This window comes from Arachis stenosperma, chromosome 5, assembly GCF_014773155.1.
Source record: "Arachis stenosperma cultivar V10309 chromosome 5, arast.V10309.gnm1.PFL2, whole genome shotgun sequence".
Classification (NCBI taxonomy): Eukaryota; Viridiplantae; Streptophyta; class Magnoliopsida; order Fabales; family Fabaceae; genus Arachis; species Arachis stenosperma.
In genome coordinates, this window is record NC_080381.1 from 45,011,676 (window position 1) to 45,083,764 (window position 72,089).

General features: G+C 37.9%; 2 protein-coding genes, 1 non-coding gene and 1 pseudogene across 3 annotated transcripts; all 4 read right to left on the bottom strand.

Moving 5' to 3' along the window:
* Window positions 1–3,741: 3,741 nt before the first annotated feature.
* On the bottom strand, window positions 3,742–4,206 carry LOC130980757 (uncharacterized). The gene has a single exon (XM_057904406.1). It carries the CDS (start codon window positions 4,204–4,206, stop codon window positions 3,742–3,744), a length of 465 nt encoding a protein of 154 aa, XP_057760389.1.
* A 20,389-nt stretch (window positions 4,207–24,595) lies between these two features.
* Window positions 24,596–37,524, bottom strand: LOC130982824 (alpha-amylase 3, chloroplastic-like). The gene is made up of 13 exons (XM_057906931.1): window positions 37,202–37,524; window positions 36,767–36,897; window positions 36,422–36,476; window positions 36,203–36,328; window positions 35,951–36,053; window positions 35,448–35,809; window positions 34,233–34,939; window positions 33,435–33,624; window positions 33,125–33,231; window positions 31,912–32,161; window positions 31,156–31,278; window positions 30,255–30,422; window positions 24,596–24,952 (listed from the first exon to the last, which is right to left on the bottom strand). The coding sequence occupies exons 1-13, from the start codon at window positions 37,505–37,507 to the stop codon at window positions 24,794–24,796; spliced, it is 2,787 nt and encodes a 928-aa protein (XP_057762914.1). The 5' UTR covers window positions 37,508–37,524; the 3' UTR covers window positions 24,596–24,793.
* Window positions 37,525–39,399: 1,875 nt separating this feature from the next.
* On the bottom strand, window positions 39,400–43,451 carry LOC130980758 (uncharacterized; annotated as a pseudogene).
* Window positions 43,452–51,951: 8,500 nt separating this feature from the next.
* On the bottom strand, window positions 51,952–52,059 carry LOC130984316 (small nucleolar RNA R71). The gene has a single exon (XR_009088259.1). It is a non-coding gene; the product is annotated as a small nucleolar RNA R71 (small nucleolar RNA).
* Window positions 52,060–72,089: the final 20,030 nt, after the last annotated feature.

Genomic DNA, 72,089 nt, shown 5'->3' on the forward strand with positions numbered 1-72,089 from the left:
ACTGTGGACCTGCTAGTTTTAGTTCGGGTCACACAGACTCCAAAAAAGGATAAAAAAATAAAGGGACGATATATAAAAAAAACCGAAAAAAAATTCTGTTTCCTCCCTACCCACATAGAAAATTTTTTTTCTATTGTCTCATCCTTTATTGGACATGCAACTAAACCCAAACATTCATTTTTTTGAAATTTAAAACTCCTCTCCTGTCTCATCTTCTGCCGTTTTGTAGGCCAGTGTTCTGGACAAGATCTTGAGAACCATGTTCCCATATCTCAACGTCTTAGGAAGGAACCCGCCGCTGTCTGAGTGGAATCTGGACTTCGTCCTGGGGATCACCAACAAGAACAACTGGTACAAATTATATTAAATGCTCAACCATGTATATTTATTCTCCACTTTTGACAGGTATTCACCAATTTCTGTTTCCGGCGGTAACCGTAGAAAAAAAAAAGTGAAAAGAACAAGCTATGGATGATGATGTGGCTTCAAATGGAGCATATGTTCAAAACCAACCCTGTCCCGCAGAAAAAGGTATTCAACACAACTTTTTCCACACTGTATGCATTTAAAAAGATTTCCCGTTGTGTAAAGATCTCTTAATCGACACATCCATGTATGCCTTTACTTTGTCATGTTGCAGAGCATCGATCAACTGTCCGACAGGATACGGATTGACACTGCGTTGGCTATTGTAAATGAGCACTTCAATGAGTTCCGTGATGAGATAAGGCAGCAGACAGAGGTGGACTGGAATAGCCGGAGGGCAATGGCAGCAGTACTGCCATGACCCTGTTCACAACGTGAGCTTTGTTTTGACCATGCTGGGCTTTTCATGCCCCCTTTTGTTGGCGACCAGGGTGGGCCATCACTTTGAAGTGGTACCAACAAGTCATTGTACACGAATCTACTTCGACGTGATAGCTACCTGACCCGCCATATTGTAAAACCTTTATCATTAGGTTTAACTAGTTGACTGTATTTTGTTGCATGCGTATCCACCGTTGCATGCCAGGAACAACTGCTTTTTGGGTAAACTACTTTGTTGCCATGTGCTGGATGTTAAATTAGCAATTTTGTATTCTATTTTGTATGTTTTACAACAGAGTCTGCAATATAATACACTGCCTTTATTATCCATCCCTAAACAAATCCTCTTACTATATGTTTTTTCCCCTTCCCGATGGATAGTGCCATATTCTCAGTACCAGGAAAGCATAAACACTCGATGCAGTTTATAGGCAATTTCGTCCCGAAACCCGGACATCCAAAATCCCTACGCAATGACCACTTTAACTTGGCAACAATGTCTCGTTACATGACTCGGTTTACACTAACTAGCCATTTCTAATTTAATTAATCAACACAAACTTGTGACTTGGTTTACACTAACTAGCCCTTTCTAGTTTAATTAATCAAACACAAACGCAACTATTGTCACAACACATACCAACACATTGAGACACACCAACACATTGAGACACACCAACACATTAAGTAGGCACGTCCTCACAAGCTCCACTGTATACTACATTTGTCCATGAACGCAACCGATATGGCTTAAAGAATTAAATTTTTTAAGGCAACAATGACTCATTACATGACTCGGTTTACACTGACTAGCCCTTTCTAATTTAATTAATCAAACACACAAACGCAACTATTGTCACAACACCGACCAACACCTTGATGAGGCACGTCCTCACAAGTTGCACTGCATACATCCTCACAAGCTGCACTGCATACTACATCCGTCCCTGAATGCAATGAATATTACCAGAAGTATAAAATTTTTAACTCACATAACCTACGCTATGCATACGCCCTTTCGGATGTCACGCCAACAAGTACAACGCTTAGCAGCCACCCATACTGAATCTAGCTCAATGCGTAACCGCCAACAAGAACGGTTCAGCCAGCTCACTCAAATTCGTAGTACTCCTCACCCCCCCTCTCCTGCCTCCATGCTTTCGTAAGCCGCGCCAGCCTCAAAACTGTCGATGTTCTCCCCCATACTCGATTGTTGACACTTGCGAGAATTGTATCCGCCCTTTCCACACAGCCGACACCTCTGAACATGGCGAAACTTTCCCCGGGAGGTGACAACTCTTCGACCGCATCCTTTGTACCTTGCCCGCATTGGGTCCCGAACAGACACCCTGCTAGCCTCCTCAGCAACACCCAACCTTTGGCGATGTTTGTCCCACAGGAATTGACGCTCCTTTGCCAACCATGTTTTCACGTCCACGTAGTCCTTGAAAAATCGGCAAGACAGGCTCACCAGCTCCCTGTAATCATCCAGCATCGCCGCGTGCATGCTCATGTATGCCGCGTCTATGATCTCCCCAACACGAGTTCCATCGCAGCGTGCACGCGACTGCTTAGCCCTCTTTGTCCACCGGTCAAGTATTAGGCCTTTGGGGATAGCTGTCATGTTTAGATAAACCAGAACCCCAACCATGTGAACACAAGGAAGCCCAAAAGACTTCATTCACTGACAAAAACAATTGAATTCGTCATCTTCCTCGGCCCACGACACAGCCCATGATATCTGCTTGCCGTACATTGCAACTTCGAACAAAACACAAGCGCTCGTCCTCTTGGTGGACACAACTCTAACGTTGCTGGCTAGCATCAGCACCTCCCGAAATAGTTCAAAAACCTCTCTTGTATAAATCGTTGCAGCGAACTACTCAATAGCCTCGAGTTTCGTCTTCACAACAGGCTCGCCATACACAGACTTGTAGTCTGCCACTAGTTCTCTCCTCCTCATAAACTCTAAATAGTGTTGGAAGTGCTCCACAATCTGTTGTGTATAAATTTTCCAAGCTGCATATTCAAAGCCTCGCACCTGGATGTCGTCTTCAGTCCTGCGAAGAATTTCCCCCGGATATGGGCATTGGACCAGGAATGCTTCTTGGAATACATATCTACTATCCACGGATGATCCTCCAACCCATGGTCCACCACGCTATCTGTCCATATTGTCTCAAATTCGTCAACCTCTAGATCTCCCATGAGGCATAGACAGAATTTCCTAAGAAAACCCAGCCGTCCAACTCTAGCAGTGGCGTTCCTTAACAGATGCCAGCTACTCAACCTATGATGTGCACCAGAAAAAACTGTGCTAACCGCACTCTTCATGGCAAGGTCACCATCCGTGATGACAGACTTCGGCTATTTTTCCTTCATTGCCTCAAGGAATGACCGCAGCAACCACACATAGCTTGCTTCGCTCTCGTTGCTCAAGATGGCGCAGCCGAACACCACCGTCCGCATATGATGGTCCACCCCTGAGAATATTACCAAAGGGCACTTGTATTTGTTACGACCGTAAGTTGCATCAAAACCCAGGACATCACCAAAGACGTTGTAGTTATAACAACTTGTACCATCGCACCAGAAGAGATTTTCCAACCTCTTGTCAACATCCAGCGAGTACCTCCAGAACATCCCGGAATCAGTGGTCCTTAAAGTTCCCAAGAACTTTAGCACGGACTTCGCATTTGTCGCGCCAGCTCGCCTTTGCTTCTCTATCGCATTATATATGTCTTTTACCTCGAAACCACCAGTCTCGAATCCTCCTGACTGATTGGCAAACGCACGGAAAATTTTCGGCACCTGCAACCCAAATTTTCTCATGGAATTAATTTGGTGCAAATCCCCTTCCTTGACTACTCTGTGTGACCGCGACAGACCCCTAAACCTCGCATCCAGCATGGGATGATTGTGGTTATCGCAGAATTATTCAACAAACCATCGCCCGCTGGCATCATCAACATGGACCTTAATCCGGGCTTCACACCTACACCGCGTGATCGGTCGAGGATCCTTCTTCCTGTCTTCCTGATGCATATGTTTCCCGTCGCGCTCTCCTTTCCTCGAGCACACAAATATCTGCCAAATTATTTCGCCCTCCGCCCCCTGCTTTGTTCTGCGACCCACCTTGGACCTCTTGACCGAGAATCCCTTCATGCGACCGAATTCGTTGTAGTAGTCATAAGCTGCCTGTAGGCTTGTGAACTCCATCGTCAGCACGTCTTTGGCTGTCAGGGAAGAAAATTCAATTGCGCCAAACGACCCTATCCCGTCAATAATCCTCACTGCTGCTTCTGCATCTATGTCCGCATCTGCGGCAGACGAATCCATCGCTTCTGCTTCCTCTACTGGCACGGTTTCGCCGCTCATTCCATTATCAACATCCTGCATTTAACAACACGCGACATGTGTGACAATAGGCGGTGGGCCACATGAACATAAATCGGTCAACAAAAACTCATAACATGAGAAACAAACACATCTGTGACGCATGGACTCGGTCAAAATTAGATGAAAACTCGTAGCTAGGCTCCACAAACCCATTTGGCTGTCACAGTTCAAAAAATCGCAGTGAGCGAACAGAACATGGGCATTAGCAACCATGACTGCGAACACGCAGCTATAATTCCAGACACCCTAAAATAATCCAACTAAAACTCACTCAACTGTATTTCCAGTCATACTATAATAATCCAACTAAAACTCATTTAACTGTAACGACCAACCCCAATTTTCGGTACAGAATTTAAGAGGTAACAAATCTAATTCGGCTGTGTGCCATTCTAAACGGCAACCCCGAAAAATCAAACGGTCAAAACTGTCGGCAGACACGGGAAGGCACACCGCCCCCCCCCCCCAATTGAAATCAATTTCTACGCATGCCTCCCCTGCAATTATCGGACGGTAAAAACCTAATCGACACCGACAAAGCGTACCTGTGAATTTCGTTGCCCTGGGTGGTCCATTTCCTTCCCTTATTTGAACCTCGAGACAGCCAGATCTCGATCTCTGCTTCCGCGCCATTCAACCCCGCCTTCTCCTCCGCCCTACACCGCCGTCTCCGTGCAGTTCGACTAAACGAAGCTTCACACTGACCCCAACACAGCTTTCACCTACCTATTAATGGAGTCTGGGGCTTTAGATTAATACCGGATTCTCGTCTCCTCCCCCTCCTTTTGGTTGTTTTCTTAATTCCATCCCCAACTGCTACTTTTGATTATTTGTGAACCTGCCCCAATCTTTTCCAAAAATTGACTTCATTACCTGGTCTACCAAGGTCTTGAATATACTTTTCCCACTGTAGAAACGTCCAGAAAACTAAAGTATTCAATAACACTTGTTGGACATGCAAATATTCTATATCAAGTTGTGTCCTATCATATATTTTGTCTGTATTTTTGAAATGAGATTGAAATTGTACGCATGATTGAATATTAAATAAAAAAATATAAAATATTTTTATAATTAAAAGAGAAAGAAAAACGTTACAAATGATTGTTTATATATTTACGAATCAACAAAATGTCGAATATTATTATAATGTATTTAAAAGAGTTTTTGTATTTTATATACTGTTATTTGTCCACGTCTAATAAAAAAATTAAAATTAGTAAATTTAAAAAAATAAGTTAACTCTCAAAACTAAGTTCATGTAACACAAAAAAATACTATATATAGATTTTATTAGAACAAAAATAAATATATAAATTAGTTATTAATTATTAAGATAATTTTTTATTATTTACGTTAGTTATACATTATATATTTGTTTTGTTAAAATTATATGATTTTATCATATCATAATTAGAATCATTATTTTTTATCATGAATGGAATAACCCGGCCCAACTCCATATATTATTATTATTATTATTATTATTATTATTATTATTATAAATGGGTCACTATTAAGGTAATAACTTGCCACTAATAAAATTATTGAATAAAATAAGAATTAGAATTGTATCAATATAATTAAAATTAATATAATTAAAATGAATAAAAATATTTCCAGTGATAATTGGTTTAATAATTGATACACGAAAACTTGTCTCTCAACAAATTTCCACCGACAAGTGCACCGGATTGTCGTCAAGTAAAAACTCACTATAGAGTGAGGTCGAATCCCACAGGGATTGGTTGATCAACGTTAATTGGAGAATTGTTCTAGTTGAACTGAATCAGAAATTGAATGTATGTAGCATAATGTAAATTGGCGGAAAACTTAAAGTGCAAGAAATGTAAATAACTGAAGGTAAATGACAGAAATTAAAGGGCAGAAAGAAAATAGCAGGTAATTAAAGTGCAGAAGCTTAAATTGTAAGAAATTAAAAGGGAATGGGGTTGTTGAGCATCAAAGTAAACAGTAGAATGTAAAAGAGAATGGGTAAGATCAGAAATGGGGATTCACTGGGTTTTAGGAGATATTGAATTCTCTAGATCAAATCATTTTCATCTTTTCCTCAATCAATGCATTCATTGACTTTGCTTGGCAATCTTAGGTGATTGGATTCCAATGTCTTGGCTCACCAATCTCTCTAAGCTTGAACAATTGCCCAATATCTTGATTTAATTACTCATGGGAAGAGATGACGTTCGGTCATCACTGATTATACCACACAGATTCATAGATCAAGGTATTGGTAGGATTAAATGTCACAATATCCATCCAAACCCCAACCTAATCCAATGTAAGAAAGCCTTTCTAACATGATTCCCTCATCCCTTTCTCAAGGATCAGAGAAAACCCAATTATGAATAGCTTCTCTGTTAAGACAACTATCCAATTGAACTAAGATCGAAAACTTTCTAACAAAATCAAGAGAAAAGAGAGAAGAAGAAGATGAAAACTATTATTGATCCATTGAATTACAATAGAGCTTCCTAACCCAATGAAAGGGGTTTAGTTATTCATAGCTCTAGAAATGGAAAGTAAAAAAGAAAAGTACATTGCAGAAGTAAACTAAAATTGCAGAAAAGAGAATTATGCAGAGAGTTCTCCGAATTGGGTTTCTGACTGGCTAACTCCCAATTACAGAAAAAAAAGAAAAGAAAAGAAAATACATAAAACAAAAAGGAAATGCAGAGAAAATAAAAATCAGAGTTCTGAACTCCCAGAGCCCCCTAAGGGCCTCCCGAGAGCTCCCTTCAATCTTTAACAAGTCTTCTATTTATAACCTTTTTTCCATCTGCAATTGGATCTTCAAATACTTCAAATACTTGGATGTGAGCCTTGGCCTTGATTGAAGTAGTTAGGAGTGATTCTTTGATGATGGACGTTGGCAATTATCATTCATATTCTGTATTGGTGCATTTTGGAATGAAATTAGCCTTAACGTTGGTGTCCACGTTTGTATAAAAATGTTGGATCAAATGTTACTTGAGAAAAATGAAGTCTGGGTGTTGCCAGCAACGTTTGACTCAACGTTGGTGCACCAACGTTCGCGTAGTCACACGTATGCGTGGCGGTAGCGTACGCATACACATGGTTGGGCTGAAAAAGTATGTCCACGCGTACGCGTCGATGCAAGGTTCCCAACTCAAATTTTTGAAAGCTCATCGCGAACGTTGGCCTTGACGTTGGCTTGGCAACGCTCCCTCCAATGTTGGCCTATCCACACGTGCGCGTCACGTACGTGTACGCGTGGATTATTTTTTTCAATTTCCAGAAAGCAAAACGTTGGGGGTAAAGTTGGTGTACCAACGTTTCCTCCAACGTTGGCACCAGAACTTTTCTTTTTTGCATAATATTGCACCTCAAGCCTTGGAACGCTACTTTTCCCTCTTGTCAACGTTGCCAATTTCATGCCACTATAAACTGTTATATATGGTTGGAAAGCTCTGAATGCCCGCTTTCTAACCCAACTGAAATCACCTCAATTGGCCATCTACAACTCAAGTTATGCTCCCTTGAAGGGGACGGGGTCGCTGGCGTTGGTGTGCAACATTGGAGGCAACGTTGGCACACCAACGTTTACACCAACATTGGTAACAATGCCAGATTATAAAGCTCAAACGTATTGTCCACCCCATACTATTACATAATTTTGGAAAGTCTTGAATGTCTACTTTCCAATGCCGTTGGAAGTGCATCATTTGGAGCTCTAAAACTCGATTTATTCTCCATGGAAGGTGAAGAGGTCAGCTGGCCTTACTACAGGTTGATACTATGTTCATTTTTGCACTTTCGGAGCCAGTTTTCTCCCTCAAATTTAGTGTCCATGACAAACCCCATTTGTAGGGTTTATCTTGTATTGATTTTAGGGGATTTTATCACCTTTTACCCACATTTACTCAATGAAATAGCATGGTTTTGTATATTCTCCTTTAATTGTGCTTAAGAGTGAAAACATGCTTTTTAGGTCTTAAAATAGCTAAATGTAATTTACCTTGATTCCATTAGATGCCTTGATATGTTTGTTAAGTGATTTAAGGTTTAGGAGGCAAAGATTGGATCAAGGGAATGAAGAAAGAAGCATGAAAAGTTGGAGAACTCATGAAGAAATGAAAGAACCGGAAAGCTGTCAAGCCGACCTCTTCGCACTTAAACGACCATAACTTGAGCTATAGAGGTCCAAATGATACGGTTCCAGTTGGGTTAGAAAGCTAACATCCGGGGCTTCGAAACGATATAAGATTTGCCATAGTTGCATCACGCATAGGGGCGCGCACGCGCACGGTACGCGGATGCGCCGATGGTGGCACATGACCCACTTAATGCAACACGTGGCCAGCGATTTTAGAAGCCTTGTGGGCCCAATCCAACTCATTTCTGATGCTATTTAACCCAAGGAGTGAAGAGGGAAACACATGTTAGTTACCATTAGTTTAGTTTAGTTCTAGAAGTTAGTTTCTAGAGAGAGAAGCTCTCACTTCTCTCTAGAATTAGGATTAGGATTAGGATTAGTTCTTAGATCTAGGTTTTAAATCTTTGCTTTCTTCTACTTCTACCTTTCAATTCTTTGTTGTTAGATTCATCTTCTTCTACTCTTTTGTTGTAATTTCCTTTATGTTGTTCTTACATTTTGTTGTAGATCCACTTTTGTTCCTTCCTTTCTCTTTCAATTCAATTCAAGGTAAATCATAATAATTGTGTTCCTTTTGATTTGTGTTGTTAATTCCTTTCAATAATTGTTGTTAGATTTTGTTCTTGTTGTTGATTTACTATGTTTTCCTTTTATGCCTTCCAAGTGTTTGATGAAATGTTTGGTTGGATTTTAGAGTAGGATTTTATACTCTTGGCTTGGAAAGGTAACTTAGGACCTCTTGAGTTACTAATGTCCAAGTGATTGATGATTGGGAGCCATTGACTCTAGTTCTCACTAATTGAATTAGTGGAGAGTTAGGACTTATGGACTAGGATTGATATAGCTCATTTGACTTTTCTTTACTACTAGTTAGAGGATGATTTAATGAGATTAATCCTTGCCAATTCTCATATTGTGGTTAGTGATTAGGATAGAGATCCTTGACCACCAACCCTTGCCAAGATCTTTTTAGGCCTTAGTTTACTTTCTTGTCATTTATCTTTCAAGCTTCTTATCAAAACCCCAAAATAACTCACAACCAATGACAAAACACTTTATTGTAAATCCTAGGGAGAACGACCCGAGGTCTAAATACTTCGGTTTATAAATTTTAGGGGTTTGTACTTGTGACAAACAACTTTTTGTACGAAAGGATTATTGTTTGGTTTAGAAACTATACTTTACAATGAGATTTCATTAGTGAAATTCTAAACCGTCAAAAATCCAATCGTCAAAATGGCGCCGTTGCCGGGGATTTGCAATGGTGTTATGTTATTGGTTATTGTACATATGTGAATATTGTGAATATGTTTGTCTTTTGCTTGTTTGTTAGTTTTTGTTAGGTTTAGGACTTCGTTGTTTATCTTTGTTAATTTTTGTTTTCTTTGCTATTATGAATTCTCATCCTCACTCTGGCTATGAGTTTGGCTCAAATTATGTTGTAAGAAATGGGAACTACAATGGTAATATGCATCAAGGATTTGGGCACAACCAAAGATGGGAAGAGCCTCAAGGGATTGATCAACCTTCTTGGCAACAACCTCCAACTCCTTATGGGTATAACTCTTATCCTAATGCATATCAATCTAATGGATGTGGTAACCCTTATTGTGATTGTCAACAACCACTACCACATGCCTATGAACTACCCACTCAACATGATTTTGAACCACCTTGCTCACAAGCCCCATATCACCAAAACCCTCCATATGACCCCAATCCTTATCCACCATACCCACCACCTTATGAGCCATATGAACCATACATGGAACCACCACCATTCCAATACAATTACTCTCAAGAACCACCTCAACGCACACCATCTCCATACCCTTACCAAGAAGAACCACCTTCCTACTATAAACCCTCTCTCCAAAATAATGAACCCTCTTATCCACCCCAAGTCCCAATAGATGACTCTCTCACATTGCTACTTCAAGGACAAGCGGATATGCAAAGGAACACCCTAGAGTTTGTGACTAACTTGACCAAGGTAATGTCTACCTTAGCCTACAAATTTTTGAACACTCAAGGTGCTTCCGTGGCCACATGTGAAGAATCCATTGAAGATCATAGCATGAAGGAGAGATTGGAAAACCCAGTGGAAAATGAGGGAGGCTATTTTGTATTAGAGCAATTGGAGGAGCCTATGGTTATTGAAGAAAAGGAAGAAGTGGTTGAATATTTAGGAGACGTTGAGAGTCCATGGGAATGTACCATCATGGAAAACTCTTCCAAGAAGCTTGACATTGATGTTGAGGAGGGTGCGCAACCTCCAAAGCACATCATGGTTGAAGACTTTGAAGAGGTTGATCAAGAGATGGATTCAATTATTGATGAGTTCCTATCCACAATTGAATCCTCTCCCATTGAGCTTGACATAAAGGGTAAGGAAGAAGATACCTCACCTCCCATACCCTTGGTAAGCCACGAAGAAAATATTAAATTGGAAGGAAGCTACCAAGAGGAAGAGGTTGAAGTTGATATAAGTTGTCAAGAGGTGGAAGTTACAAGGGAGGAGCACAAGAGCGTAGACATCGCAATAGCTAAGTGTGGGGAGGTCCCCCTTCCCAAGCCACCATCACCTAACATAACATTCAAGTGGGTAAAATTTCTATCCCTAAGCTTCACTTTCTCACTTGAATATGGGTTGATTGAAAATGATGGTCAACTTAGAGCTCTTTGTGGAGTTAAGAGTAAGAGGGAGTGGTGTAATGGTCGGAAAAAGAATGTTAGGCTCATTAAGGTTAAACCCTCAAGGCATAAATACTATGGTTGGAGGAATGCTAAATTGTATGGGTCTAGAAGGAGAATTTGGTGCATAAAGAAGAATTCTATATGCCTACCACCCAAGTTAAATCAGGATGATCAACTAGAAGATGGGTGTGAAAATAAGATATGGGATCCCGGATCACAACATGAAGACCAATTTTGGGAGCTCATATCTTGGGGAGAACCTCACCCAAGTTTGGTGAAGATGGTTGGAAATTCTGTCAACCAATTGAGAAGCAAAGATCCTTGGAGATTCAAGGATAAGTACAAACATAAGCCACCATGACAATAAGCTCCTCAAATGTCCAACTTAAGGACTTAAACTAAAAGTGCTAGGTGGGAGACACCCCACCATGGTAACATCTTTTCATTTTCTTTCTTTGTACATATTGGTAGAATTAGTTTAATTTCATGTTTTTATTGGTTTGTTAAGTTTAGTTAGAAGTATAATATGATAAATAAGGTTTTGGGGTGTTTTGGTAGCTGTTTGGAGGATTGAAAGGCTTGGATTGGTGCAAGAACTTAGAAAAATTTTGAAAAACAGAACACCATCCACGCGTGCGCGCACCTAACGCGTACGCGCACCTAAGCATTTTTCGACCACCCACGCGGACGCGCACTGTACGCGTACGCGTGGATGCAAAAAAATTCGACTCCAGCCAAAAACCCGAGAGTTAGGCCTGCACTGTGCGAACATTGGGCCTAAGGCACAAGTCTATGCACGCGTGCGCGCACTTGGCGCGTACGCGCACAAGATCTTAAATTGGCAATGCACGCGCACGCACACTGTGTGCGCGCGCGTCGATTGCACGATCCACACTCTTGGTACTTTTACCCGAGAGTTGTGCCAGACTTGGGCCGACATTATGCCTCTGGCCTAACTCGATGCACGCGTGCGCGCACCTGGCGCGTACGCGTCCTTCAACCAATATGCACATCGACGCGTAAGCACGCATGACGCGCACGCGTCGGTAAAAAAAAAAAAGAGTTTTTTTTCTCATCTTCCATTTTCTTTTGCTTATCACATTCGCATACTTCTACTCTTCCCATTTTCATTTAGTTTTTGTAGCATGTTTTCGTTTTTTTAGTCATTTTCATAATGGTGTTGCATCATTCTACTTGATTGTTGAGGATTCATTGCATTACTTTGGTGCTTCTTGACTTGTTTCATATTGTTGGGTGATGTTTCTCTTCAAATCAATGCTCAATCTTTTATGCACTTGTGATCTTTGTGCATTGATATGACCTTATATTGTCTTTCATGGCCCACTCTCTCTTGTTCGAACTTGATGCTCATCATGCTCTTCATGCTTTGACCTTACTCTTGCATCAAGTATCATTGATATGCCATTTTCTCTTATTGTTTCCTCCTCTACATGTTGTAGCTAACATGTAGTAGAGAACCATACCTTTATTTGGCATTAGCCCTCACCTATGTTCTATTTGCTTTGATATCTTTGTCATAAGCTTAATATTCCTTTCCTTTTCTATCCTTTTAGGTTGGCCACCAATACGGAAGGGAAGGAAAGTTTCTAAAAGGGGCAACAAACAAGTCATCCGCACAACCTTTTGAAGAAGCTCATCAATTGTAGCAACCCGTCCACCTTGCTCTTCTTTGCATGCACCGAGGACGGTGCAATCTTCAAGTGTGGGAAGGTCGTCCGACCGATCTCCATGGGTAACAATTTCCTTTTCAACACCAAATTTTTATTTTCTTTGTTAGATTAGATATTGCATTGCATGATAGGTTGCATGTTAGTTAGAATTTTTACATATTTTACCACTTCTCTTTCTTATTAGGACCACTTGGTTATGGTGATAATTTCTTTTCCAAGAAACTGTTTTAGGGCAACCTACCAATTTGAAAAAGGAATATTTTTTGTTAAACTTGCTTGAAAGAATGTATTTTGGAACATGGTTTTGAGCTAAGAACACAAGCAAGTGAGATTTGAGCCTAATGGTGTGGTTACATCTTATAACCACTTATTTTTCCTTCTTGTGTGCATTATTCTCTTCCCATGAATGTAATCTTTGATTTGTTTGATTCTTTATGTCCATTATTTTGTGTATTCATGATTTATATGATTGAGGCCATCATTTCATTAGCTCACTTACCCAAATGGCCTTACCTTTTATCTTCCTTTGTTAGCCAACTTTGAGCCTACGCTTAACCCACTTATTCTTATTTTAGCACATTACAAGCCTTAAAGCGGAAAACAATGAATGTCCTTTATTTGGATCTTTGATTGGCTTAGGCTAGTGAGTGTGAGTATCATTCAAGTGTGGGAACCTTGGAACATTGGGTGAATAAAAGGGTAGTTTTGTATTATTAGTGTAAATATTGGGAATTGGGTACATACTCATGTATTGATCAAATGTAAAACCTTATGCATTGATGCTCTTGTATATAAAAAATGAGAAAATGAAAAAAAAATAAGAAAAAAACAATATGGAAAAGAAAAAAAAATATAGAAAAAGAAAGAAAAAAAAGAAGAAAAAGAAAGAAATAAAAAAAAGGGGACAAAATGCCCCAAAGTGAAGCTCAATAAGAATCAATGCATAAATGTTGTGAAATGAAAATGCATGAGTATGTGAAAAAGTGAGGAATGGGTAGTTAGATTAGTACTTAATTGTATAGGTTATTATATAGGTTAGGTGGAAAAGTCTAGGTTAATCAAAGATTCAAATCCTAAGTCCACTAGCCATATATGATCCTACCTTGACCCTAGCCCCATTACAACCTAAAGAAAAGACCTCATGATACTTGTATGCATGCATGAAATATATGTTGGTTGTTAGAAGAAAAACAAATCTTAGAAAACATGATTAGGGGAGAATTGAGAGAATTGACCCTACACACTTGAGCGACTAGAGTGCAAACACTTCCGGTGAGGGTTCGATGCTCAATTCTTTGATTCCCGGCTTTTATGAGCGTTCTTCTTGCAAGTCTACTTGAACTTCATTTTGATATTTAAATTGGTAGGACTCATGAATCGTTATATGATCTTAAGCCCTACTTGTGCATGTATGTCTTGGAGATTGATTTATTTTTAACCAAGTAGGTAGAATCATTTTGCATTTAGTGGCATGCATATAGTTTCTTTGCTTTAAATAAGTGTCATATCCCTTATTTTTCTCTTGGCTTAAGCATGAGGACATGCTTGGTTTAAATGTGGGGAGGTTGACAAACCCCATTTGTAGGGTTTATCTTGTATTGATTTTAGGGGATTTTATCACCTTTTACCCACATTTACTCAATGAAATAGCATGGTTTTGTATATTCTCCTTTAATTGTGCTTAAGAGTGAAAACATGCTTTTTAGGTCTTAAAATAGCTAAATGTAATTTACCTTGATTCCATTAGATGCCTTGATATGTTTGTTAAGTGATTTAAGGTTTAGGAGGCAAAGATTGGATCAAGGGAATGAAGAAAGAAGCATGAAAAGTTGGAGAACTCATGAAGAAATGAAAGAACCGGAAAGCTGTCAAGCCGACCTCTTCGAAATTAAACGACCATAACTTGAGCTATAGAGGTCCAAATGATGCGGTTCCAGTTGGGTTAGAAAGCTAACATCCGGGGCTTCGAAACGATATAAGATTTGCCATAGTTGCATCACGCATAGGGCGCGCACGCGCACGGTACGCGGACGCGCTGATGGTGGCACATGACCTACTTAATGCAACACGTGGCCAGCGATTTTAGAAGCCTTGTGGGCCCAATCCAACTCATTTCTGATGCTATTTAACCTAAGGAGTGAAGAGGGAAACACATGTTAGTTACCATTAGTTTAGTTTAGTTCTAGAAGTTAGTTTCTAGAGAGAGAAGCTCTCACTTCTCTCTAGAATTAGGATTAGGATTAGGATTAGTTCTTAGATCTAGGTTTTAAATCTTTGCTTTCTTCTACTTCTACCTTTCAATTCTTTGTTGTTAGATTCATCTTCTTCTAGTCTTTTGTTGTAATTTCCTTTATGTTGTTCTTACATTTTGTTGTAGATCCACTTTTGTTCCTTCCTTTCTCTTTCAATTCAATTCAAGGTAAATCATAATAATTGTGTTCCTTTTGATTTGTGTTGTTAATTCCTTTCAATAATTGTTGTTAGATTTTGTTCTTGTTGTTGATTTACTATGTTTTCCTTTTATGCCTTCCAAGTGTTTGATGAAATGCTTGGTTGGATTTTAGAGTAGGATTTTATACTCTTGGCTTGGAAAGGTAACTTAGGACCTCTTGAGTTACTAATGTCCAAGTGATTGATGATTGGGAGCCATTGACTCTAGTTCTCACTAATTGAATTAGTGGAGAGTTAGGACTTATGGACTAGGATTGATATAGCTCATTTGACTTTTCTTTACTACTAGTTAGAGGATGATTTAATGAGATTAATCCTTGCCAATTCTCATATTGTGGTTAGTGATTAGGATAGAGATCCTTGACCACCAACCCTTGCCAAGATCTTTTTAGGCCTTAGTTTACTTTCTTGTCATTTATCTTTCATGCTTCTTATCAAAATCCCAAAATAACTCACAACCAATGACAAAACACTTTATTGTAATTCCTAGGGAGAACGACCCGAGGTTTGAATACTTCGGTTTATAAATTTAGGGGTTTGTTTTAGTGACAAACAACTTTTTGTATGAAAGGATTATTGCTTGGTTTAGAAACTATACTTCGACGAGACTTTATTTGAGAAATTCTAAACCGTCAAAAATCCAATCATCAGTCCACCATGTAGTTCCAAATATGCTTGGAAAGCTCTAGATTTCTATTTTCCAATGCTTTTGGAATCACTTCATTTAGAGTTTTGTAGCTCAAGTTATTCTTGTTTGAAGAAGACACAGTCAGACTGTCAGGAGCAACATTTGTATCAACGTTGGTGAGCCAACTTTGGCCACCAACGTTGCTTGCTCTTCTCCTTCTCTTCCCTTCTTTTGCTTCTTTTTACCTATCATCAACCAAATAAAATGCATCAAAGTATTGCCTTAATTACAAGATAATGCATCGTTCATATCATCAAACAATTCTTTGCATAAATCTCATGAAAATGCACAAAATTAACAATGTTTGATTGAATCAAGACAATCATGAATTTCTCATCCAAATACTTACTTATTGCCAAAGAAATGCATGAAATTACTCTAAAACAAACTAAAAATGGCTTGTGAAACTAGCCAAGATGCCCTAGCATCAATAATACATTAAATATTAATTTTATATAATTATAATAAATATATTTTCTTAAAATAGTATATTTATACATTATTCATTAGATACTAATTATAATATTATAATATAATTATAATAAAGATATTTTTCTAAAATAGATTTAGAAGAAAAATATAAATTGGTTATTTTTAAATTAATTTTGTATTATTTACGTTATACAACATATATTTGTTTTGTAATATCATAAGATTTTATCATATCATGGTTAGAATAAATTTTTTTTTATCATGATTAGAGTAATCGGTGCCATTATCATATCATTATCATATCATATTATTATTATTATTATTATTATTATTATTATTATTATTATTATTATTATTATTATTATTATTATTATTATTATTATTATTATTATTAAAATAATTAAAAATATTTTCGATTGATAATTGATAAGTAGTTTAATAATGCATTAAATATTGATTTTATATATTTATAATAAAGATATTTTTCTAATTTATTAGAATTATGCATTATTCATTAAATGCTAATTAAGATATAATTATAATAAAGATATTTTTCTAAAATAAATTTACAAGAGAGAATAGTGTACTCATTTTGGAGGAAAAACGGATTCATGAGAAATTGACACCTCACTTTTATTAATTGGAAAAAATCTAATTTTAGTATATTAAGTAGATTTTGAACATGGGTATACATTATCATCTCTATGCGTCAAAATGTATATATTTACACCAGGTGAATTCACTATGATAGCTATGTAAATAGCAATGTTATATGACTAAGAAATATTATTAATTTTTTATCTGCATTTGGTTAGTAATAATTTGTATTTATATTTACAGACGTCTTGCACACAAAAAATATACAATTTATACATATATTTATTAAAATTTTACATGAATCAATACAGTTGTATCTACATTTTTCAGAGTTTACACTCATAAATTAATAAAATTTATTTGTTAAAGATAATTTAGTCTTTGTACTGATCAAATGATGACCAAAACTACTAAAATCTGCTGGCCCAAGAATTTCTTATGTAAGTATTGTTAAAAAGGTAAATTACTTTTTAGTCTTCAATGTTTGAGCTAAATTCTAGTTTAGACCCCTAACATTTTAAACATTTTATTTTAATCCCAAAAAGTTTCAAACGGATGTAATGTTGTTCCACTTTTAAATTTGATATGAATAATTAATGGAATAAGTGACATCAATGTTAACAACATTTTTAGTTAATTAAATCTTCTTATTTTTACGTGTTAGAGAAATATAACCAAAAAAAAAAAATTTTGTAACACTTTTCTTTTGATACTCTTTTTTGTATAAAATCTCAAACCCTAACAATCAATCAACAACGCTCCAAAATCTAAGAAAAATTATTTATATTGATAATCGTTGGAGTGTCAATTTTACTTATGTACTAAAATTGAATATTATATTGTATATTCAATATGTTAATTATTTGTGTCAATTTAATAGCATGACAATATTAAATCCGTTTAAAATTTTTTAATATTAAAATATGACATTTAAAATATTAGAAACCAAATTACGATTTAGTCCGAACATTGGTAATCAAAATAGAACTTTACCCACCGTTAAAATTAGATTTTTTTAATATTTTGGTAACAATTTTTTCAAGAAACACTATTTAAAAAATATTGTTTAACAATACAAAGATATTACTTTAATTTTAACCATACTTTTTAAAATGCTATAATCAACGTGATCAACTTTAGATTGAAGATTAGACATGAGCGGTGAAGAAAGAAAATGTGCGAGCGAAAGAGAGCAGAGCGATGAGAGAGGGAAACACAGTGAGACTTCCGATCATGCCGACGGTAATAATGAGAGGGAGAGTGATGGGGTAGGTGCTTCTAGTGTATGGACTATGGAGGGGGTTAAGGGATCCAAAGTCTCCTTCAAAGACAAAGTAGTAGGAAATTTATAATCGAAGCCTTTGGTTGTTGATGACTCTTTGGATAGAGATTTACTTGCAGTGGTGTCTGGAAAACAAAGGGATCTTTCTCCTCCTATCATTATGTTCTCTAAAGAAGGACGGAAGGTCTTGGCGGAGCCCTATTAGGTTTCATTGTTATCAAAGTGCTCGGCAAACACTTCAATTGTATTGCTCTTGTTCATTGGTTGAAAAGCATATGGAGACTAAAAGGAGGTTATGACATTATGGATGTGGGGTTTGGATACTTCCTTGTGAAGTATGACTTGGCAGAAGATAGGGACAAGATCCTGATAGGTGGACCTTGGATGATTGTGGCTATTTTGTAGCGATGAAACCATGGTCTGCTACCTTTTAACCAAATGAAAAATCTTTTGGTTCCACTCCAGTTTGGATACGCATCACAGACTTGAACATATTGTATTACCAACAAAGAGTTATGAGGAGAATAGCTTCGGGCATAGGGACACCTATCACAATTGATCTAGCTACAAAGGAAGTGGAAAGAGAAAATTTTATGCGAGCGTGTATTTAGATCGACTTGGGTCTCCCAGTGGTCTCTAGAATCATTGTTGATGGAGCCAAAATTTACTGTTGAGTATGAAAATTTGGATCTTATTTTTTGAAAATGCAATTGCTTTGGCCATGTTAAGGAGGATTGCACCAAGAATCGTGGTGTAAAAGAGGATGTGGAGTTGACTGTGACGGCGCCGCTGCAACTTGTGTCATTGGCAGAGGGTAGAAAAAGTGAACTGAATCAGAACCGAAATTGAGGCTTGCTTGAATTTGGTAAGAATAATAATGGTGAGGCAAATAATCAGGGATTGGAGGCATTAGAAGAGATTATGTTGCATGAAAATCCTCCTAAATAAAAGGAATTGGTTGAGAAGGGAGAGTGGGTTCGGGTTTCAAATCGAAAAGGCAAAAAGAAAGTGGACCCATCTGCTATAGGTCCATCTTCTAAGGGAGGTAATGGTCCAAAAAGGGTGCAAAAAGGTTTTCAAGTATCCAAAAGATCTACTGAGCTTGGCCCATATAGCAATAAATCAAAAAACAAACCTAGTGATATTAAACAAGGCTAGACCGAAAAGAAAAATGACGTTGTACTTCGTAAAAGGACAGAATCTCAACTCCATCAGTTTTTTTATCTTAGGAAAAGAACAAGGACCGTATCTTTGCAAGCTTTTCCGACAATGAAAACAGTTATGACAAAAAATATGCATGCTGCCAGACTGCCTGAAGCACCTTCTAGTAGGGGTGTTCAATCCAAACCGATCTAAATTAAACCGCTCATCTAATCTAATTCAAACTGAAAATCGATTAAAATCGCACTAATTCGGATTTGATTGGATTCTATTTTTTGTAAACCGCTGGATCGGATCGGATTTCAGATCTACTTTTCATAACCAATCAAATCCAATCCAAACCACACAATGTATTATAATATTATTATTTTTTATTATATTTACAATTATACTTATAACATGTTCAATTTTTTATACATTTTTATATTATTTATGTATTATTATTATTTAATAAATATTTTATGTTCAGAATGTTATTTATTTATTTATTTTAACTAACATATCATTTTATTTCTATTGTTATGTTATCGTTGGCTTTTTAAGATATTGTTGAAACTTCTTATGTCATTGTTGATTTTTTTAGAATTTGATGTTGAGACTTGTTATATGTATTTAATTTTTTTAATTTATAAAATTGCAAATCCAATCCAATCCAAACCGCTTGAAATTGGATCGGATCGGATCGGATTTTCTTTTAAAAAATATCCAATCCAAACCGCACCGCAAGTAAAATTAGTGTTCGGATCGAATGAAATTTTTACTCAAAACCGATCCAAACCGCACGCCGAACACCCTACCTTCTAGTAGCTGTAGCAAGGAGCAGCTTCACATGCCCATAGAATGATCTGTGGTTGGTTCTTCTTTATCTTCATTATTCATTTTATGGATAGTTTTGAATTGTTTGAAGTGGAATGTTAGAGGAGCTTCTAATAAAATGGCTCGGGTTCATTACATTAGAAAATATAGTATGGCTTTTTTTATTTTGTTAAAAACTCATGTCATCTTTGATGGAGTTAGATCCTTTTGGTCTGGACTTGGCTATTGTGTTATTGGTTGCTCTGAAGCTTCAGGTCACAGTGGTGGAATTTGGGTTCTAATCAAATTTCCAGTTAATCAGTGTTGTGTTCGAAGTATTCAGAATCAATGTGTTACCATTGAAGTTCGTTGGGGTTGCAATAGTTGGTGCTTCAGCGCTGTTTATGGCAGTCCTATTGTTGGTCAAAGGACAGAGCAATAGAGCTTTCTCAAATCTTTAGCTGATAACATTTTTTGTCCATATCTTGTTGCAAGAGATTTTAATGATATTCTACTTCCAAATAAGGTCAAAGGGGGAAATTTCATACCCAAAGAGCTGCTTTTTTTCTGAAACAGTGGATTATTGTGACTTAATGGACCCAGGTGCTATTGAGAGATCATTTACCTGGTACAAAAGGGTGCGTAGGGCATGGATATTGCTAAAAAATTAGATCGTATTTTAACCAACCTAGAATGGTGTAACCTTTTTCCAGAAACTTATGTGGAGGTGTTTAATAGATTGCTTTCGGATCAGTGTCCCATTTTTATTCGAAACCAAAGAGTTTTTAAAAAGTTGTCTGAACCAAGACTTTTTAGATTCCAAGCTGCTTGGACAACCCATCCTGGGTTTGCTGGTATAGGAAATAATGCTTGGAAGAAAGGCTCTCTGTTGGTGACCCCTAGCCTTTGAAAGGTTTAGCAGGGGCGACCAAGTTCAATAAGGAGATTTTTTGCAATATTTTTGTCAAAAAGAAGAAATTGGAAGATAAGATTAAGCATGTTCAGTCTCTGTTAAAGAATTCATCCTCTTCAATGTTCTGGAAAGAGGAAAGAAGTTTGAATGAGGAATATAATAGAGTTCTTCTTCAAAAAAAGATTCTTTGGTACCAGAAATCTAGAGAGCAGTGGATAAAATTTGATGATAGAAACACCAAAATTTTCTATTTGCAGACACTTATAAGGAGAAACAGAATAGGATCAATGTATTTGTTTGGATGATGGAACTTGGATCATTGAGAATGATATAATCAAAGCGAAAGCAATTAAGTTCTTTCAAGGTCTTTTTTATTCTCAAGAACAAGTTGATATCGATGCTCTGGGGAACATTCCTCTCCCTCAGTTGAGCTCTAATGCTTGCAATCGGCTGACTGAGCCCATTTCCCTTGTCGATGTGAAGAATGCTGTAATGGGAATGAATTCTTATAAAGCTCCTGGACCTAATGGATTCTAAGCTTTCCTTTTTAAAGAATATTGGAATCTTATTGCTCACTATATTTGGCATATTGTTTAGAGAGCCTTCTCCGGAGAACTTATCGATCGATATATGTTTGAGACACTGATTTTTCTTATTCCCAAGACTGAGAATGCTAACCACACGAGGGACTTTCAGCCTATCAATTTGTGTAATGTAGTCTATAAGATTATCACAAAGGTGATTGTTAATAGATTTTGTCCGTATCTTGAGGAGATGATAGGCCTTTTACAACGGGATTTTATACCTGGGAGAGGAACTACGGACAATATCATCATTGCACAAGAAATTTTGCACTTTATGAAGAGAACCAAATTCAAGAAAGGTGCTTTGATTTTTAAGATTGATTTCGAAAAGGCTTATGACATAATAGATTGGCTGTTTCTTGAGCATTCTCTAAGCAGTATTGGTTTTCCTCAAAGCACTATTAGACTTATTATGAATTGTGTTTGCTCGTTATCTCTCTCTCTTCTTTAGAATGATAGTAGACTTCCCGGTTTTTTGCCCTAAGCGTGGTTTAAGGCAAGGAGATCCCATGTCCCCTTACCTCTTTCTACTTTGCATAGAGCGGTTAGCTTACTTGATTGCTCATAAAGTTTCAAATAGAATTTAGTCTTCGATAGTTATTTCTCAAGGGGACCAGTCTATTTCTCACCTTATGTTTGCTGATGACCTCCTTTTTTGTAAGGCCACAATGTCCCAAGTTGCATTGATTATGGATGTTCTTAACACTTTCTGCAAGGCTTTCAACATGAAGGTTAATCTCCACAAATCAAAGGCTCTATGTTTAAAGAATGTCTCATTTATTCACAAGCATATTTACTGGTATCTCTAGCATCAAATTTACTCAGAATTTAAAAAAGTATCTTGGAGTAGATCTTAATCATTCTCATGTCTCTAAAAGAGGGGCACATAATGTTATTAAAAAGATCCGAAGTAGACTTTCTAGTTAGAAACTCTTATCGCTTCCAAGAAATATGGTGGCCTTGGTTTTAGAGATGCTCACTGTGTGAATTTGGCTTTGTTAGGCAAGCTAGTCTCTGGCAAATTCTTTAAGGATAAATTATGGGTTACACTCGTGTCAATAAAATACATAGAGCGTTGTTGTAGCTTGGATTTTAAGATTCCCACAAACGCTTCTAACTGTTGACATAGTGTTGCTTTGGCGCTTAATTTTTGAAGGATGATTTTTCTTGGTGTATAGGCTCCCTTCATCAATCAGTTTGGCATGATTCTTGGAGTCTTCTTAGGTATATTGGAAAACTTCTCTCTTTTGTCCACATTTCAGATATTCACAGTAACCTAGAAGATATTTGTTTTAATTTTGTTTGGCATTTGGATTCGTTGGCCACTCTTCTTTCCTTGGATATTAAAAATTTCATTCTTGGTATGACTCCTCACATTGGTGGTAATCCTGGATGGTGGTGGTCTTCATCCTCTACCAAAACCTACTCAACAAAAGAGGGATATATTTGGCCCTTGCGCCTATTTCGCTTTGGGGGTTGGTTCACAGGTACAACTTTTGTAACTTCATGGTATACTCATGGATTGGCAAGTTCCTATTTGATTGCTTCTCTCATGTTACAATCTTCTTGCCGCTGAGCTCCCTTTCTCCTTGGTCCACAGAACAGAGACAAAATGTAGAACTGGTGCCAACAGTTCATCACGAAAGAAAGAACTCACTGAGCCGAAATCACTAACTAATACTAATCTAATACTAAACTAATACTATACTAACTAATACTAATCTAATACTAAACTAGCCCTTGCAAAGGAAATACCATTGGGATACCCACATCAATTGAAACTGGTTGTGGCGCTCAAAAATTCCAGAAAAATTGAAGGTTCTTGTTTGGCTCTGCATCCAGGAACTTGCCACAGTAGCTTTTCGATTTCGTTGCGAGATAGCAATGCCGGATCTCTACCCTCGCTGCAATGGTCAAAAGAGTCAGCTTATCATTGCTTTTTTGAGTGTTATCGAGCTTGAAACGTGTGGTCCATTCTGGGTGTGTCCTTGTTCGGCATCAGCAGCTCTATGACTGGTTTAGTGAACCCCTTGGATATTTTCCAGCGTCGGATGGTGCAAGCTGATTTCACTTTTTTCGCAGGTATATAATAGATTTGGCGTAATAGAAATTAGCAAATTTTTAATCCCGAAGAGGAGTGGTCTGATCATAAAGTTACCTTCTCTGCCAGGAGGCTTGCTCAGGAGCTGGAAAATTTCAGCCGCTCAAACCACCTCCTTCATGAACCTGACCTGATGATAGTGTGGTTTGGTCTCCTCCTCCAAAAGATATGGTCAAAATAAATTGTGATGCCAACATTTACCATGAGTACAATCTTGAGGGATTTGGTTGTCTTCTTTGGGATAAAAATAGAACTTGGAAAAAAGGTTGCTCAGGATGTCTCCCTAATTGGAAAATTTTCAGGTGTGAACTTTTTGCTCTTTGGAGGGATTTGGTTCTTACTTGGGAATGTGGGTTAAAATCATTCATATAATCAAAACTGACTCGATGAAAGTTTATCTAAGACTTCAATTTGATTCTGATCGGCCAACTAACACTGATGGTGATCTAGTGTTGAAAATTAAAGAGTTGGCTTTGAAATGGAAAGTTCATTTTAGTCTAGTGAGAAGGGAAGATGGGATTGATTTGGTGGAGCGGCTGGAGTCTTGGCAACAGTTGCGAGACGTTTTCAGTACGGACTTAGTATTGCCAACTTGATTCTTGTTTTGTATTTTCTTTTAGCCCCTATGTTCTAACTTGTTTCAAAGACACCCAAAAAAAAAAAAAAAACACATCAACATAATCATCACCGTAATATAAAGACGTTTTACACTATTATCCATTAAGAATCTGAATATCCTACTATTGAAAATATAGCATGTATACAACTCATTTCTTGACTCCCCCCCCCCCCCCCCCCCCAAACAACACATTCACATTCAGCAAGTTCCAAATAAGCTTGCCAATCTTGCCTTTGGAGGTAATCGACCTTTTTACGCAACCTTCTTGGTTGTGTTGCTTAGATGGCTATGTGACTAATAGCGTGACAAAACTCACTCTAATATTGGAGCCTGCCATATCGGAATTTTACAGCATATTATCCTCGAGTACATAAGCTTACTTTCTTGTTCATAAACATACTATATACCTTTCTATATACTAATGAGTAATGATGACATAAGTTATTTTGCCTCCCAAATCTTATAGTCTCTTCCCGCAATAGCTAAGGACCAGTTTTGGGAGCCAGCAGGGGGTTCAAAGTAGCCAGGTCCAATCTTCATGGCAATTTTTTCATCAATGATAGATGCATAAACATCCCATTCTGCCTTAACAATCTGAACCTTAAAGCATATGCAAAGATTAAGGTCAGTTTTCCAACAATATCAAATCTTCAGTATTTGTGCATAACATCATATTAATTAACAACTAAATAATACCCTCACTGTTTAATTAAGAGAATCATGAACTTGTAAGCATGTATATGATATTTGTTTCTACGTGCATGCACATACACAAGAGAGTTTAATTTCTAAGCACTATCAATGTTCAATATTACATAGGCATTCATCTAGGTATTGTTACATAAACAAAAAATAGTTTATAGACAATTGCGGTAAAGTTAACTAATTGTGTGTATATAACAACACTTGATTGGATGTTACTGTCAATTCATAGAGGATTTTAATTAAACTCTATACTATATCTTCCAAGTGTTAGATAATGTATTAGAACCTGATATTTATTTATTTCTGTTTTATGCTTATGTGTATGATTCAGTTAATAGGGTCAAAGTCATTAGTGGCCTCAGAGGCAAGTTAATCTCTTTTGTTCAGCTAGTTTCTATTTTTAAGGAAGTGGAGTCCTATTCTTAAGGTAGTGGAGTGAGTGGTTAGTTTTTTTTTTCTTTCTTTCTGTTATTGTATTTAACAGTTTATTGAATAGTGTCAGTATGTAGTGTTTGCTTCTTCAGTTCTCTAGTGTTCAACTCTCTCTCTTCTTTTCTCTGAACATACAACAGTTCGAGTGTGAGTTCTGCAAATTCATTGCAGGACAGTGAGTGAGAGTGTGTGAGGATTGAGTGAAACAACAACAAATTGGTATCAAGAGCCTTAAGTATCTTAAGGATTGTGGTGATGGAAGCTTCATCAACAACTATTGGGCTAGCAGGCATTGCTCCTCCAATCCTTGATGGGAGCAATTATCATGACTGGCAAGTGAGGATGAAAGCATTCCTTGAAAGAGCTGATCTGTGGGAGGCAGTGGAGGATGACTACGTGGTGCCTCCATTGGTTGCCAATCCAACTGTAAATCAACAAAAGCTCTACAAAGAACGTGTGACTAGAAAAGCCAAAGCAAGATCTAGTCTCTATGCTGCTGTTACTCCTATTATTTTTAATAGGATTATAAGTCTAGAATCTGCAAAAGATATTTGGGATTTTTTGAAGAAAGAATATGAGGGCAATAAGAAGATTAAAGGAATGAAAGCAATGAACCTTAAAAGGGAGCTAGAAAGAGTGCAGATGAAGGAAAATGAATCAGTTCAAGAATTTGCTAATAAACTCCTAGACTTAACCAATAAATTGGCACTGTTGGGTATTGATCTTGGAGAGGAAAGACTTGTCGAGAAGCTCCTGTGTTCTGTACCTGAAAGATTTGAAGCTACTATAGCATCTCTTGAGAACACAAGAGAAATCTCAGAGATGCCATTTGCTGAAGCAGTTAGTGCTCTTCAAGCACAAGAACAAAGGAGGGTACTGAGGAGAGGAGATGAGCCAGTTGAAGGTGCAATGCAGGCTAGGGTGAAGCATGGAAGTGGTGAGAAGAAGAAGCAAGGCAAGCAGTTTGGTGCTCAACAGACCAGTTTTAGTTCAAGTGATGCACAAGTGAAGAAAGGGAGTGATGAAGCCTGCAAACACTGTGGAAAGAAAGGTCATCCTTTCTTTAGGTGTTGGAGAAGACCAAATGTAGTCTGCAGGAAGTGTGGGAAGATGGGGCACATAGAGAGAATCTGCAAAGAAAAGAGCTCTCAACAAGGAGAGGCTCAAGCAGCTGCAGGTGAAGTGGAGCAATTGTTTGTTGCTTCAGGCTTTGTGTCTCAAGTCTCACGTGATGGATGGCTGGTGGACAGTGGCTGTTCCAATCACATGTCAGGAAATGAGGCAATTTTCACTAATATTGACAGATCAGTCAATACTAGAGTGAGAATTGGGAATGGTGATCATCTAGAGGTTGAAGGAAGAGGCAATGTGTTACTTGAAGGCCCTGGAGGAGTGAAGCTGATGTCTGATGTCTACTATGTTCCCAAGATAGATCAGAATCTTCTGAGTGTGGGACAGTTAGTTGAGAAGGGCATGAAGATTGTGTGTTGATAAGAATGAATGTGCTATTGCAGATGAGGAGGGCAAACTCTTGTTTAGGATCCCTATGCAGAACAAAACATTTGCATTCGATCCTGCAAGCAAAGAGAGCAAAACTATGGCATGTGTGCAGGGTCAGGAGGAGTTGTGGCATAGAAGGTTGGGTCACTTTCACTATAAGGGATTGCAGTTTATGCAGAGGCATGGTTTAGTTGAAGACTTGCTTCAGTTGGGAAGTGAAGTGTCTGATTGTGAAGTATGTCTGCAAGGGAAGTTAGTAAGGAAGCCACTCCAGAAAACAAGATGGAGGGCCAAGGAGAAGCTTCAACTGGTTCACTCAGATGTTTGTGGGCCTATGCCTGAGGAGTCACTGAACAAAAGCAAGTACTTTGTGACCTTCATTGATGACTGCACAAGATTTTGCTGGGTCTACTTTCTCAAACAAAAGTCAGAAGTTGATGAAGTATTTCTGAGGTTCAAACAAGAGGTGGAGAATGAAGCAAATTGTAAAATAAAGACAGTGAGGAGTGATAATGATGGTGAGTATACCTCAAAAAGGTTCAAAGCCATCTGTGAGGACTCTGGTATAAAGCAGCAGTTTACAGTTCCTTACACTTCCCAACAAAATGGGGTGAGTGAAAGGAAAAATAGAAGCATTGTGGAGATGGGAAGATGTATGCTACAAGGCAAACAACTACCCAAGAGCTTCTGGGCAGAAGCTGTCTTCTTGTTGAATAGGTTACCAACCAAAGCTCTCAACAAGCAGACATCATTCGAGGCATGGCACGGGTACAAACCAAAGGTTAGTGGACTAAGAACATTTGGTTGTCTATGCTATTACTTGACTCCTTCAGTCAGTAGAGACAAGCTTGATCATAGAGGTGAGGCTGGTATCTTTGTAGGGTATAGTTCTCAATCTAAAGCCTATAGAGTGTATTGTCCTGATGCACAAAAGATTACTATGAGTAGAGATGTGATTTTTTGTGAAGATAAAAATTGGGAGAGGGCAGTATTTGAAAAGAAAATGGCTGACAATATTGTAGTTGAAGCTAATGTGCAGAATGAGGATGAGTTAAATGAGGAAGCAGATCTACAAAATGAGTGTGAGCTGATTGAAGATGAATTGATTGATAGTTTGCCTATGCGAGGTACAAGACCACTGGCAGAGGTCTATGCCAGATGTAATGTGGCTCTCCTAGAACCAAGAACAGTTGAGGAAGCAAAAGGAAGTGTGGAGTGGGCCTTAGCTATGAAAGAAGAACTGAGCATGATCAACAAGAACAACACATGGCAACTTGTGTCTAAGCCTGATCACAAGAAGACTATAGGTGTCAAATGGGTTTTTAAGACAAAATTGAACCCAAATGGCACTGTGAACAAGTATAAAGCCAGGTTGGTTGTGAAGGGATATGCTCAAGTGAGTGGGGTGGACTACTCTGAAACTTTTGCTCCGGTTGCTCGCATGGATACCATCAGATTGCTACTAGCTGTTGTTGCACAGAAAAGGTGGACCATCTATCAGCTGGATGTGAAATCAGTTTTCCTAAATGGTGATCTATCTGAGGACACCTATGTAGACCAACCAGAAGGATTTGTTGTTAAAGGCCATGAAGACAAAGTGTATAAGCTGAGGAAAGCCTTGTATGGGCTGAAACAAGCTCCCAGGGCTTGGTATAGCAAAATTGATTGTTATCTGCATCAGCTTGGGTTCCAGAAGAGTCTAAGTGAAGTCACTCTGTACTACAAATAGAGTGAGAGAGGCCTTGTGGTGGTGTCTATCTATGTCGATGATCTGCTTGTTACAGGAGAGAAGGAGAGTGAGATAGTGAAGCTGAAGGTAGGACTGATGAAGCAGTTTGAGATGACAGATTTGGGGAGAATGTCTTACTTTCTTGGCATGGAGATTCAGCAAAAAGAAGGTGAGATATTCATCTGTCAGAGAAAGTACATCAGAGAGGTCCTAAAGAGGTTTGAAATGGGAGAATGCAAGACAGTCACTACTCCTGTTAATCAGAAAGAGAAGTTAAGCAAGAGTAATGTGCAGGATTCTGAGCATGAGAATGAGTACAGAAGTCTAGTAGGCTGTCTAATGTATTTAACAGCTACTAGGCCTGACATTCAGTATGCAGTGAGTATTCTATCGAGGTTCCTTCATTGTGCAGCTAAGGAACATCTTACTGCAGCAAAAAGGGTGTTGAGATATCTAAAGGGAACTCAAAGTTATGGTGTGAAATTCAAAGCAGTTCCTGAGATGAAGCTGGTTGGTTTTGTAGATAGTGACTAGGGTGGTTCGGTGGAAGACATGAAAAGCACAACGGGTTTCTGTTTTTCACTTGGATCAGGTTATTTTTCCTGGAGCTCAAAGAAGCAGGAAGTTGTAGCACAGTCTACCGCTGAAGCTGAATTTGTGGCTGCAACTGCAGCTGCAAAGCATGCAGTATGGCTCAGGAAGTTACTCTATGATTTGGGGCTGCAAGAGAAAAGATCAACTGTGTTGTATGTGGACAATCAAGCTGCAATTGCAATTGCTCAGAATCCAGTCTTTCATGGCAAGACTAAACATTTCAAGCTGAGATTCTATTATCTGCGTGAAGCACAACAGGAGGAAGAGGTGGGGCTGAAGTATTGCAAGACAGATAATCAGATAGCTGATGTCTTCACCAAGCCTCTTGCTGTTAGTCGATTTAGTCAATTGATTCATGAAGTTGGAATGTGTCCAGGTCTCTAATCCAAGGAGGAGAAATGTTAGATAATGTATTAGGACCTGATATTTATTTATTTCTGTTTTATGCTTATGTGTATGATTCAGTTAATAGGGTCAAAGTCATTAGTGGCCTCAGAGGCAAGTTAATCTCTTTTGTTCAGCTAGTTTCTATTTTTAAGGAAGTGGAGTCCTATTCTTAAGGTAGTGGAGTGAGTGGTTAGTTTTTTTTTCTTTCTTTCTGTTATTGTATTTAACAGTTTATTGAATAGTGTCAGTATGTAGCGTTTGCTTCTTCAGTTCTCTAGTGTTCAACTCTCTCTCTCCTTTTCTCTGAACATACAACAGTTCGAGTGTGAGTTCTGCAAATTCATTGCAGGACAGTGAGTGAGAGTGTGTGAGGATTGAGTGAAACAACAACACCAAGCACTATAGAGAGCAACAACCAGAAAGATTATAAAAACAACTATTAACGAAAAAAGGATGCATACCAAAAATTCATAACACCACACACATTCCCAAAAAATATTGGAAAGTTTCCTATACATTACCAGTATTCAAGCACGGATATATTCTTATACTTACCACACTCCTGCAGTGGATCTTGTTCCTAGTCCTGATAGATATAAGTGTTCCTACTTCTGTTTTATTGTGAGAGAAAATGTGGTCCAAGAACACTGATGGAGTTCCAGGGTGAGTAAGAATGTAAGCATATCCCTCCATTTCTTTTCCACTTGGAAATCTCCAATGACCCTTCAGGAGAACATATTAAAAATATTTTACTTGATGTTGATAAAAGAGAATTAATACTTTTATCATTACCAAACCATAGCAAAATGATAAGGGTTCCTGCAAGCATCATAACTTCAGTATGATATCTCAATACTAAAATGCCTATTATTCGAAATTTGGCTTCATTGTATTAACAGTTCCAAAAGAGTTATCCGAAATTCACTTACAAATAGCTAAACAATTAACAAAAGCTTCAATCTTATCTACTAATATTTTCTAGAGATTTTTTATGATGAACTCATGGATAGTTATATAGATTGTATGTAAAATGCGCTAAGAATATCAAGGTATAATCAATGAAATCCATCCCTATGGAAGAGCAGTCAAACAGTGAGTGTGTGGAAGATGGTTACTGTGATGATGTGGTAGTATATAATTTGGTGGTCTAGGTAAAACTTTAATACATTGAAGTCCACACAAATTAAACCCGTAAGAGAAACTTTTACACAAATATCCATTCAACTATACCATATTTGCAAAAGTAATCACCTTTTACACCTATTACTTGAATGATTATTCAAAATAACGTTTGCTCATCAAAACTAAACTCAATATTACAAGGTTTGATTGATTAGACTACTATTCAACTAAATATTTGCATGCAATAATGCAGATCTACACCAAAAGTCTTAAGAAATTCCAAGCAAAATGACTAACAATAAGTTTTGAATTTTGCCAAGGTGCAAGTTCAAACCTGGGTGGAACCAGTGTCATGATTTTCAATAAAGGTAACAGCATGAGATGGCCACCACCCCATAACTCCTGGTGGATTTCCACCGCTATCAGACAATCGCCAGTATTCACATCTTTCAAATGCCTAAATGGAGACAAATTTCAAAAATACGATTAAAGATTAAAGTGCACGAGAAAGTAAAGTACAAAACTAAGGAGTTGAGCACACCCTTGGAGCATAACTTCCATTGTGTGCAAGACTTATCAAATGATTCAATTGAGCTTAACCCCTCACTAATTGGTCCATCAAATCAAAACTTAAAAATACATATAAAATACAAGGTAGGACAAGTTAAGCCCTTGTCAGCTTTTTGCTGGAATTTGTCTTTATTGTGTTTTTGATAGAGGCCAATTTGAACTACCTAGAAATAGATCCATCTATGTCCTAAAATCCTTTTGATGATATAGCAAAGGGACTAGCTTGTTAGACATTTCGGTTGATCGTCTTTTCTATTCTCCAGGAAAAAATAAGCGGCGCCAATTCTCAAGGTTTTGTCAGACAAAACAAATGTTAACAGCATGCATATGCTAGAACAATGTCAAAAGCACATTTTTTCACCCTTTCAAAAAATAGGTGAAACTTGAGGTAAGTAAACCATTGAAATATGTCAGCTCTTAAACCGTGCAAAAGGGGTTAATGGAATGGAAAATACAAAAAATAAAAATAAAAAATTGAACAGACGCTGTTAAAATAAGAAATGCCTGAGTAAGTGTTTACAGAGTGAAGAATCCCTTTGGTTGTAACATCAAATGCACCAGCAGTGCCATTGGTAGCATTGATCCAATCAACTATCCTCTGCCTATGAGCATCTTGATTATGATCCAATTCACCATCTGTGTAACTCAGGGAATCCCAAAACTCTCCTACAGCAAAATAAGGGTCACTTGCCTGAATGTAGTCCTTTACATAGCCACCCCAAAATCCTCTGGCAAAGTCAAGCCTCCATCCATCATATCCAACTTCTTTTCTGAAAGTCACAAAATATAAGAAACTGGTATGCTCTATCCAAACCAAAATAACAATCATAATAGAAAATCATAATTTTAATGAAACTTTACAGGACACAGGAGTAGGACTAGTTAGGGCCACTAATCGACAAAGTGCAAATGATCTCAGATATCTGATTTTTATGAGAAAGAGAGTCCTTCCGAGCATCTAAATCTGTAATGCTGTTCAGTTTAGCTTCCTCAAAAGAAAGATTGGAGATACCTATTTGTAAGGCTGTGTTTTGAATTTTGATACTATCCCAAAACAAAAAATAATAAACCTATTTATGTCCCAAGATAGTTTTTCTCTATATTTTCGGTCCACCCAGAATATGGGAACAGTGGAGACAAGGTTTCTCCATCTCTATGCCTTAAAGTCCCGGTCCTACATGTACTGGGATAGTTACAAATCGGGCTTAATAGGTTGTCCATTTGGGATCAGCAGCAATTCAGCAACATATATTCATCGATTTAGAAATACTACTTAGTATAAAGACTCCACTGTGCTTCTCTTCCCAAAAATAGAGAGAACAAAGGAAAAGAAGAAATGGGCGGACTATTGGTCAGTTGACTATTACACCATAAAGAAGCACACAGAATTCATTATGAATACTTCTAAATTTCAAATCTATCCCTGACATTTTGGGAAAGCAGAGAGTAAATAGCATGCCTAATCAAGTGTGTACCAGGCCAACGGATAGCTATTGGTCCATAGTCAAGACATAGCTCATTTTTAACATATTACCAAACAATTCCATCAGATTCTAGCCCTACATACGCCTTGCCACCTTTCTAAGGTAAGATAATAGGGAAACACGACTCATAATTTGACTAGAATCTATGATCTACCAAAAAATTTGATTGTGCAACTGTATCAAAATTTTCCCTGACAGCACTTCTGTTAATACTAAGAAAGGAAAAAAGAAGGGGTATGAGATATCAACCTCAACCAGCATAACCATTCTATAATATCCTTTCTCACAAATTCCTGTGAATGATCAATATTTGGTGCAGCATCAAAATTCTCTCCACTACTCTTGTTTCCCCTACCCTGTATGGCAAGGAATGACATCAATTATGTATCAAAGTTCACCCAGCAATATAACAATATCATACAACCCGGACATTCACCAGGAGTGTTATAGAGAAAGTAGAGAACCCTTTATCTGATTCTGATTTAGGATTATTACTAATTAATACGAAGTTAGAGAGAATAAATTACAAAACACACATCCAGAACTTTCACTAACAAACCTGAAAATGAGGATCATCAGCAACAATTGCACGTTCATCCCAGTTGAGACGCCCTCCGAATAAGTTCCAAACACCGTTAGGATTCTGATAATGAGCACAACGGTGATTTAAAACAGCATCTCCTAAAGTTTTTATTCCAAGTTCATGAAATTTTTTCACCAAATCCTTCAGTTCATCAATGTTTCCGTATCTGATATTTATTAAAAAAGAAAGGTTGTTACAACTCATGCACCAGTTCCTTTTCTTGAATGTGTTTTGCTGGTTATCTATCCTTTGAGTTCAAGATTAAGACTATGTTTGGATTGGTGGAAAGAGATGAAAATCGAATGGACTGAGAGGGAAAAAAATTAAAAGTTTCATCTTTTGAATACATAATAGTGGAAACTATGGAATGGAAAAGCATGAAATGAATTTTATAACATTTCGTCATATTATTTTATTTTTCTTCGCCCAAAATGGGGAGAAGCGTAGAATTCCTCATTTTTTTTCCCTTCTCTTATGACAAAACTATGCATTCCATTCCTTTCTACACTAATTTCTAAATAACGGAGTGGTCACTTTACTCCATTCCATTTTGAATATCAAAACAGCAGGCATGGATCTCCATTCCATTCTACTCAATTGTTTCCTCATGTATTATATAATATACAGATGAAAAACCACAGTATCTGCTACTCAATTTAGTGAATGATGGTCATATTTGGAGTGCAATTTGGATAACACTAGTCCTTCTATTATAAGTTCTAAAATAAGATTAATGCCAGCAACTAAATGGTTATACTACTTTTGACGTAGTACCTTGAATTTAAGTTATATAAATCCCTTGGCATGTATCCTTCAGGTGAAACAGACTCCGTGCACGGCGGTAACCAAACTACAGTAAAACCAAGTGATGCTAGCTCTGAAGCCTTATCCTTAAGCTCCACATACCATCTTCCAGATTTATGAGATTCCCAGTTAAACCCTTGGCATAATATTTCATATCCCGTGCCTTCTGCAGAACATACTTTTGGAACTAGAGTCGATATTCTTGATCCAACAGCAGGTTCAGGTTCCACAACAGCGGCCTCAGGCTCCACAACAGTGGCCTCAGGCTCTAGTGTAGAAGTTACATCTGAGAAAGTTGAAACCGAGCTTTTGAACATATTATAGGCTTCAGCAGCAAGTCTTTCAATTTCTTGAAGAATGCTTTCTTGTGGCTCTTTCGATTTTATCTTTCTGTTCTTATTAGCGGAAATGTCTGTCACCAAATTCCTTATTTCGCCGAATATTCCATCAGTAAATGAAAGGAAAGAAGCTTCTTGACTTGTCCCCTTGGTCACTTCCCTCTCCACACCTTCTGGTTGGTCCTCTTTATGGATGCTATTAGAATCCAAGAGAGAGACGTAAAAGTCATTTCCCATGCATTTGAACCAAGTTTCATTTTGCTTAAGAACAAAAGCAAATCCTGAAAACCCTTCGCCTAAAGTGATTTGTAGAGAAGATCCTTTTGTACTGTCTCCTGCCTACAAAATAGGATGGCCAAATAGATGTATAATGAGAAAAAGAAAGAAAAAACATTTAACTACAACAATAATGTCTATATCCCCATCAACAAAATATAACTCAACTTTTAAGTTTTTAAAAGAAAAATAATAAGGGAAAATAACAAGAGCAAGTACAAAGTTCTTGAATGCAATGTTGCTTCAATAGTATGCATGTATCCATTAAGGTATATAAACTTACATCAGTGTCTAAAAAAGAAACTGTAGTAAAATGAAAGAGAGAGTACAATGCATCCGGTCAGTAGTCTGCATATAATTTAAACAAAATCAACCTCTTGCAACAGAAAATCACATGGTGCAAAAATCAAGTTTAAAGTCTATTGGAAGTATTAAGCATGCCTATATCTTCATAGAATGCATGAATGGTGAGGACCACGCCAGCGGAAGAACAGAATTCAAATTATTTTGATAGCTTAAGGCTATGTTCTAAAACATTGAAAGAAAAATTCACAGTTTGTCAGCACTGTACCTGCAGTTGAGATCTCAAAGCTTTGTCTTTATACGGTACTGTTCCTGGTGGATGAGGACCAGGTGGAACTTCCCACCTTCTTGAATTGCCCCTGCAAAGTCCCCAGTGAAGTACAATATCTCCAGGTAGGTCAGTTTCTAAATATAGGACATTTTTTAATGTCTCAGACTGATAACACTTTTTAACAGAGACAGTAACAGAGTTATTGAAATCAATCTCCTTTGTGATAGGCACTTCTATACAGAAATCTTCTAGTTGACCATTTTCCTGTTTTGGATTAATTAGCTCACTGCTTTTATCTTGATCATTGTGAACTGTTGTTATTGACTTCAGGAGAATGTTAGATATCTTTGTCAAACCTCCTACAAGTAATGAAACTACAAATCAGGAGCTGCATCACAGGATAATGATTAATTTGATACCCTCAGAGCACTAAATGAGAAGGTAATATACACTTTATCAGCAAAGTAAATAAAATCACAACATGCAATGATTTCAGAAACCTGGCCATAAACTAAAGCCCCTTTTAGGTGTCTTAAGGTATTTGGGCAAAGGAACTTTGAAATCTCTTCCCTTATATTGATGCCAAGCTCCATTTTCGCCATCCTAAATCAACCAAATTCGGAAAACCAAAGTAGCAAACGGAAGCAGCGAAAGGAAGAAAAACAATGTTCAGTCAAAAGGATTCCAAGATCCATCAAGTTATCTACTACTAACAACAAAACAGATACAACTTGTAATTGTTAAACCTAAACCTTGAGAACAAAATTAATTGTGGAAATTTTGCTGTCGGGCTTAAGATCAATCTTGACTTCATAAAATGTATCTCCTTCATCAGCAGATATTGATGACTTTTTCAGGGGTGTCTCTATTGCATAGTCCTGAAATTTTTACTTTCCAACTCAAACTTTTGCCATGCGAATAATGAGCACGCAGCATAAGTGATCATGGCAGGCCATGAAGCCATTGTCTACCTTTATAGTAACAGATCCAGGCGGTATCATATCACAAGGAGGTTTATCCCACTCCCTGCAAGAATCAAGAACATTATAGGGTCACTAACATTATCAATTAACATACAACAACATGGTTTTCAAACTTAAAGGAAAGAGAGTTCTTAGAGCTTATTTGTTTTGTGTTTTGTCTTCATATTTTCTTTTTTCATGATTTTAAAAAATATAAGCAGTGTGAAATGATTTGAAAAGAATTCTATTTAGTTATTTATTTATTTATTTTCCTCACCAAATTCCGAAACAAAAAATACTCAAAATGAAAATAGTAAATACAAAGAGAAATCAACAATAATATGTACTAAGTACCTCCCAATGTCATCAACATAGGAAACTCCCCAATGAAGAATCCATTTTCCAGGTAGATTGCAACCCACTGTAAGCTCCCAATTCCTCAATTCCTTACTCTGATCTAATCTCACGAAAATCATTCCCTCCATCTGCAAGATTTCATTACAATCAAGACAACAATCCCGTAATGGCAAACGCCAAAATATGCTGAGATACATTCCACTTCCACACAAGGCATGTTAAGTTACAAGTAAGGGGGAAATTTTGTAACATAAGTTGACGGATACCATTATCAATCTTTTTTTCTCTTCCGAGTATATTCCCCAACAATTTCTTAGAAAACCATGCACATACTCATGCATAGACATTAACAAAAACACATAATATGCATATCAAAAATATTTTCGTGTTCAACCAACATTGTTTCATATATTAGAAGGTTAAGTTGAGAACCATTTGCGTTCTCTTGATTGGGAAAATCTTGGTGAAAAGCAGATCATCAGAGCATTGATGAGGGGACGATTCCACGATAGGCGTGCCGATTTCAGAAGCAGCAACCACATGAGAAAGAAACCTATGGCGGTGGAAAAAGGTGGTGGTGGAAGAAAATGCATTGTTGTTGTTATTGGTGGAAAAGCAAGTGAAGAAGGGTTTGAATTCGTGGTGGTGATTGGAAGATCGTTGTTGAATTGGAAGATTATTTTGTCCGCCGCAAAGGTGGAAGAGTGGGCCTATGGTGGTGAGGGTTCCCATTATCATGAATTGATGATCCCTGTTTCTTTTTCAGTCCCAGCAAAAATGGAAAAGCGGTTAATTGGAGGAATGAAATGAAGATACTTTGGATCAGCATGAACATGCTTTGTAGTACTTTGCAGTTTGTAGTAATTTTGTACTTTCGTTTGGAGTGTCACACAATATAGAATTATAGATTCCATAATCCATCCTTCCCGATTGGTTAGAATTTCCTTTTTAGGAAAAAGAAACAAAATGAAATTTCCCGAAAGCAAAAAGAACCATTTTTCAGAAAAAGGACGTGTAGAATGAGAAGGAATTTTGTCTTGTCTTGTATTAACTAGTGGATTAATAGAAACTATCTACTAATCGATCTATTTATAAATTCAATAGGAATAATAATAAATATAAGGGGGGTAGTGCTAGGGAGCCAATGGTTTAAGTGTACAATGTGTACAATGGGCTATTGAGTTATAAAATAAACATCACCTATAATAAATATCTCAGGTCTCATCCAAAAAATTTGAACTGATTTTCAAGTTCACTAAGGATCGAACTCTTAACCTTTTAGACTTAGAGTTCTTATACTATGTCATGATACCACTCATCCCAAAAGCTTCAGCTAATGGAAAAAGGTAACATTAATGATTATATCTCTAATACTTCTAAAATATCTATTGTACATATTGTACAAACATTCCATTGGCTCCCTATACTTTCTCATATAATGGTTAGCTAAGGTGGTAAAAATAAATTCAACAGGAATAATAATAAATTCAATAGGAATTTTGTCTTGTCTTGTCAGGCACGCGTACGCGTCACTGTGATTTTGTCCAAATCGCGCGCACGCGTTAGCCATGCGTACGCGTCACTGTTCGCTGGTTGTCTCCTTTATGTCTTGTGCTCCTTCCCTTTTTGCAAGCTTCATTTCCATTCTCTAAGCCATTCCTGCCCTATAAAGCATGAAACACTTAATCACACGGATCACGGCATCGAATGGTATAAAGGGGAATTAAAATACGTAATTAAAATATCTCTAGGAAGCAAGTTTTCAACCATAGAACTAAACTACGAAGGAATTGTAAAATCATGCAAATCATATGAATAAGTGGGCAAGAATTTGATAAAAACCACTCAATTAAACACAATATAAACCATAAAATAGTGGTTTATCAAATAGCTCTTTCCTAATAATCTCTTCAACAACATTACAAGGGAGCAAAAAATCAGTATAAGACTGTTTGTGTATAACATCTCCATACATGACACAAACAAATATGGTAACATTGTATCCCCTTGACGGAGCCCTTTTCTAAGGTGAAAGCCTGTTAACCTACTGCCATTCCACAAGATCAAAAGAGAGAACGTTTGAATACACCTCATAATGAGATTCCTGATAGAGGTAGGAAAGCCAAAACAACCTAAAGTGTACCCCAAAACTTTCAGTCAACCCTGTCATAAGCCTTCTCTAAATCAATCTTGAATGCCATAGCACCCTTTCTTGACATGGTTTTCTTCAAGAAGTGGAGCACCTATTGAGCCACAATAATGTTGTCAGAAGCAAGGTAGCGAAAATCGAGATTTTACGTAAAATCGAAAAGATAATTAAAAATCGTAGAACATAAAATCGTAAAACAGAACGTAAGATTTTACTAAATATATAAATTTATTAATATCCATTATTAGAGCAATATAATATGATAAAATTAAGTAATTTAAATAAAAATAAAAATTTAAATTTGACAAAAATATCATAAATGATAACATGATGATAAAATAAAGATAAAGTAGCATAAATATATAACAAAATGTAACATTTATAAAGTTCAAAGATAAAAATATAAACTAGCCACAAGTCTAATATGCAACATCACAAATATAAAGAAGATAACATAACATCATCCTAAAAAATATAAAAACTAGAACAATTCATTAACATCATGATCATCATCTTCTCCAACATTTTGATTTCCATTAGGAGGAAAGTTGAGAAGCTCATTGAAAGCATCATCATCAAGAAGCGGAATCTCCAAATCAATCAAAGAACTCTCAACTTTACCTCTATCTTCTTGAAGGGCTAAATTTACATAATTTTGTGTGTCAAACTCCTCCAAATTTTTCATCATATTGTCATCTTTTACAATCCATTCTTCATCTGAATCCAAGTCTTCAAGACCATAGTCAGCAATATTTTTTGATGGCTTCTTCCTTGCCAATCTTGAATTGGTCATCACATAAACAACATCATTCATTGTGCTTGTCTTCAAGCGATTTCTCCTTTTCGTGTGAATCTAATAATATCAAAATTTATTAACATTTATTTAAAATAAATACATATGCTAATTAGAAAATAATAAAATTTAATAATTAACTAATTCTGTAATTTAGAAAATAAATTCCTAAACTAGTATCAAATTAAAAGCTTACCATCTCAAAAGCATTCCAATTGCGCTCACATCTCAATGAACTACAAGTCAAGCTTAAGACACGGATAGTAAACTTTTGAAGTTATGGATTTTCATCCCCATAAGAATCCCACCATTGTGAAGGCGTTTTGGTTTTGAGAGCATTCTTGGCTACATCTCTACCAAAAAATTTAGCCTTACCTTTGAAGTCTTCAAGTTGACTATCAATAATTGTAATGAGTGTAGGATCTCCCACAAGTATATCCAAACAATCAAAAAGTCCTTTCTTAACATCATACTCAACCTTAAAATTAGGACTATAATGAATTTGTGGATTCAAATAATAGCTTGCAGCATGCAAAGGCTTAAAGAGTTGCTTGTCCCATCTTGCATCAATAATATCCCACAAAGGCTTATAACTAAAAAGAACATCGAAATAATGAATTAGACAACTACCTAATTAGTGAATAATTAAATGGTAATACTGAAAGAAAAATGTTTACTTATTGCTAGTTTTATTACCTTGCTTCGACACTTTGAAAATCATCTTTAATCTTTTCTTTAGCACGATCAATTTCAGAATACATGTATCTCATAGCTGGTTTTTCCTCTGAATCCACTATACAGAGCACGTGAAGAAGAGGATAAGCACCTCTCAAGCAATGGATATTATTTTTCCAAAATGTTTTATCCAAAATAATATTTTTAATATTTTTTCCATCTCTTGTCTTTGAACACTTGCTTGCCTTCCACTCATCCGAGATGAACATTCTAATTATTAGATTCTTTTTCTCATTAAGACTACCCAAAATAAGGTAGGAAGTAGCAATTGTGTCATACCTGGTCTCACCAAATCTCTTTCTTTAGTGTGTTGTTGCAAAAGGGAAATTAGAGAAGTCCTAGAATATATGTAAGTGGTAAGTCTTCTTCCTTTGGCAATGGTGTCTTTGTGAAGAGCTAGCTTCTTCTCAAAATCTTCAAGTATCAAATCAATGCAATGAGTGGTATAAGGAGTCCAATAAAGATTCTTTCTCTTTTCCATTAACATTTGTCTTGCCTTTTTATAGTTAGCTGCATTATCAGTTACAACTTGAACCACATTCTCTTCTCCCACTTCCTCTACAACTTCATCAATCATCTTGAATATATTTTTAGTTGTTTTGCATATATCAGAAGCATTAATGGATTTCAAGAAAACAGTTCCCTTAGGACTATTCACAAGGAAGTTGAGAATAGTTCTCCTTCCTTTATCCGTCCAACCATCTGCCATAATAGTGCATCGAATTTTCTTCCATTCAGCTTTATATTCTTCTAATATTAGTTTGGTTGACTCTACCTTCTTCTTCAATAATTTTTCTCTTAACTCATCATAAGAGGGTGGCTTGAATCCTAATCCATGGTGGGCAACCTTCTCAAACATGCTATGATATTCTTCAGACCTTGCAACATTAAAGGGAATAGCATTATTGTAAATGAACAAAGCAATTTCATCACACGCCTCTTCCCTTAGACCCTTCTTAAAAATAGAGTTGACTATTGTTTGAGTGCTCCAACCCCTTTTCTTAAAAAGACTTGCTGGTGTCTCTATTTCTTTTCCCTTTCTCTTTTCACCAACTAAAGCATCCCCTTCTTCTTCTACTCCTTCATCTTTACTTTGTATCTTTTTCTCAAAGTCTCTTGTCTTCTTAACTAAATTTTTTTGCAAACCAACAACAATATCAAACATCTCCCTTTTAACCTCATCAGAAACACCCATACAAGGTTCAAAATTTTTTTTGTTCCTGCCAAATGATGTTTCAACCTATACACTCCTCCTGTCACAACTGGTGCACGAAATTGTAAATCACAATTTCTTCACAACTTCACACAACTAACCAGCAAGTGCACTGGGTCATCCAAGTAATACCTTACGTGAGTAAGGGTCGATCCCACGGAGATTGTTGGCCTGAAGCAAGCTATGGTTATCTTGTAACTCTTAGTCAGGATATCAATTATAATTATCAGTTGACTTGCAAGTGAACAAGAGAGCATGAAATAAATACTTGTTATGCAATAATGGAGAATATGTTACAGTTTTGGAGATGCTTTATCTTCTGAATCTCTGCTTTTCTACTGTCACACAAGGCTCTTCCATGGAAAGCTATATATTGGTGGATCACCGTTGTCAATGGCTACCATTCGTTCTCTCAGTGAAAAAGGTCCATGTACATGGCTAGTCATTTGTCGGTTCTCATTTGTGTTGGAATAAAATCCAATGATCCTTTGTGTCTGTCACACGCCCAACACTTATGAGTTTAAAACTCCTTACAGTCATCCCTTCTCAGATCCTACTCGGAATACCACAGACAAGGTTTAGACTTTCCGGATCTCAAGGATGCTGCCCATAGATTTTAGCTTATACCACGAAGACTCTAGTCTCACGGATCTGAATGCTCTGTTGTCAAGAGAGGCATTCAGACTTGTGAGCCAGGAACCCAAGAGATAGTTATTCAATCTAAGGTAGAATGGAAGTGGTTATCAGGCACGCGTTGATAGGTTGAGAATAGTGATAAGTGTCACGGATCATTACATTCATCATGGTTAAGTACGAATAAGTATCTTAGATAGAAACAAGCGTGTTTGAATGGAAAACAGAAGTAATTGCATTAATTCATCGAGACACAGCAAAGCTCCTCACCCCCAACAATGGGGTTTAGAGACTCATGCCGTCAGAAATACAAAGTTCAGATCTAAAATGTCATGAGGTACAAAATAAATCTCTAAAAGTTGTTTAAATACTAAACTAGTAACCTAAGTTTACAGAAAATGAGTAAACTAAGATAGATAGTGCAGAAATCCACTTTTGGGACCCATTTGGTGTGTGCTGTGGCTGAGCTTTGAGCTTTACACGTGCATAGGCTGTTTTTGGAGTTAAACGCCAGGTTGTAACCTGTTTTGGGCGTTTAACTCTAACTTGTAACCTGTTTCTGGCGTTTAACGCTAAAATGGAACATGAAATTGGCGTCAAACGCCAGTTTACATTGTTTATCTTCGAGCAAACTATCGACCATTATATATTTCTAAAAAGCCCTGGATGTCTACTTTCCAATGCAATTGAGAGCGCGCCAATTGGACTCCTGTAGCTCCAAAAAATCAATTCCGAGTGCAGGGAGGTCAAAATCCAACAGCATCAACAGTCCTTTTTCAGCCTGAATCAGATTTTTGCTCAGATCCTTCAATTTCAGCCAGAAAATACCTAAAATCACAGAAAAATACACAAACTCATAGTAAAGTCCAGAAATATGAATTTTTCCTAAAAACTAATAAAAATATACGAAAAACTAACTAAAACATACTAAAAACTACATGAAATTACCCCAAAAAAGCGTAGAAAATATCCGCTCATCAACAACCTTATCACAATACTTACATTTTATTTTCTTGGCATCTCCATCAATAAAAATCTCATGCTTCCAATCTTTGTCACTCCTATTTCCTGGAGTATTTTTAGCGATCTTCTCGGATGCACCACCACCAACAGTTTCAGCCCTAGTATTATTTCCATCATTATTCGCATTTGAAGCCATTTTAAACCTAAATAAATAGAAGTAAACAATTAATTCCTTAAGACTAAACTATGGATTTTAAAGTGATAATACAGTATTAATTTTTTTCAAGGGAGGGGTCTTAAAGCCCCAAATATAGTAGTAATAAACTAATAATACAGTACATTAATAAAATTTGAACAACTTGATATACAGTAAACTAATAAATGCATTATCAAGTGAGAATACTTAAATATTACTATCAATAATGCAACAAATTCACATAATTTTCAAAAGAAAATGGTGCAGGATATATCAAATTCATTACACAAAGACTTATATGGTCCAATAAATTTTAAAAATTATCAAACATCATAACCAAAAATAACTTATCAAGAAAACTCCATAGCCACTTTTTGAACAGATCATGAACATGAACCCCAAAATATTTGTTTCATCCGTGCCTAGCTAGCTAGCATTAAAAAGAAAATAAAATCATATTGAACATTACCAAAGGTATGAATGTGTTCCTTGTAACATAAATTCCTATCTATACTCTCAAACATATCAATTGGAGCAACTAATTACCAATTACAGCACAAGAGCTAAATATGCTAAATATTAATACACAATTACACAAAGGCTTATATGAATATTGGATATTGTCACTAATTTCATTAAATAGTTAACAATCTTTAATAAGAAGGAATTATAAATTTTCTTCTAGAACAAACTTATATACAAAAGCATATATATCTACTAATGCTAGTCAATTGAACAAATAAACAAACATGCCACTATTATCTAAATACTAACATAAATGATCTTTATTTTAATCAATAAATTTGTTCTATTATCTACTATCTAATAACATAGTTGGTATAACAAACTCCAATTTGATGTCAGCAAGTTCACAATTGAAAGTAGATTATATTACTTATTTGATTTGTAGTAGCAAGCTTAAACTCTATTTTAATTATTTGAGAAGCTTACCTCAGAGTCTTTAAATTTGAGAGTTGAAAACTTGAGATACTTCATTGAATTTATTAACTTTGAGAAGTAGCAGCTACAATCTTTCTCACGTATCCACAAAGTGATATTAGCAAAAGTATTTTTCATAATTAAAAACAATGAACAAATAAAATTGATACCACAATTCTTATTCATTTCCAATAACAACTAAATTGAAGTATTGAAATTAAATAGAGCATATAGTTAAAACTTAAATCAAGTATTAAACATTCATAAGTAAAATATATAAATGAATATATAATTAACTATGTTACTATGTAATGTAAGCATTTAGGCTTTATCCTGTAGCAATTGAAATATATCACTCTTCGATCTTTGTGAATTGTGAATAACAATAACAGGTAAAGAGCATATGCACCTAAATCTTGATGTCATAATCTCGATTCCCCAATTCCCAATATTTGTAAGTGTATCATATGATTCATATCATATTGGTAATGAGCCAACTACAATTTATTTGCTAATTTGTTGAATATAATGATGGTAACAAAATTAAAATCAAGAAGCATGAGAAGGAGTCAAGGACCTTACATGCATAAAGCAGAGTTGCAGATGCTAACTTGTTGTAGAGAAGGCAATAATGGCAGAACCACAGAAGTGCAGAGTCCTAGAATAAAAACCATAAAAGTACAAAACTGGAATGCGATAGGTTAGGGAAGTGGGAGTCAGCCAGTCAGGGAGAGTAGGAGAGTGACAGGGAGGTTACAGTTTTCAAATTAAAACTGAAATTGAAAAGATTGAACTAAGGCGGTGAAGAAATCGAAGGATTTTTTGGTTGGATTTGGGTTAAGCCAGGTGGGTCATCCCAAACCCGCTGCTATTCATCTTCCAAATTGTCTCGCTTTTGATGCAGTGGAGACGAAGACGATTTCATGATCCCACGATCTTCCACGGCGATTCTATGTTTCTGAGTTTTATCAGGAACGGAAGTAGAAACGGACACGCACAACACTTGCAGGAACGTATAATCGTTCGTTTCTATGATTAAAGATGCGATTTTTGTTACTTTGGTCAAAAGCTCCTCTTCCAAGGATGAAGCCTCCTTGATTTGGACTTATAATGTCAACTAAGTAAGGTTTTAGGCGGCTTACCAGCACCTTAGTCACAATCTTATACATGACATTGCAGAGACTAATTAGTCAAAAGTCATTCATTCTTATTGGGGCTTCAACCTTATGGATGAGTACTATAAGAGTTTCAAGCATAGAAGGTGAAGGTTGTAGAAGGCTTAGAGAAGGGGGGTTGGATCTATGACCTTCTTTTACAATAATGAAATAAGCTTTTACTTATAAGATTTCACTTAGATTCTGTTTTACCTGTGCAGCAGAAACTTTATGAGACAATTTTGTTTTGTCTCATAAATATCAGAAAATAGAACATAAAGAAAGAGAAGAAGAATGACACCAGCATGTATCCCGGTTCAGTTGCCTTGTGTAATGTAACCTACATCTAGTCTCCACTACAACAGTGGTGAAATTTCCACTATAGTTAAAGTATTACATACACCAATTTCACAGGATTGACATAATCTTTTCCCTCTCAAGTTCTATCCTAACTTGACTTGGTTATGCTAATACCTAACTTTTCACTCTAAGTGCTAACCCAACTTAGAAAGGGGTACCTCACAGGTACAAGATACAAGACATAATAACCAACCTAAAGAAATCTGAAATAACTCTAGGTTTTTCTCTTAAGTGTATCACTCAGCCTTTTGTCACTCTTTGGCTTTTTTTGAATTCTCTCATTCAGCCTTTTACCACTCTAGAAATTACAGAAAGATTACATTAAAAGGAAATTACAATCTGTAAAACTTGAAGGAGATTGATGCTTCAACGGCCTCTTTTGCTATGAGTTGAACCGGATTGAGCAAACACTAATCAAGTTCTTCATCTTGGCGGATGACAAGAGAAATTTTTGCCGGTTTAGAATCAATCAAAACAAGAACCAATTCGTTAGTAGCATAGTCCAAACCAACAATGAATCCTCATAATCAAATGTTAATTTAAAAGATAGTCACAATCAAAACACAATAACCGGGATTTTGAAGTCCCGGGTCGTCTTCCCTAGGAATTGCAATGAAATATTCAATTATTGGCTATGAGGGATTGGGGGTTGTGATTACAAGGAGCAAAAAACTAAAGTGCAAGAAAATAAATATGCATGTAAGGAAATTAAAACTCAAAGCAAGCAATATCAAAAATAGAATTCAAGTGACAAAAAGGACTCTTGGCAAGGATTGGGAAATTGAGGATTCCTATCATAATCATGGACCACAAACATGATAATGGCTAAGAATTAATCCCAATTAGTCTATCCTAACATCGAGAATAAGTCAAAAGTGCATAATTAATCTCAATCCACAAGTCCTAATCAACTCACTAATTAACTTAGTGAAAGATTAGCATTAGTGGAAACCAAACCAACTAACAATCCTAATCAATATATCGAATGGACATCCATGACTCAAGGTCACCTAATTATCCAATTCCTAACCAAGAGTATAAAAAACTAGGCAAAAGCTAAAAGAGACATTTTCTCAAACACCTAGCACGCATAAAAGGAGAAATATCATAAATTGCAATAAAAATAAATTCTATAGATAATAACAACTCAAATAAGCATTAAAGAAATATAAAACATCAAAATTGCATTAAAGAAAATATAAAACATCAAAATTGCATTAAAGAAAATCAAAATTGACAAGAGTGTTCATAACATAAAAGTGACAAAATAAAGGAAATAGCAAAGAAATAAAGAAGATCAAAGTAAGAGAGCATGAAAACATAAGTGAAATTATATTAAAACAAGAATTAAATACTGAAATTAAAGAGAAATTAAACTAAGAAACCCTAATTCTAGAGAAAAGGGGGGAGCTTCTCTCTCTAGAAAATGACCTACAACATGATAAAACCTAAACCTAAGTGCCCCCCCTTCATCCTCCTTTAATTTGGCTTGAAATAGCTTCAGAAATGAGTTGGATTGGGATTTGGAGGCCCAGAAATCGCCCCCAGCGATTTGCAGTTAATGAGCTCACGTGCATACAGTTGTGCGTATGCACGACCTACGGTGTGTACGCATCTTTGCACAAAAATTCTATCGTGCGTACGCACGACATTTGGTGCATACGCATCCTTGCACAAAGTCACCATTGTGCGTATGCACGCGTCACTATGCGTACGCATCCTTGCAGCAGCTTCCAAACTCCATTTTCTTCATGATTTCTCCCCTTTTGGATGTGATGAACGAGATTTTGTATGTCGATATAGAATTTAGTAGTGAATACAATCGTGAGTATAGTCTAATCGATACTCAAATCTTGCATCAAACAATTCTACAATCTATAATTGAGAGTATTAATCCCAAGTCGTCCTCCCTTGGACTTGCATTAGAGTGCTCATTATTGCTTAGGAGGTCAAAGTCTTTTGTGATTTTTGAGAGTTGGTATGAGAGTGCAAGCTAACAAAGAGTAAACAACAAACAAACAATATTAAAGAACTTGGCCAAGGATGAGCATTGGAAGTTCCATCACCATAGCTTCCTTCAATTATGATAACAATTGAGTCTTGCTTCACTTTGTTGACCCCTAATTATGGAGGAGATTCAAGTGAAAGTAACTAGCTTGAGTCATAAGTCCTAGCTTCACCCTAGGTTATGCTAGCTTTAGTGCACTCCAAGTCAACTAGCAATTCTTAATTCTCGATCAACAATTGACATCCACTATTCAAGTATCTCCAATAGTTCAATCCTTAAGCCAAGTGAAAGAATTTTACTCCATGGCTAGTGTTATCATTTTATCAAACATGTGGTGAGCATTCATAAGAGACATAATGAAATTGAGATGAAGAGTTGTGATGAGCGGATAATTTATACGCTTTTTGGCATTGTTTTTAGTATGTTTCTAGTAGAATTTAGTTAGTTTTTAGTATATTTTTATTAGTTTTTAATTAAAATTCACTTTTCTAGACTTTACTATGAGTTTGTGTGTTTTTCTGTGATTTCAGGTATTTTCTGGCTGAAATTGAGGGACCTGAGCAAAAATCTGATTCAGAGACTGAAAAGGACTGCAGATGCTGTTGGATTCTGACCTCCCTGCACTCAAAGTGGATTTTCTGGAGCTACAGAAGCCCAATTGGTGCGCTCTCAACGGCGTTGGAAAGTAGACATTCTGGGCTTTCCAGCAATATATGATAGTCCATACTTTGTCCAAGATTTGATGGCCCAAACTGGCGTTCAAAGTCACCTTCAGAATTCCCAGCGTTAAACGCCGGAACTGGCACCAAAGTGGGAGTTAAACGCCCAAACTGGCACAAAAGCTGGCGTTTAACTCCAAGAAGAGTCTCTACACGAAAATGCTTCAATGCTCAGCCCAAGCACACACCAAGTGGGCCCGGAAGTGGATTTTTATGTCATTTACTCATCTTTGTAATTCTTAAGCTACTAGTTCCCTATAAATAGGACCTTTTACTATTGTATTTTCATCTTGGTAGCTATCTTTGAGTAGTTTTATGCTATCTTAGATCATTTGGGGGCTGGCCTCACGGCCATGCCTAGACCTTGTTCTTATGTATTTTCAATGGTGGAGTTTCTACACACCATAGATTAAGGTGTGGAGCTCTGCTGTACCTCGAGTATTAATGCAATTACTATTGTTCATCTATTCAATTCAGCTTGTTCTTGTTCCAAGATATCACTTGTTCTTCAACTTGATGAATGTGATGATCCGTGACACTCATCATCATTCTCACCTATGAACGTGTGATTGACAACCACCTCCGTTCTACCTTAGATTGGGTGGATATCTCTTGGGTTCTCTAACCGGAATCTTCGTGGTATAAGCTAGAATTGATGGCGGCATTCAAGAGAATCCGGAAGGTCTAAACCTTGTCTGTGGTATTCTGAGTAGGATTCAATGATTGAATGACTGTGACGAGCTTCAAACTCGCGATTGTGGGGCGTTAGTGACAGACGCAAAAGAATCACTGGATTCTATTCCGACATGATCGAGAACCGACAGCTGGATAGCCGTACCGTGACAGGGTGCGTTGAACATTTCCACTGAGAGGACGGGACTGTAGCCACTGACAACAGTGATGCCCAACATACAGCTTGCCATGGAAAGGAGTAAGAAGGATTGGATGAAGACAGTAGGAAAGCAGACAGACGGAAGGGACAAAGCCTCTCCATTCGCTTATCTGAAGTTCTCACCAATGAATTACATAAGTATCTCTATCTTTATCTTTATGTTTTATTCATATATCATCCATAACCATTTGAGTCTGCCTGACTGAGATTTACAAGGTGACCATAGCTTGCTTCATACCAACAATCTCCGTGGGATCGACCCTTACTCGCGTAAGGTTTATTACTTGGACGACCCAGTGCACTTGCTGGTTAGTTGTGCGAAGTTGTGTTTATGCCATGGTATTGAACACCAAGTTTTTGGATTCATTACCGGGGATTATTTGAGTTGTGAAAAGTATTGATCAGAATTTCGTGCACCAAGTTTTTGGCGCCGTTGCCGGGGATTGTTCGAGTTTTCGGCAAGCTTTTGGTCCGGTAACATCAGTGCCAAATTTTCGATCCGGCAACAGCACCTAGTTTTTGGCGCCGTTGCCGGGGATTGTTTCGAGTATGGACAACTGACGGTTCATCTTGTTGCTTAGATTAGGTATTTTTTTCAGAGTTCTTAAGAATGAGTTCTAGAGTTTCATGATGATTTGTTGAAGTCTGGCTGGCTGTGAAACCATGTCTAATCTTATTGGACCGAGGTTTCAATTTATCATCACAAGAGCTTGTTGATTTCTATCAAATCTTGCTATTGGAGCAATGATCTGCTAAGGCTTGGCTGGCCATTGGCCATGTCTAGTGTTTTGGACCGAAGCTTTCTTTGAAAGCTTGGCTGGCTGTGAAGCCATGTCTAATTCCTGGACCGAAGCCTTAGACTAGCATTGCAATGATTCCTGGAATTCTCATTAAGAATTTTGATACCTTTATTTTCTTTTCCACTTAATTTTCGAAAAATCCAAAAAAAATTACAAAATCATAAAAACCAAAAATATTTTATGTTTCTTGTTTGAGTCCAGTGTCTCATTTTAAGTTTGGTGTCTTGCATGCATTGTTTATTTGATCTTGGTTCTTTTTTTCAAGTCAATAATACAGGGAACTGAAGATTCAGTACATGCAGCAGAGGAATTATACAGAAAAAGCTGGGCATTCAAACGCCCAGTGAGGAAGGAAAAACTGGCGTTTAAACGCCAGCCAGGATACCTGGCTGGGCGTTTAACGCCCAAAAAGGTAGCATTTTGGGCGTTAAACGCCAGAATGTACACCATTCTGGGCGTTTAACGCCAGGATGGCACAAGAGGGAAGATTTTGTTTTCAATTCAGATTTTTTTCAAGTTTTCAAAGTTTTTCAAAATCAAATCTTTTTCAAATCATATCTTTTCAATCATAATCAATTTCTTTCCATTTTCAAAAATACTTGCTATCAATTAATGATTTGATTCAACATTTCAAATATGTTGCCTTTTCTGTTGAGAAAGGTTTAATGTTTGAATCATATCTTTTCTTGTTAGCCAAGTCATTAATTTTTAAAATCAAATCTTTTTAATTTGTTTTTCAAATCATATCTTTTCAATCATATCTTTTTAAAACCATAACTTTTCAATCATATCTTTTTAATCACATCTTTTTCAAAAAAAAAAGTTTTCAATCATATCTTCTTCAAAATCTTTTTCAAAATGATTTTAAAATCTTTTTAATTAATTTTCGAAAAATCTCTTCCCCTCTTCTCACATCCTTCTATTTATGGAGTACCACTCCTCCTCAATGCACAATTCGAACTCTATCTCACTAAGTTCGAATTCTTCTACCTCTTCCTTCTATTTTTCTTTTCCTCTGACACCTCAAGGAATCTCTATACTGTGACATAGAGGATTCCACATTTTCTTGTTCTCTTCTCTTTCATATGAGCAGGAGCAAAGACAAAAGCATTCTTGTTGAGGCTGACCCTGAACCTGAGAGGACCTTGAAGTGAAAGCTAAGAGAAGCTAAAGCACAATTCTCTGTAGAGGACCTAACAGAAATCTTCAAAGAAGAAGAACCCATGGCAGCCGAAAACAACAACAATGCCAACAATGCAAGGAAGGTGCTGGGTGACTTTACTGCACCTACTCCCGACTTCTATGGGAGAAGCATCTCTATCCCTGCCATTGGAGCAAACAACTTTGAGCTTAAGCCTCAATTAGTTTCTCTAATGCAACAGAATTGCAAGTTCCATGGACTTCCATTGGAAGATCCTCATCAGTTTTTAGCTGAATTCTTGCAAATCTGTGACACTGTCAAGACTAATGGGGTTGACCCTGAGGTCTACAGACTTATGCTATTCCCTTTTGCTGTAAGAGACAGAGTTAGAATATGGTTGGACTCACAACCTAAAGAAAGCCTGAACTTTTGGGAAAAGCTAGTCAATGCCTTCTTGGCAAAGTTCTTTCCACCTCAAAAATTGAGTAAGCTTAGAGAGGAAGTCCAAACCTTCAGACAGAAGGATGGAGAATCCCTCTATGAAGCTTAGGAAAGATACAAACAATTGATCAGAAAGTGTCCCTCTGACATGCTTTCTGAATGGAGCATCATAGGTATTTTCTATGATCGTCTGTCTGAACTGTCCAAGATGTCATTGGATAGCTTTGCTGGAGGATCTCTTCATCTGAAGAAGACGCCTACAGAAGCTCAAGAACTAATTAAAATGGTTGCAAATAACCAATTCATGTACACTTCTGAAAGGAATCCTGTGAACAATGGGACAAATCAGAAGAAAGGAGTTCTTGAGATTGATACTCTGAATGCCATACTGGCTCAGAACAAAATATTGACTCAGTAAGTCAATTTGATCTCTTAAAGTCTGTCTGGAATGCAAGCTGCACCAGGCAGTACTAATGATGCTTCATCTAAAGAAGAAGCTTATGATCCTGAGAACCCTTCAATGGAAGAGGTGAATTACATGGGAGCACCCTATGGAAACACCTATAATTCTTCATGGAGAAATCATCCAAATCTCTCATGGAAGGATCAACAGAGACCTTAACAAGGTTTCAATAATGGTGGAAGAAATAGGTTTAGCAATGGCAAGCCTTTTCCATCATCTTCTCAGCAACAGACAGAGAATTCTAAGCAGAACCACTCTGACTTAGCAACCATAGTCTCTGATCTAATCAAAACCACTCAAAGTTTCATGACTGAAACAAGGTCCTCCATTAGGAATTTGGAGGCACAAGTGGGACAGCTGAGCAAGAAAATTACTGAACTCCCTCCTAGTACTCTTCCAAGCAATACAGAAGAAAATCCAAAAGGAGAGTGCAAGGCCATCAACATGGCCAAATTTGGAGAGGAGGAAGAGGCAGTGAACGCCACTGAGGAAGACCTCAATGGGCGTGCACTGACCTCCAATGAGTTCCCTAATGAGGAACCATGGGAATCTGAGGCTCAAAATGAGACCATAGAGATTCCACTGGACTTACTTCTGTCATTCATGAGCTCTGATGAGTATTCTTCCTCTGAAGAGGATGAGTATGTCACTGAAGAGCAATTTGCTAAATACCTTGGAGCAATCATGAAGCTAAATGACAAGTTATTTGGTAATGAGACTTGGGAGGATACACCCTTTTTGCTCACCAAAGAACTGGATGACTTGTCTAGGCAGAGGTTATCTCAAAAGAGACAAGATCCTGGGAAGTTCTCAATACCTTGTACCATAGGCACCATGACCTTCAAGAAGGCTCTGTGTGACTTAGGGTCAAGTGTAAACCTCATGCCTCTCTCTGTAATGGAGAAGCTAGGGATCTTTGAGGTGCAAGCTGCAAGAATCTCACTAGAGATGGCAGACAACTCAAGAAAACAAGCTTATGGACTTGTAGAGGATGTTCAGGTAAAGATTCAAGACCATTACATCCCTGCTGATTTCATAGTCCTAGAGACTGGGAAGTGCATGGATGAATCCATCATCCTTGGCAGACCCTTCCTAGCCACAGCAAAGGCTGTGATTGATGTTGATAGAGGTGAACTGATCATTCAAGTGAATGAAGAATCCTTTGTGTTTAAGGCTCAAGGACATCCCTCTATCACCATAGAGAGGAAGCATGAAGAGCTTCTCTCAAATCAGAGTCAAATAGAGCCCCCACAGTCAAACTCTAAGTTTGGTGTTGGGAGGCCACAATCAAACTCTAAGTTTGGTGTTGAACCCCCACATTCAAACTCTAAGTTTAGTGTTGGAAGGTTCCAACATTGCTCTGAGTGTCTGTGAGGCTCCATGAGAGCCCTCTGTCAAGCTACTGACATTAAAGAAGCGCTTGTTGGGAGGCAACCCAATGTTATATTTTATCTGTTTTCCTTTGTTATTTTATGTTTTCTGTAGGTTGATGATCATGAGAAGTCACAAAATCAATTGAAAAAGCAAAAACAGAATAAAAAATAGGAAGAAAAATAGCACACCCTGGAGGAAGATCTTGCTGGCGTTTAAACGCCAGTAAGGGTAGCAGTTGGGCGTTTAACGCCCAGTCTGGCACCATTCTGGGCGTTTAACGCCAGAAAGGGGCACCAGACTGGCGTTAAACGCCAGGAAAGGGCAAGAACTTGGCGTTAAACGCCAGAAATGGGCACCAGCCCGGCGTTTAACGCCAGAATTGGCAAAGGGTGCATTTTTTGCACGCCATTTGGTGCAGGGTTGAATTTTCCTTGACACCTCAGGATCTGTGGACCCCACAGGATCCCCACCTACCCCACCACCCTCTCTCTTCTTCTTCACCCATTCACCAATCACCTCAACACCTCTTCCCCAAAAACCCTTCACCTATCAAATCCCATCTTTCTCTTCACCACTCACATCCATCCTTCATTAAACCCCACCTACCTTACCATTCAAAATTCAAACCACTTTCCCTCCCAAACCCACCCTTACATGACCGAACCCCACCCCTCTCTCCACCCCTATATAAACCCATCTTCACCCCCTCATTTTCACACAACCTAAACACTACTTCTCCCCCTTTAGCCGAACCATAAGCCATCTCCATCTCCTCTATTTCTTCTTCTTCTACTCTCTTCTTTCTTCTTTCGCTCGAGGACGAGCAAACCTTTTAAGTTTGGTGTGGTAAAAGCATTGCTTTTTGTTTTTCCATAACCATTTATGGCATCCAAGGCCGGAGAAACCTCTAGAAAGAGGAAAGGGAAGGTAAAAGCTTTCACCTCCGAGTCATGGGAGATGGAGAGATTCATCTCAAGGGTGCATCAAGATCACTTCTATGAAGTTGTGGCCTTGAAGAAAGTGATCCCCGAGGTCCCTTTCAAACTCAAAAAGAGTGAATATCCGGAGATCCGACATGAGATTCGAAGAAGAGATTGGGAAGTCCTCACCAACCCCATTCAACAAGTCGGAATCTTAATGGTTCAAGAGTTCTATGCCAATGCATGGATCACCAAGAACCATGATCAAAGTGTGAACCCGGACCCAAAGAATTGGCTTACAATGGTTTGGGGGAAATACTTAGATTTTAGTCCAGAAAATGTAAGGTTGGCATTCAACTTGCCCATGATGCAAGGAGATGAACATCCTTACACTAGAAGGGTCAACTTTGATCAAAGGTTGGACCAAGTCCTCACTGACATTTGTGAAGAGGGCGCCCAATGGAAGAGAGATTCAAGAGGGAAGCCGGTTCAATTGAGAAGGCATGACCTCAAGCCCATAGCTAGGGGATGGTTGGAGTTTATCCAACGCTCAATCATTCCCACTAGCAATCGGTCCGAAGTTACTATAGACCGGGCCATCATGATTCATAGTATCATGATTGGAGAGGGAGTGGAAGTTCATGAGGTTATAGCCCAAGAACTCTATAAGGTGGCGGACAAGTCCTCTACCTTGGCAAGGTTAGCCTTTTCTCATCTCATTTGTCACCTCTGTTATTCAGTTGGAGTGGACATAGAAGGAGACATCCTCATTGATGAGGACAAGCCCATCACTAAGAAAAGGATGGAGCAAACAAGAGACCCCACTCATCATGAAGTCCCTGAGATGCCTCAAGGGATGCACTTTCCTCCACAAAACTATTGGAAGCAAATCAACACCTCCCTAGGAGAACTGAGTTCCAACATGGGACAACTAAGGGTGGAGCACCAAGAACACTCCATTCTCCTCCATGAAATTAGAGAAGATCAAAGAATCATGAGGGAGGAGCAACAAGGGCAAGGAAGAGACATTGAGGAGCTCAAGCACTCCATAAGATCTTCAAGAGGAAGAACAAGCCGCCATCACTAAGGTGGACCCGTTCTTTAATCTCCTTGTTCTTTATTTTTCTGTTTTTCGAAAATTTATGCTTATGTTTATCTATGTTTGTGTCTTATGATCATTAGTGTCTTAGTGTCTATGCCTTAAAGTTATGAATGTCCTATGAATCCATCACCTCTCTTAAATGAAAAATGCTATTAATTGAAAAAGAGAAGAATTGCATAAATTTTAAATTTTATAACAGATTAATTATTTTGATGTGGTGGCAATACTTTTGTTTTCTGAATGTATGCTTGAATAGTGCATATGTCTTTTGAATTTGTGGTTCATGAATGTTAAAATTGTTGGCTCTTGAAAGAATGATGAAAAAGAAGACATGTTACTGAGGATCTGAAAAATCATAAAAATGATTCTTGAAGCAAGAAAAAGCAGTGAATACAAAAAAAAAGAAGAAGAAGGAGAAAAACGAAAAAAAAGGGAGAAAGAGAAAAAGAAAGAAAAAGAAAGAAATAAAGTTGTGATCCAAGGCAAAAAGAGTGTGCTTAAGAACCCTGGACACCTCTAATTGGGGACTCTAGCAAAGCTGAGTCACAATCTGAAAAGGTTCACCAAATTATGTGTCTGTGGCATGTATGTATCCGGTGGTAATACTGGAAGACAGAGTGCTTTGGGCCACGGCCAAGACTCAATAAGTAGCTGTGTTCAAGAATCATCATACTTAACTAGGAGAATCAATAACACTATCTGGATTCTGAGTTCCTAAAGAAGCCAATCATTCTGAATTTCAAAGGATAGAGTGAGATGCCAAAACTGTTCAAAGGCAAAAAAGCTAAAAGCCCCGCTCATCTAATTAATACTGATCTTCATAGATGTTTTTGGAATTCATTGCATATTCTCTTCTTTTTATCTTATTTGATTTTCAGTTGCTTGGGGACAAGCAACAATTTAAGTTTGGTGTTGTGATGAGCGGATAATTTATACGCTTTTTGGCATTGTTTTTTAGTATGTTTCTAGTAGAATTTAGTTAGTTTTTAGTATATTTTTATTAGTTTTTAATTAAAATTCACTTTTCTGGACTTTACTATGAGTTTGTATGTTTTTCTGTGATTTCAGGTATTTTCTGGCTGAAATTGAGGGACCTGAGCAAAAATCTGATTCAGAGACTGAAAAGGACTGCAGATGCTGTTGGATTCTGACCTCCCTGCACTCAAAGTGGATTTTCTGGAGCTACAGAAGCCCAATTGGTGCGCTCTTAACGGCGTTGGAAAGTAGACATTCTGGGCTTTCCAGCAATATATGATAGTCCATACTTTGTCCAGGATTTGATGGCCCAAATCGGCGTTCAAAGTCACCTTCAGAATTCCCAGCGTTAAACGCCGGAACTGGCACCAAAGTGGGAGTTAAACGCCCAAACTGGCACAAAAGCTAGCGTTTAACTCCAAGAAGAGTCTCTACACGAAAATGCTTCAATGCTCAGCCCAAGCACACACCAAGTGGGCCCGAAAGTGGATTTTTATGTCATTTACTCATCTTTGTAATTCTTAAGCTACTAGTTCCCTATAAATAGGACCTTTTACTATTGTATTTTCATCTTGGTAGCTATCTTTGAGTAGTTTTATGCTATCTTAGATCATTTGGGGGCTGGCCTCACGGCCATGCCTAGACCTTGTTCTTATGTATTTTCAACGGTGGAGTTTCTACACACCATAGATTAAGGTGTGGAGCTCTGCTGTACCTCGAGTATTAATGCAATTACTATTGTTCTTCTATTCAATTCAGCTTGTTCTTGTTCCAAGATATCACTTGTTCTTCAACTTGATGAATGTGATGATCCGTGACACTCATCATCATTCTCACCTATGAACGTGTGATTGACAACCACCTCCGTTCTACCTTAGATTGGGTGGATATCTCTTGGGTTCTCTAACCGGAATCTTCGTGGTATATACTAGAATTGATGGCGGCATTCAAGAGAATCCGGAAGGTCTAAACCTTGTATGTGGTATTCTGAGTAGGATTCAATGACTGAATGACTGTGACGAGCTTTAAACTCGCGATTGTGGGGTGTTAGTGACAGACGCAAAAGAATCACTGGATTCTATTCTGACATGATCGAGAACCGACAGCTGGATAGCCGTACCGTGACAGGGTGCGTTGAACATTTCCACTGAGAGGACGGGACTGTAGCCACTGACAACGGTGATGCAACATACAGCTTGCCATGGAAAGGAGTAAGAAGGATTGGATGAAGACAGTAGGAAAGCAGAGAGACAGAAGGGACAAAGCATCTCCATTCGCTTATCTGAAGTTCTCACCAATGAATTACATAAGTATCTCTATCTTTATCTTTATGTTTTATTCATATATCATCCATAACCATTTGAGTCTGCCTGACTGAGATTTACAAGGTGACCATAGCTTGCTTCATACTAACAATCTCCGTGGGATCGACCCTTACTCGCGTAAGGTTTATTACTTGGACGACCCAGTGCACTTGCTGGTTAGTTGTGCGAAGTTGTGTTTATGCCATGGTATTGAACACCAAGTTTTTGGATTCATTACCGGGGATTATTTGAGTTGTGAAAAGTATTGATCACAATTTCGTGCACCAAGTTGAATTCAAGAGATCTAGATCACACAATCATCAACAATTGAACAATTACAAGTAAATGGATATGAAAATACCTCAATTTACTAGTCCAAATCTAAGTAACAAAGTCAAAACTAGATCCAAAGTGAAAAGGATCAAAATAACACAAATTTAGAATAGGAGAAGAGTAGATCTACTAATTGCATCAAAGTAAAAGTGAATTACAATGGATCTCGCCAAGAGAATCAAAGGATAATTGCAATGGAGAATGAAATCCTAGAGAGAGGTTGGAGGTTCTCTCTCTACCCAAAATGTAACCAACTCTAGGAAAATATCTAAGAAAAAGTAAAAATAAGTGAATCCCCCAAACCCTTCAATCCTTGGCCTTCTTAAGCTTTTTCCGCCAAAGCTCTACCCCAAAACAGGGTCTCTAATTGCCTCCACGCTTTGGTCACGTGCTTTCTTAAAAAATCATGTGTGGCCATCGGCGCGTACGCGCACAATACGGGTACGCGCCCCTGGGGTAATCGCAATCCGCACGCAGGCGTAACGTGCGCGGGCGCGCCCATGAGGATCATGGCCTAGCTGCTAAATGCGCCAGCTTGTAGCTTGGCTCCTGGCTTTGGCTCCTAGCAGCGCGAATCTGTGCGGACGCACCATGTGCGTGTGCGCACTGCTGCTGAAATTTCCAAAGCTCAATTTTTCCATGCTCCTTTCTTTTATGCGTGCTCCCATTCTCTCCTCCAAGTCATCCTTGCCCTATAAACTCTGAAACCACTTAACACACGGATCACGGCATCGAATGATACTAAAAGATGATTAAAAATATATCTAATTTAGTGCAAAGGAAGCATGTTTTCATCCATGAGGCAAAATTGGGAAAGGAACACAAAATCATGCATTTTCATATGAATAAGTGCGTAGGGTCATTGATAAAACCCTCAAAATCTATACAAGAGAAACCCTAAAAATGGGGTTTATCAACCTCTCCACATGTAGATTATAGCATATCTTCATGCTTAGAGAAAAGTAAAAGACCAAAGAATCACAGAGGCAAGGGATTCATGATATGCAATCTACTTATATGAATGCAACTAAGATGGGTGCTACTATCCACTTGGCCACAAGCAAATCAATCTTCTTAGGATACATTCAAGCACATAAGGCAAGATAGTGGGTAATGCATGAAATCTACCAATTTTAATCATCAAAGTGAGATATGCGCAACTTGCATGAAGAACGCTCGTGAGAGCCGGGAAGAAGGACTTGAGCTTTGAACCGTCACCGGAAGTGTTTGCACTCTGTCCACTCGGTGTATCGGGTTAATCGCTCAATTTTCCCCTATTTTATGCTCTTCCAAAATTTGTTCTTCCTCTAACAATCAACAATTGTTAGATGCATGCTGATGAGCGGATATTTTATACGCTTTTTGGGGATAATTTCATGTAGATTTTAGTATGTTTTAGTTAGACGACGTAAACTGGCGTTCAATGCTAGTTCCATGTTGCAGTCTGGCATTCAGCGCCAGAAACAGGTTGCAAGTTGGAGTTCAATGCCAGAAACAGGTTACAACCTGGCGTTCAACTCCAGAAATAGCCCAGGCACGTGAGAAGCTTAAGTCTCAGCCCCAGCACACACCAAGTGGGCCCCAGAAGTGGATTTCTGCACTATCCATCTTAGTTTACTCATTTTCTGTATACCTAGGTTACTAGTTTAGTATTTAAACAACTTTTAGAGATTTATTTTGGATCTCATGACATTTTTAGATCTGAATTTTATACTCTTTGACGGCATGAGTCTCTAAATTCCATTGTTGGGGGTGAGGAGCTCTGCAGCGTCTCGATGAATTAATGCAATTATTTCTGTTTTCCATTCAAACACGCTTGTTCCTATCTAAGATGTTCATTCGCGCTTCACTAGGAAGAAGGTGATGATCCGTGACACTCATCACCTTCCTCAATCCATGAACGTGTGCCTGACAACCACCTCCGTTCTACATCAGATTGAATGAGTATCTCTTAGATTTTTTAATCAGAATCTTCGTGGTATAAGCTAGAATTGATGGCGGCATTCATGAGAATCCGAAAAGTCTAAACCTTGTCTGTGGTATTCCGAGTAGGATTCAAGGATTGAATGGCTGTGACGAGCTTCAAACTCGCGATTGTTGGGCGTAGTGACAAACGCAAAAGGATCAATGGATCTTATTCCGACATGATCGAGAACCAACAGATGATTAGCCGTGCTGTGACAGAGCATTTGGACCATTTTCACTGAGAGGATGGGAAGTAGCCATTGACAACGGTGACACCCTACATACAGCTTGCCATGGAAGGAACTTTGCATTTTTGAAAGTGAGGAAGCATTATGTTACAGAAATTCAGAAGACAAAGCATCTCCAACACTCCAACATATTCTCCATTACTGCATAATAAGTATTTATTTCATGCTCTTTTATCTTTTACAATCGAGGCTAAAGAATCCTATTGGTATCCTGACTAAGATTAAGATAACCATAGCTTGCTTCAAACCAACAATCTCCGTGAGATTCGACCCTTACTCACGTAAGGTATTACTTGGATGACCCAGTGCACTTGCTGGTTAGTGGTACGAGTTGTGAAAAGTGTGATTTACAATTTCGTGCACCAAGTTTTTGGCGCCGTTGCCGGGGAATGTTCGAGTTTGAACAACTAAAGGTTTATTTTGTTGCTTAGATTAGGAATAATTTATTTTTGTTGCTATAGAGTCATTGAATCTGAGTCCTTTATTTTCTTTTCAAAATTTTTTTTTCAAAAATATTATTTTTCCTTATTTTTAATTTTTATGTGAGTTTAGTTTTATACTTTAAGTTTGGTGTCAATTGCATATTTCATATTTTCCTTTAAATTTTCGAATTTGTGTTCTTTATTTTTCCTTGATCTTCAAATTGTTCTTGTCAAATTTTCTTGTTTGATCTTTGATTTTTCCTATTTTGTGTATTTTTCGTGTTTTTCTTGTGCTTTTTCAAAATATTAGTTTTCAAAAAATATATTTTTTATATACAATATTAAAACACGTTACATTTATAGCTCAGTTGGCTAGAGCGTTGGCTTATGTTCTTGGCAATTGGGTATCTTCCTTTTAAAATTTTTTTCAAAAATAATTTTTCTTTGATTAAATCTTGTGCCAAACTTTAAGTTTGGTGTTTTCTTGTTATTCTTTCTTTAATTTTCGAAAATTTTATTGTGATTTTCTAAAAATTTTAAGTTTGGTGTTCTTTCTTTTGTTCTGGTGTTCTTGTGAATCTTCAAGGTGTTCTTGAGTCTTCCTTGTGTTTTGATCTTAAAATTTTTAAGTTTGGTGTTCCTTGGTGTTTTCCCTCCAAAGTTTTCGAAAACAAGGAGCATTAGATCTAAAAAATTTTAAGTCTTGTGTCTTTTGTGTGTTTTTCTCTTTCATCATAAAATTTCAAAAATCAAAAAAATATCTTTTCCTTAATTATTCATTATTTCAAATCCTTTTGGTTGACTTGGTCAAATTTTTTAAAATCATATCTTTTTCAAAACTTCCTAACCACTTTTTCTCTCTCTTCAATTTTCGAAAATTATATCCAAAATTTTTCAAATCTTTTCAATTAATTAATTATTTTCGTTTTCAATTTTTTTATTTTATTTGGTTTTCTAATTTTCAAATTTTTATTTAATTTTTCATTTATTTTATTTTATCTTCCTTTTAATTTCTGATATTCAAAAAAAATTTAAATCCACATTACCTCCTTTACTCCAACATGGACTTAAGTGGAAATGAACAGTCCAGAAAGACTCTAGGGTCATATGCTAACCCCACTACTGCTTCATATGGGAGTAGTATCTGTATACCCTCCATTGGAGTCAATAGTTTTGAGTTGAATCCTCATCTCATTATCATGGTGCAGCAAAATTGCCAGTATTCCGGTCTTCCACAGGAAGAACCTACAGAGTTTCTGGCACAATTTTTACAAATTGCTGACACAGTATATGATAAGGAAGTAGATCAGGATGTCTACAGATTATTACTATTTTCATTTGCTGTAAAGGACCAAACTAAGAGGTGGTTAAATAACCAACCTAAGGACAGCATAAAGACATGGAAACAGCTGTCAGAAAAATTCCTAAATCACTATTTTCCTCCAAAATAGATGCTCAGCCTGGCTTCAAACAAGGAGATAATGAATCTCTTTATGATGCTTGGGAGAGATACAGAGAGATGCTAAGAAAATGCCCATCTGAAATGTTTTCAGAGTGGGTGCAGTTAGACATCTTCTACTATGGGCTTACAAAAAGAGCTCAGATTTCTCTAGACCACTTAGTTGGTGGATCTATACACATGAGAAAGACAATAGAAGAAGCTCAAGAGCTCATTGATACAGTTGCCAGAAATCAGCATCTGTACCTAAGCAGTGAACCTTCTATGAAAGAAGAGGCTAAAACAGCAACTGCTGAACTGAGTCCTACAGAACAAGTTACTGAATTCAATCAGCAACTGGATTTTCTAACAAAACAGCTAGCCGAATTCAAGGAAATACTACAAGAAACAAGAATGGCTAATATGTATATGGAAGTACAGTTGAAGCAAACAGAATAGCAGTTATCAAAATAAATAATAGAAGAGTGCCAAGCAGTTCAATTAAGAAGTGGGAAAATATTAAATACCTCACTTCAAGGTAGCAAGAAGCCAAGAAATGAGCAAAGTACCCAAAATCTACCTAAGGACAGTAATAGCCCAGAGAGGAATAATGCTGGCGTTCAAACACCAGAAAATAGGTGGAAAGCTGGCGCTGAACGCCCAAACCATGCTCAGTCCTAGCGTTCAACGCCAGAAACAAGCAAGGATTTGGCGTTGAACGCCCAAAGGGAGCACAGTTCTGGCGTTTAGACGCCAGAAACAAGTAAGGAGTTGGCTTCTAACGCCACTCCAGCTTCCACCCTTGGCATTCAAATGCCAGTGGGGAATCAGACACATACAAGTGCTGATAATAACCCATCTAAAAAGGCTTCTCAAACCCACATCTGTAGGCAATAAACCTGCAGCAACTAAGGTTGAGGAATACAAAGCCAAAATGCCTTATCCTCAGAAACTCTGCCAAGCAGAACAGGATAAGTAATTTGCCCGCTTTGCAGACTATCTCAGGACTCTTGAAATACAGATTCCGTTTGCAGAGGCACTTGAGCAAATACCCTCTTATGCTAAGTTCATGAAAGAGATCTTAAGTCATAAGAAGGATTGGAGGGAAACTGAAAAAGTTTACCTCATTGAAGAATGCAGTGCAGTCATTCTGAAAAGCTTACCTGAGAAGCTTAAAGATCCCGGAAGCTTTATGATACCATGCACATTAGAGGGTACTTTGTACCAAGCAAGCTCTATGTGATCTTGGGGCAAGTATCAACCTGATACCTGCATCTACTATCAAAAAGCTTGGTTTGACTGAAGAGGTTAAACCAACCCGGATATGTCTCCAACTTGCTGATGGCTCCATTAAATATCCATCAGGCGTGATTGAAGATATGATTGTCAAGGTTGTGCTATTTGCCTTTCCTACTGACTTTGTGGTGCTGGAAATGGAGGAGCACAAGAGTGTAACTCTCATTCTAGGAAGACCTTTCCTAGCAACTGGTCGAACCCTCATTGACGTCCAAAAGGGGGAAGTAACCCTGAGAGTCAATGAAGACGAGTTCAGGTTGAATGTTGTCAAAGCTATGCAGTATCCAGACACCCCAAATGACTGCATGAGCATTGATATTATTGACTCTCTGGTAAAAGAGATTAATATAACTGAGAGTCTCGAATCAGAGCTGGAGGATATCTTTAAAGATGTTCAGCCTGATCTGGAGGAATCAGAGAGAATAATAGAACCTCTGAAAATCCCTCAGGAAGAGGAGAAACCTCCTAAACCCGAGCTCAAACCATTACCACCATCCTTGAAATATGCATTTTTGGGAGAAGGTGATACCTTTCCTGTAATCATAAGCTCTACCTTAGAGCCACAGGAAGAGGAAGCACTAATTCAAGTGCTAAAGACACACAAGACAGCTCTTGGGTGGTCCATCAGTGATCTTAAGGGCATTAGCCCAGCCAGATGCATCCACAAGATCTTATTGGAGGGTGACGCTAAGCCAGTGGTTCAACCACAAAGGCGGCTGAATCCAGCCATGAAGGAGGTGGTGCAGAAGGAGGTCACTAAATTACTAGAGGCTGGGATTATTTATCCTATTTCTGATAGCCCCTGGGTAAGCCCTGTCCAAGTCGTCCCTAAGAAAGGTGGCATGACAGTGGTTCATAATGAAAAAAATGAACTGGTTCCAACAAGAACAGTTATAGGGTGGCGTATGTGTATTGATTATAGAAGGCTCAATACAGAGCTACCAGAAAGGATCATTTTCCTTTACCATTCATAGACCAGATGCTAGAAAGACTAGCAGGTCATGAATACTACTGCTTCTTGGATGGATATTCAGGGTATAATCAAATTGCAGTAGATCTCCAGGATCAAGAGAAAACAGCATTCACATGTCCATCTGGAGTATTTGCATACAGAAGGATGCCATTTGGTCTGTGCAATGCACTTGCAACCTTTCAAAGGTGCATGCTCTTAATTTTCTCTGATATGGTAGAAAATTTTTTGGAAGTCTTCATGGATGACTTTTCAGTATTTGGAGACTCATTCAGCTCCTGTCTTAACCATCTAGCACTTGTTATAAAGAGGTGCCAAGAGACTAACCTGGTTTTAAACTGGGAGAAATGTCACTTTATGGTGACTGAAGGAATTGTCCTTGGGCATAAAATTTCGAACAAGGGAATAGAGGTGGATTAAGCTAAGGTAGAGGTAATTGAAAAATTACCACCACCTGCCAATGTTAAGGCAATCAGAAGCTTCCTAGGGCATGCAGGATTCTATAGGAGGTTTATAAAAGATTTTTCAAAAATCGCCAAACCTCTGAGCAATCTGCTAGCTGCTGACACGCCATTTATATTTGATAAGGAGTATCTGCAGGTGTTTGAGACCCTGAAAGCTAAATTGGTCACAGCACCAGTCATCTCTGCACCAGACTGGACATTACCATTTGAACTAATGTGTGATGCCAGTAACCATGCCATTGGTGCAGTGTTGGGACAAAGGCATGACAAGCTTATGCACGTCATTTACTATACCAGTCGTGTCTTAAATGATGCACAGAAGAAATACACAACCACAGAAAAAGAGTTACTTGCAGTAGTTTACACCATTGACAAGTTCAGATCCTATTTAGTAGGATCAAAAGTGATTGTGTACACTGACCATGCTGCTCTTAAATATCTACTCACAAAGCAGGATTCAAAACCCAGACTCATCAAATGGGTATTGCTTCTGCAAGAGTTTGATATAGAAATAAGAGACAGAAAAGGGACAGAGAACCAAGTAGCAGATCACTTGTCCCGAATAGAACCAGTAGAAGGGGCGTCCCTCCTTCTTCCTAAGATCTCTGAAAATTTTCCGGATGAGCAACTATTTGCCATCCAGGAAGTGCCATGGTTTGCAGACATTGCAAACTACAAGGCAGTGAGATTTATACCCAAAGAGTACAGTAGGCAGCAATCAAAGAAGTTGATCATGGATGCAAAGTACTATCTTTGTGATGAACCATATCTCTTCAAGAGATGTGCAGACGGAGTAATCCATAGATGTGTGCCTAAAGAAGAAGCACAGAAGATCCTCTGGCACTGCCATGGATCACAGTATGGAGGATATTTTAGAAGTGAGCGAACAGCCACAAGAGTCCTTCAATGTGGCTTCTACTGGCCTACTCTCTATAAAGGCTCCCGAGTGTTTGTACTTAACTGTGACAATTGCCAAAGATCTGGCAATCTGCCTCACAGTTATGCCATGCCTCAACAAGGGATCTTGGAGATTGAGTTGTTTGATGTATGGGGTATTGACTTCATGAGGCCTTTCCCACCATCATACTCAAACACTTATATTCTGGTGGCAGTGGATTATGTATCCAAATGGGTGGAAGCTATTGCAACACCCACTAATGACACTAAGACAGTGCTGAAATTCCTCCAAAAACACATCTTCAGCAGATTTGGTGCCCCTAGAGTATTAATCAGTTATGGGGGCACTCATTTTTGCAATAAACAGCTTTACTCTGCTTTGGTTCGATATGGAGTCAGCCACAGAGTAGCCACTCCATATCATCCACAGACAAATGGGCAAGCTGAAGTCTCTAACAGAGAACTTAAAAGAATCTTGGAACGTACTGTGATTAACCGTAGAAGGGATTGGACAAGAAGCTTGGATGATGCTCTGTGGGCATACAGAACAGCATTCAAGACTCCTATAGGGACCTCTCCATACCAGCTTGTGTATGGAAAGGCCTGTCACTTGCCAGTGGAACTGGAACATAAGGCCTATTGGGCAACCAAATTCCTAAACCTTGATGCCAAGTTAGCTAGAGAAAAACAATTGCTCCAGTTAAATGAGTGGTGGACGAAATTGTGATTACTATCTTTTGAGCTTTAGTATGTATTTACTCTTAGGGCACTGTTTATTTTCACAACTCCGTTCAACTAACCAGCAAGTGTACTGGGTCGTCCAAGTAATAAACCTTACGTGAGTAAGGGTCGAATCCACAGAGATTGTTGGTATGAAGCAAGCTATGGTCACCTTGCAAATCTCAGTTAGGCAGATTAAAAGTGGATTTATGGGTTTAAATCTGATTAATAAAATAAAAAGAAAATACATAATAAAAAGGATAGAAATACTTATGTGGATTCATTGGTGAGAATTTCAGATAAGTGTATGGAGATGCTGTATGACTCACAGACGTCTGCCTTCCTACTGCTTCCACTCAATCCTTCTTACTCCTTTCCATGGCAAGCTTGTATAGGGGTTCACCATCTGTGGCTACTTTCATCCTCTCGGGGAAATATCCTATGCGGCTGTCACTCGCACAGCTAACCAGTCTGGAGGCATCACCCATGGTTGATGGCTACATCCCATCCTCGCAGTGAAAACTAATGCTCACGCACTCTGTCACAGTACGGCTAATCACCGGTTGGTTCCCGCTCCTACTGGAATAGAATCCATTGATTCTTTTGCGTCTGTCACTAACGCCCAGCAGGTTACAAGTTTGAAACACGTCACAGTCATTCATTACCGGAATCCTACTCGGAATACCACAGACAAGGTTAGACTTTCCGGATTCCCAGGATCCTACTCGGAATACCACAGACAAGGTGAGACTTTCCGGATCCTCATAAATGCCGCCATCCATCTAGCTTATACCACGAAGATTCTGTTGGGGAATCTAAGAGATACACATTCAAGCTCGGTTGCATGTAGAACGAAAGTGGTTGTCAATCACGCGCGTTCATAAGTGAGAATAATAATGAGGGTTATCTAACTCATTACATTCATCATGTTCTTGGGTACGAATGAATATCTTGGAATAAGAATAAGATAGAGACCGAATAAAAGAAAATAGAACTTCATTGATACTTGAGGTACAGCAGAGCTCCACACCCTTAATCTATGGGTGCAGAAACTCCACCGTTGAAAATACATAAGTGAAAGAGGGTCAGGCATGGCCGAATGGCCAGCCCCCTAAACGTGATCAATGATCTCCTAGGATGAAGAATAAAGTAAAACTGAGACCAAAGATATCTAATACATTAATAATTCATCCTATTTATAATAAACTAGCTCCTAGGGTTTACATGAGTAAGTAAATGATGCATAAATCCACTTCCGGGGCCACTTGTGTGTGCTTGGGCTGAGCTTGATCAATCCACGAGCTGAGCTTCTCTTGGAGTTGAACTTTGAGTTATGACGTGTTTTTGGGCGTTCAACTCCGGATCATGACGTTTTTCTGCGTTTAACTCCAGACAGCAGCATGACTTGGCGTTTAACGCCAAGTTACGTCGTCAATCTTCGAATAAAGCATGGACTATTATATATTTCTGGAAAGCCCTGGATGTCTAATTTCCAACGCCGTTGAGAGCGCGCCATTTGGAGTTCTGTAGCTCCAGAAATCCATTTCGAGTGCAGGAGGTCAGAATCCAACAGCATCAGCAGTCCTTTTGTCAGCCTTTTTTCAGAGTTTTGCTCAAATCCCTCATTTCAGCCAGAATTTACCTGAAATCACAGAAAACACACAAACATAGTAAAGTCCAGAAATGTGAATTTAACATAAAACTAATGAAAAACATTCCTAAAAGTAGCTTGAACTTGCTAAAAACTACCTAAAAACAATGCCAAAAGCGTATAAATTATTCGCTCATCACAACACCAAACTTAAATTGTTGCTTGTCCCCAAGCAACTGAAAATCAAATAGGATAAAAGAAGAGAATAACTATAAATTCCAGAATATCAATGAATATTAATTATAATTAGATGAGCGGGACTTGTAGCTTTTGCTTCTGAACAGTTTTGGCATCTCACTTTTTCCTTTGAAGTTTAGAATTTGGCTTCTCCAGGAACTTAGAATTTCGGATAGTGTTATTGACTTTCCTAGTAAGCATGTTGATTCTTGAACACAGCTACTTATGAGTCTTGGCCGTGGCCCTAAGCACTTTGTTTTCCAGTATTACCACCGGATACACAAATGCCACAGACCATAACTGGGTGAACCTTTTCAGATTGTGACTTAGCTTTGCTAAAGTCCCCAGTTAGTGGTGTCCAGAGCTCTTAAGCACACTCTTTTGCCTTGGATCACGACTTTAACCATTCAGTCTCAAGCTTTTCACTTGGACCTTCATGACACAAGCACATGGTTAGGGACAGCTTGATTTAGCCGCTTAGGCCTGGATTTAATTTCCTTGGGCCCTCCTATCCATTGATGCTCAAAGCCTTGGATCCTTTTTTTACCCTTGCCTTTTGGTTTTAAGGGCTATTGGCTTTTTCTACTGCTCCTTCTTTTTCTATATACTCTTTTTAGCTCCAATTTTTTTTTTTCGAATGCTTCTTCTTTTTCACTGCTTTTTCTTGCTTCAAGAATCAATTTCATGATTTTTCAGATCCTCAATAACATTTCTCTTTGTTCATCATTCTTTCAAGAGCCAACAATTTTAACATTCATAAACAACAAGATCAAAAATATGCACTGTTCAAGCATTCATTCAGAAAATAAAAATTATTGCCACCACATCAATATAATTAAATTAAATTCAAAGATAAATTCGAAATTCATGTACTTCTTGTTCTTTTGAATTAAAACATTTTTCATTTAAGAGAGGTGAAGGATTAATGGATTTATTCATAACTTTAAGGCATAGTTACTAACTACTAATGATCATGAAATAAAGACACAAAACATAGATAGACACAATAATTAAAAACCGAAAACAGAAAGAAATAAAGAGCAAGGAATGAATCCACCTTTAGTGGCGTCTTCTTCTTGAAGGACCAATGATGTTCTTCAACTCTTCTATGTCCCTTCCTTGCCTTTGTTGCTCCTCCCTCATTGCTCTTTGATCTTCTCTTATTTCTTGGAGAATGATGGAGTGCTCATGATGTTCTACCCTTAGTTGCTTCCAATATTTGTGTGGAGGATAACTTATCCCCTGAGGTATCTTAGGGATTTCTTGATTTGCAGCCACATGTTCTAACCAACTGAGCTATTCCAGCTTATATTAGTCTTTCCATCTCCCATGACTCAGAGGTGGAAGCTTTTGTCTTCCCTTTTGAGGTTTCTCTGGCCTTAGGTGCCATTAATGGTAATGGAAAAGCAAAAAAGCTATGCTTTTACCACACCAAACTTAAAATATTGCTCGCCCTCGAACAAGAAAAGAAAAGAATAGTAGAAGAAGAAGAAAATGGGAGGAGAGTGAGGGGAGATGGATTCGGCTATATGGGTGGGATTGGGTGGGAAAGAATTTTGAATCTTGAAGGTGAGTGGGGTTTATGGGAAAGAGTGAGTGGTGAGTGAAAAATACAAGGGATGACCATGAATGGAGAGAGAGGGGGCGAGGTAGGTGGGGATCCTGTGAGGTCCACAGATCCTGAGGTGTCAAGAAATACCATTCCTGCACCAAATAGGCATGTAAAATGCCTTCATGCATCATTCTGGCGTTCAAACGCCCATTGGTGCATGTTCTGGGCGTTCAACGCCCATGTAATGCATGTTTCTGGCGTTGAACGCCAGTTTCATGCTTGTTCCTGGCGTTCAGCGCCAGTTTGTCCTCTCTGTGCACCATCCTGGCGTTTAACGCCAGGTTGTTGCTTGTTTTGGGCGTTCAGCGCCAGAATGGTGCTCTGTTCTGGCGTTGAACGCCGGCCAGATGCACCTTACTGGCGTTGAACGCCAGTCTGCGCTGCCTCCAGGGTGAAAATTTTTTTCTTCTGTTTTTGACTCTGTTTTTAATTTTTTTGATTTTTTCGTGACTCCTCATGATCATGTACCTAATAAAAACACAAAAATAACAAAGAAACAAAATAAAATAAAATTAGATAAATAAAATTGGGTTGCCTCCCAACAAGCGCTTCTTTAATGTCAATAGCTTGACAGTGGCTCTTCATGGAGCCACATGGTGATCAGGTCAATTTAGTGTGTAGTCCCAACACCAAACTTAGAGTTTGGATATGGGGTTTGAACACCAAACTTAGAGTTTGGTTGTGGCCTCACAACATCAAACTTAGAGTTTGACTGTGTGGGCTTTTCTTGACTCTGAACTGAGAGAAGCTCTTCATGCTTACTCTCTTTTGTCACAGAGGGATGGCCATGTGCCTGAAACACAAGGTAGTCCCCATTAAATTGAAGGACTAACTCACCTCTGTTGACATCTATCACAGCTCCTGCTGTGGCTAGGAAAGGTCTTCCTAGGATGATGCATTCATCATCTTCCTTCCTAGTGTCTAGGATTATGAAATCAGTAGGGATGTAAAGGCCTTCAACCCTTACTAGCACGTCCTCTACTATTCCATAAGCTTGTCTTATGGACTTATCTGCCAATTGTAATGAGAATAAGGCAGGTTGTACCTCAATGATCCCTAGCTTCTCCATGACAGAGAGTGGCATTAGATTTATCCCTGACCCAAGATCACATAGAGCTTTTTCAAAGCTCATGGTGCCAATGGTGCAAGGTATTAAGAACTTGCCAGGATCTTGTTTCTTTTGAGGTAGAGTTCTCTGAATCCAAGTATCTAGTTCACTAATGAGCAAGGGAGGTTCACTTTCCCAAGTCTCATTACCAAACAGCTTGGCATTCAGCTTCATGATAGCTCCTAAGTATTGAGCAACTTGCTCTCCAGTCACATCTTCATTCTCTTCAGAGGATGAATATTCTTCAGAGCTCATGAATGGTAGAAGGAGATTTAAAGGAATCTCTATGGTCTCTAGATGAGCCTCAGATTCCTCAGGATCCTTAATAGGAAACTCCTTCTTGCTTGAGGAACGTCCCAGGAGGCCTTTCTCACTAGGATTTTCGTCCCCCTCCTCCCTTGTGCATTCGGCCATATTGACTATGTCAATGGCCTTGCATTCTCCTTTTGGATTTTCTTCTGTATTACTTGGGAGACTATTGGGAGGAGTTTCAATAACTTTCTTACTCAGCTGGCCCACTTGTGCTTCCAAATTTCTAATGGAGGATCTGGTTTCATTCATGAAACTGAAAGTGGCCTTTGACAGATCAGAGACTATATTGGCTAAATTAGAATTGTTTTGTTCAGAGTTCTCTGTCTGTTGCTGAGAAGATGATGGATATGGCTTACTATTGTTCAGCCTATTGCGTCCACCATTGTTAAAGCCTTGTTGAGGCTTTTGTTGATCCTTCCAGGAGAAATTTGGA

Bases quoted from the DNA above. Each gene is read 5' to 3' on its own strand.
- LOC130982824 (XM_057906931.1), bottom strand. From the start codon at position 37,507: ATGATAATGGGAACCCTCACCACCATAGGCCCACTCTTCCACCTTTGC. The intron at 33,625-34,232 runs GTACTACGTCAA...AATAAATATCAG, and splicing joins TTATATAACTTAAATTCAAG to ATACGGAAACATTGATGAAC. The intron at 24,953-30,254 runs GTAAGTATAAGA...ATATGCTTTAAG, and splicing joins AGATCCACTGCAGGAGTGTG to GTTCAGATTGTTAAGGCAGA.
- LOC130980757 (XM_057904406.1), bottom strand. From the start codon at position 4,206: ATGCAGGATGTTGATAATGGAATGAGCGGCGAAACCGTGCCAGTAGAG.